Source organism: Alligator mississippiensis, chromosome 3 (assembly GCF_030867095.1).
Source record: "Alligator mississippiensis isolate rAllMis1 chromosome 3, rAllMis1, whole genome shotgun sequence".
NCBI lineage: Eukaryota > Metazoa > Chordata > Crocodylia > Alligatoridae > Alligator > Alligator mississippiensis.
The window spans coordinates 173,149,228-173,221,316 of NC_081826.1; the positions used below are offsets into that span (position 1 = coordinate 173,149,228).

Consider the following 72,089-nt stretch of genomic DNA (forward strand, 5'->3'; position numbering starts at 1 on the left):
CAAGAATACCCAACTATCTGTGGGACACATTTCTCACAAGAAAACAACTCTGTCTCCAGTCTCTCAGTCCTGATCCTCAAAGGGAATTTACAATCCAATTTTCACAGACAGACCTATGAACTTCACTTCATCAACCTCCTAGATACAGACACATGGACTCAGTGTAGACATTGGATTTATAACACACAACAACCTGCCTGACATCTGACTCCCCAGGTATCAGGTACCTCTCCACTTTTACCAGCTATGTCCCTGTAACAAGTCGCCCTCCCCAGCACCATCTTCCTGGTCCATGCCTTATGTGCGGTGCCCTTGGTGCCTTTTTTGGGATTCTTATGCCCTGCCCTATACTCGCCTGCCACATCTTGATGGAAATTATTATGATGATGTTCTTGCAAGCGAGAGAATGCCTATTGTTTTGGGTATGTTGGAGCCTTTCACCTATGCGGGCCTGACCCCTGTTTTTCTCTAGCTAGGCCTTTCCCTCTAAACCCACTAAACAGGGTTTGACTCAGAGGCTCTAGCCTTTTCAGGTGTCGGGTCTTGTTACAATTTGGCCCCCTGGTCCTCCTCGGGCTCTCCGCAGCCCTGTCTCGCACTGCACCTCACTGGCGCTCGGGTTCTCTGCAGCCCCATCTCACACTACACCTTCACTGGCACCTGGGATGTCCACAGCCCTGCAAAGTGCTGTGCCTTCTCTGAGACCTGAGTCAGTGCGCCCCCAAATGCTGTGCCTTCTCTGGCACCGGGGTCAGCGCACGTCAAATGCTGCACCCTCTCTGGCACTGAGGTCACCATGCTGCCGTGGGTCCCTAATGAGGCCTCCTCCATCCCCTAATATGCTCACCCAAGCCACCAGTGTTATTCATTAATCAAAAAGAAAAACAAAAAACAAAAAACAGTCCCATCCATGGGTAATAACTGCCACCAGCTAATGTGATAAAGAAAAGCAGCATGTCAGCTTACATTCACAGGGTCCATGCTTTGGCTTCCCACCATTGGTTCACATCCTTTCTGTGATGCGGTTGCCGTCTTCCTGGGGCCTCTGAGGCTCCCCTCTTCCCGCCTTTGGACCACTCTTCCATGGAGCTCTCTGAGGCACTCCTTCCCCTTTGGCAGCTCCCCCTCAACTGCCACTCTGCCCAGGATTTTTATAGTCCTGCTGCTTCTGGGCAGCTGACTAGCTAGCCAGTCTCAGCATTTAACCCCTCCTTTCCCAGCACTCCGTGCCCAGAAAGTTCTGTCCTTAAAGGGGCGGATGTGCCTTCTGATAACACGGCTAGGGTCCTCTGTTACAGTCCCCCTTCCCCTCCCCTGCCCCGCAGTCTGTCTCCCATCCCCTGACACCTCAATTTACATTTTCACTGACTGGCTGTCTTGCCTGCATTTTTCATGCCAGCCTCTGGCTTCTTTACTATTCCTTCCAACCAGAAAGAGCACACACATCAACTGCAGGTGCTTCCTCAGCCTGACAAAGGGCTTTAAACCCAAAAGACCATGCCTCACAGATGGCATCCCAGGCTGCTAAGCTCACTTGGTGCCTCACAATTCCAGTGCAACTAGCAAACCTCAGGCATCTCAAATACCTTACAGGTCTGGGCATTACCCAGCCAAGACTGTGCATGTGTGTAATGGCTGGAGGTTATAAGGTGCCTCCTAACTGCCTTTCACCAGGGAGGTCCTTGGTCCTGCCATTTCTTGGGGGGCTGCCCTAGCAGGTTACAGTTTTATGTCATGTTTATGTCAGTTTTATGTCATGAGCATGCTGGCCCAGATTAACTTTCCAAAACTTCTGGCAAACTTAGTGTCTGATCAAAGAAATCCCAAGGCTCCTTTGATGTCTGGGCTCCAATAGCCTCTAGCAGGGGTGGCTGGATTCCAGCAAGGTCTAGTTAAATAGAACCATGCTTGAACACATGATGACATCATAATGTACACATGACAAAAAGTTGCCTTTTTGTGGCTTAATAACATCACACATTAGACATATATGAGTTACAAACTAAGTTTGCAATGTTGCAACTTGGAAGACTGCAGCTATTAGTCAGCTCACCCCCTGGCCACAGGAGAGGTGGGCAACCTACACAGAAAAAAAGTATTGGACCCCTCACTGCTTCTGCTTTCAGGAACACTGCTTTCTGCCACCCAGGGACATTCTGACTTGCCCCTGAGGTAGTGCAGGGAGGTGGCAAGAGGTCATCTGGGTGTTCTGGTAGCTGGAGAAGGTGGAAGGGATGGTGCACAGGGCTTGGGGCCACTTGGGCAGGCTGCTAGCTTCCCTGAGCCTGCCCAGGCTTCCAGTGTCCCAAGCACTGTCCCCACCACCTTGTCCAGCTGCCAGAACACCCTGCCACTCTCCTGCCACCTGTCTGTACTGTGCCAGGGACAAACCAGCCCATTCTCAGGTGTCCTCAGACATCCTGATGCTCACAGGAGCCTGCTGAAGGCAGAAGCAGTGAGGGGCCCGATCATTTTTTTTTCATCAGAGCCTGCTGACCTCTCCTGTGGCTGGCGGGTGATATGATAGATTAATGGCAGAGATTAATGCCCCCTGGCCACAGGAGAGGTGGGCAGCCTCCACTGAAAAAAAGAAAAAAAGGGTTGTGCCGCTTGCCACTGCTGTCTTCAGCAGGTGCCTGTGGCTGCCAGGACAATAATGTATATACGGTAATAGAAAGATAAAACCCCCCATTTAAATTAAAATTTTATTGTTGCAATTTAGAAGGTATAGAATGCAACTCTAAGGACTAAAACCCCATCACATGCACAAGTGCCCCAAGAACTCTTGTTAGAACTGCTTCTGAGACATCAAATATTCAAAAATCCAGAAAATGAAAAATGACACCTCTGGAGTTTATTTTCCCCCTCCCTTCTTCAAGAAACCTGTCCCCTTTTTTTCACTATCTTCTTAAAACCCACATCATTGGAAGTTTTGTTTAGATAGATATCTATTCTACTAAGTTCAAAACCAATACCACAACAATTTTTTTTTTTTAATTATCCAAACTATTCCCAGCTCCTTCCAATTTTTTGTGCTTTGGCATCTTAAAACTGCAGAAACTCTTTCCTGTTTCCAGTATCAGCTAACCCCAAGTCAGTCAGCCAACTACTACTTCTCAGCATTATGTGCTCACTACACTGGAATAGCTAGATGGCCTGTTTTGTTGGTGGAAACTAAAACTACCTTTTCATTCATTCCTCTCATTCATAGTTACTCATTCAGGGCACGCTGTCCCCCATCACCCAATAAAAATCTCATGGCCGTGGCACAGTAAGGGCATCTAAATGCCTAGCATCCAGAAAACCATTCCTTCCCATAATAAGAAAACAGTTTCCTTCCATAGTAGCTACAAAATGTTGAAACAAGGTGGCCTTACCTCTTTCTGCACAGCTGAATCCCAGATTCCATTTCCTTCTCTCCTGCAATCAGACTCTTGGTGTTGATATCACAGGACTCGATGTAGCATTTTCCTGAAATTCTAATAAGATTAATGGACTTTTACTTGACTGAAAATTCTGATGAGCATAGATAAGCTGGGGAGACCAGTTAACTCTCCCTGACTATCATTAAGAAAAGGAGCATAGAACTTGCCTATATTTACCTGCTTCTATCAGCAGACACCAGATGCCACCACCCAACTGTACACAGTCATGTTCTTCTAGGGCACCCATGCAGCAACTAGATTGTCAGAATGTGAAGTGCACCTTGGGAAATACTAGTTGGTGAAACAGAGCACTACAGCTGGTGGAAAACACAGAGGTGTCTACACATGCCTCCTGCAAGACAGAAGTAGAAACCTTTTGCTCAACAGAGGTGGTGTCATTGTGCTGGAGGCAGAAGGATTCTGCCACCCCAGGGAAGCTGTGGATGAAGTGGAGACCATAGGTGGCCCAAAGATTATAAGAAAAGGCAGAAAGTGGAGGCTCCTGGAGCAGTCAGAGAAATTACCCCATTTTTAAATTAAAACCTGCAGCATTAGGGACTGAGTCCAGACTCCAGTACTCATCTGTGGCTTCCCATGCTCACTCATACAGGAGCCTACCAATACCCTTGAAAGGATTAGTGTCTGTTTTATTAGGAATTGCAGAGTGCACAAGTAGGAGGCATGGGGAGGATTAGTACAAGCTTTTCTTTTACATATCTCCACAGCTTGCAGCTGTACTGGTTTCCCTCCCTCCTCCCATGCCCTAATAAGCTTCTGCAACTCTTGTATTTCTGCTGATTAACTTCACAACCCATATCTCCAGCCCTCTGGGTTTTTGTGCAGCTTGGAAAGTTGCTTGGAAAGTTGCAGGTATCCTTGGTTGGATCTTACCCAGATACTTTGTCACTCTTCTCTGCAACATATTACAAGTATTCTATTCCCTTTAATTGTTTCTGAATAAACTAATTCTATCTCAGACTTACAGAAGATGCTTGGATTTTGCAATACCATGTGGTTTGGTGGTCTAAAACTAATAGTTACCAATGTGTCATTTCTGATCATTCGCTAATCATTTTTAGTCCAGAATTGCGATTCTCCCCATTTATTATTTGCCACGCAAGCTCTTAAGCACCTTGATGTTGCCTTAGCCTCCATGGCCAAGAAGTCCTTATAGCTAACCCACCCTTTCCTGCACCTACTGCTAATACGTAATTTGTCTGTATACGATTTCCTTGATACATTCGAACTCTTGTTAACAGCTACTGTATTATAACAAAAACAGATATAATTTTTTGTACGGATGAAGTAATCATGCATTTTCATCTTAAATGAGTTAAACTAACTCCTTGATAAATATGGCAGGGATCTTAAACCAATAAGTTACAGCTTCTGTTCTTATGCTAAACTTCTTTCATTTTGTCATTATTTCATATTCCCAACCTAACTGTGCCCCATTTGTCTGTCACATCCTGCCTGATAACTCATCCTGCCTGATGAGTACTTAACTGATGAGTACTAGGAGAACTAATTACATATCTGGAAAGCACCAATCTCAGTGGAGCCCCAGTCCTTATTTTTGGGCCTGATTGCACAAATATGTAGCAGTGAAATCATTTTTAAATATCCTTGGTGCAGAAAGAACCAGTACAGTACAATCAATTTACATCCTCCATCCTTCAGGCTTCTGTGTGAATGTCCAAAGGACACTCATCACCTAGAGCAGGGGTAGTGAACACATGGCATGAGCAGCCACTTAGTTTGGTACTTGGCAGAACTGGCAGAGAGCAGAACAATGAATCCAGCAGGAAAGAGAGAAAGAGCAACATACTAGGAAGTGAGGAGAGAGCAGAGCAATGGATGAGGCAGGGGAAGGGGGAATGGAGAGGCACTGGGGAAAACGACAAAGTTTACTTTGTGGTACACCTGTCAAAAAGGTTGACCCCCACTGGCCTAGATTTTGAACATCTATCTTTTTAGTTGGAATGAAGTCTGTCTGTCTTTCTTTTAAAGATTCTCTGCCCTTTGCATTTATATATATATATGTTTATACCTCATTGAAACTAGCTCTTGTACATGAGATCAATTGCTTCTGCAAGCTTAGTTGGAACATTCAGATTTATTACTACCACATACACCAATGAACCCTTCTGGATTTTCCAAAACATTCCCAAATTTTAGAATTGTATATAGATGTACTGAGGACTCCTTGAAATGACACTAGGCAGTAGGGCTGTGCAAAGCTTCAGTCCCTGGTTTGATTCGGTGGAGATTCAGCCTGATTCAGTGGCCAAATCTCTGAATCTGAATCAAATCAGGAGACCCTTTAATCTCTCCAAATAGAATCAGAACCCTCTGAATCAATTCAGAAAAATTTGATGATTCAGACATAGACACAGTTTTAAATGGTTTTTCTACATACCTTAAGGTACCAGGCAGCTTGTGAATGCTTTGATGGTGGAGCAGATGGAGGAGCATGGGGGACTCCCAAGCATGCTCAGCAGCAGACCTGGAAGTGGACCAGAAGCACCACCCCCCCCATGTTCCCCTGGCTATGCAACTGCTGCCTTCTGGGTCTAAGGGAGCACCTGGGGTCCCCCTGCAGTCAATCACTGAGCTGGGGGGGGGGGGGGCTGTGCACTTGGTGGCTGACCCGGAAGTGGACCAGAAGTAGTTCCGGGTTTGCTGCTGAGCACATGGGGGTGGGGCCCTGCACTCCTGTCAGATGCTGCATCCACCCCAGCATCACAGCATTCATGAGCCACACCTGGTGCCTTGAGGTATGTAGAAAAAACATTTAAAGCTGTCTATGGCCAAATCGCTGATTCTCCAAATCAGCATCGAACCTTCACATTCGAATTCAGCCAAATTGAATTGGGAACAGTGATCCGAATCAACTAATTGAATCACTGTCCCTGATTTGGGCTGAATCTGAATCCAAATCAAATATGGCCCATTTCACACACCCCTACTTGGCAGCATCCTGATCAGAGCCAGTGTTTGCAAACCAAACAATTATAACAATCACCAAAATTGTCATGTTGGGACATGGGTGGCTGGTTCCATTTGGAGGCTTCACACTGGCTTTGACCAACCCAAGTGGCTAAGCACATGGTGGTAGGCTGAGATGAGCAGCTGTCCTGTCAGGTCAAAGTCTCAAGTTTGCAGCCTGACATGCTGACAGTTTCAGGGAAGCTCTTAGCAACCATGAACTTGGCTAGTAATTGTGAAGTTGGGGTTAACTAATATGCATTTGAGTCTGTCCTTGTGATTGTGTTCCCTGAAAGTTGGTCATTTCAGCTACTACAAGAACAACCATCTGTACTTTCAATCTTGTGTTCGCTAAACTCTCTCATAATTAATATTAACTCCAGAAGGAGTATGGCACATGTATATGCATGCATGTAGTATGCAGTATAGGGAAACACTAGTTTTTTTATTTAAATCTTTTAACATTAACAGACTAAAAGTGGATGCACCACTGTCTAATGTAAATGTGGATCTAGGTGACCTTAAACATTTTTTCTTTCAGTTTTCTGGAATCATTTTGACACTTTGAGGTTGCATCAGAACCCTGCCTGTCAACAGTGAAACATTTCATATTAAATAAAGACGGGGGAAACAAATATATAATTTTACAGAAATATATAATTCCACTTTCTGCTATTTTAAAATAACTTCTGGAAATCTTACTACCTGGGCATTTTTCCCTCTTCTGAAATAAAAAGCTGAATACTCAGCCATTCCTATGACCACTATAATATATTTTATAATATATTTTGCAAACTATAAATATAGTATTCAAACATATTTTAACAAATTTTATATAGAGATGAATAGATTAATAGATTGTAAGGCTGGAAGGGACCTTGGAAAATCATCAGGTCCAGCCCTCTGCACCAAGCAGGAAAGATAGCTGTGGGTCAGGTAACCCCAGCAAGGTGACTGTTCAGTCTCCTCTTGAAAATTTCCAGGGTAAGTGAGTGCACCACCTCTGAAGGGAGCTTATTCCACAATCTGGACACCCTGACTATAAAGAAGTTTTTCCTAATGTTGAGCCTCAATCAATCTTCCAGGACTTTGTGGCCATTACTCATAGTTTTCCCCCCAGGTTCCCTGGTTAACTGTTGCTCACCAAGCCCTTGTTGTACTCCCCTAGTGTAGCAGTAAGCTGCTACCAGGTCCCCTCTCAGCCTTCTTTTCTTCAGGATGAAGAGTCCCAGATCCCTCAGTCTTTCCTTGTATGGCTTGCCACGTAAGACTCTGATCATATGGCTGGCTATTCTTTCAACTCTCTCAAGCTTGTCCATGTCCTTGTTTAAGTATAGTGTTCAGCCTGCACTGATTGATGCATGCCAGAGTATTATTTGCCTTACTGGCTACAGCATCTCACTGCTGGCTCATATTCATACACTGGTTTATTATTACCTCCAGGTCCGTTTCATTCACAGTGCTAGTCAGTTGGTGCCGCCAAGCCTGTAGAGGTGTGTTGGGGTTTGCTCATCCTGTACTTTACATTTCTTGACATTGAACTGCATCAGATTCCAATCTGCCCAACTTGCTAACCCATCTCAGTCCACCTGTATCTGTAGCCTATCTTCAAGTGTGACCATGCTTCCCCATAACTTGGTGTCATCCATGAACTTGGTCAGTGAGCTCTTCACCCCCACAGTCAAATCATTAATAATGATGTTGAAAAGTACTTGACCAAGCACTGACCTCTGCAGGACACCACTGTCCACTTCTTGCCAGGATGACTCAGATCCATTCACTACAACTTTCTGGGTCCTATCCTACAGCCAGTTTCTCATCCACCTGACTATCTAGGAGTTAAGCCCACAATTCTCCAATTTTCTCATGAGGACATTGTGGGATACTAGATCAAAGGCCTTTTGGAAGTCAAGGTATACAATGTCAACCTGTTCTCTCATGTCCAGGTGGTGAGTTACAAGGTCATAGAAGGAGATGAGGTTGGTAAGGCAAGACCTGCCTGTGAGGAAGCCATGCTGGCTGTCACTCAGAATCTTACCTTCTGCAAGCTTATCATAGATAGACTCCTTGATGAACTTTTCTAGGATTTTCCCTCGGATGGCAGTTAGGCTGATTGGCCCATAGTTACTCAGGTCCTCCCTCCTGCCTTTCTTGTGAATGGGTGCAACATTGGCTCTGTTCCAGTCCTCAGGGACTTCTCCAGAGCACCATGAGTTGTGGAAGAGTTTTGCCAGGGTTCTGCAATTATTTCAGTCAGCTCCTTCAGCACTGTCAGATAAAGATCATCCAGTCCCGCTGACTTGAATATGTCTAATTTTTTTAATTGACAATTCTATGGCAATAGTAGGAAGGTGATTATTCCTACCATGCTCATCCTGTACTCTACCTGTCATTGTTTTCCTCTTGGTCTGGTAAAAGCCTGAGGCGAAGTAGTCATTCAGGAGTTCAGCTTTCTTCTGGGTGCCGGTAACCAGCTCTCCCGAATTGCTGAGCAATGGCCCCACACTCCCATTTGTTTTCCTCCTGTTTCCTAAGTACCTAAAGAAGGACTTCTTGTTGTCCTTTATTCCTGTTGCTAATATACATTTGGTCACCCTTTTAGCCTTTCTTATCTGTACCCTGCAAACGTAGGCTGTCGTGGAAAAGTCCTCCTTGGGGCCTGCCCCGAGCTTTCATTTTTTATAAGCCTCTTTCTTCTTTCTTAAGAGGACTGTGACTTCCCTGTTTAGCCAAGAGGGCTTCCCAGCCCTTCTGTTACTTTTTTTTCACATGGGAATGGACTTCCTATGTGCTTCAAGGGTTGTGTCCTTAGAAACAACAACTCTTTGTGCACACCTTTTTTCCTTCAGTCCCTGGTCCCACAGCACTTTCCCTACTAGTGACCTGAGCTTGTTGAAATTTGCATTTTTGAAGTCCAAGACTTCAATCCTGTTATCTGATTTATCTGCCTTACGTCGGACAGTGAACATGATGGTTTCATGGTTGCTGTCACCCATAGTTCCCTCTATATTTAAGTTAGTCACCAGGTTGTCTCCTTTGGCCAGGACCAAATCTAGCAGAGTGTCATGTCTAGTTGGCCCATGCACCTCCTAAGCCAGAAAGAGCTTCTTGACACAGGTCAGAAAGGATCACGACTGATCCAACTTGGCCAAGTGTTCCTCCCAGGAGACATCTGGGTAATTAAAATCACCCATGATGACCATGTCATGTGCCTGAGTCAATTATTGGATGAATTCCAGATCAAGTTCCTCCCCCTGGTTGGTGGTCTATAGTATACACCTACAGTTAGGTCTTTCTCGCTGCACCCCTCCCTGCCCTCCCCCCAACTTGACTCAGAGAGTTTCAAACTGTTCATTTTTGCAGCTGATGTCAGCTTCCAAGGAGGTGTACCGCTCTTTCACATAGAGAGCAATGCATCACCTTTCTTCCCGACCTGGTCCCTTCTATGCACGGTGTAGCCCTCTATAGCTACACTCCAGTCATGTGAGAAGTCCCACCGGGTCTCTGTAATCCCTACTAAATCATAATGCCCACTGGAGAGTAGGAGGGCTAGCTCCTCCTGCTTATGTTGCAATATGTATATATATATTGCTACATAAGAAAAGTGGTTCCTAGTAAAGAGAAGTGGTATGTGACAGACCTGGAGTAATAGTTTGATATAGAAATTTTACCGCATAGAATATTTAGAAAGCTCTGAGTCACTGGAATAGATTAAATTCTGTCCCTATCTCAAGAATTGTTTCTTTCTTATAAAAAATATCTAACATTTAAGTATTTACTCCTTTATTAAAAATGGATGGAGATCATGAACTGACCAAAAACGTTTGCAGCTGAAAAGGGGCTGGTGGAACAACAGCAGCTACTAACCAGACTTAATCCTAAAAACTAAAGTTACACCATTATATGTGGTTCCTTTGTGGGACAAACCCCAGACATGTACTGCATGCATCTATATTGCCTACAACTATGCTGAATCCATTAACGCACAGAACATATCAGCCCTTATCCAGCGAAACATTTAAGCACATGTGTAATAGTAAACATATATTTAAGTACTTTTTTGGATTGGTGCCAAACTACTCAGTATCTCAGAGCTTCCTTTGATTTCAATATGATTTCTCATATGAATAAACATTGTGATTCTGAGAGGCATGGCTTTAGTAACAGGGATTTTTTTCAGTTTGTTCAAATCTATGGAATAAAAAGAAAAATCACGGACTTGAACTGGTCAAATAATCACTTGCGCCCAGCTTTCTTGCACAGGATCTCCTTCATGTACCCACCTCTATAACCACGTTCATTTAAAGGACATACCATCTTTTTCTTCCATCTGGCTAAATTACATTATAATTACTTAATTCACATCATTAAGGAAAAGAACAGACTCCCTGAAACATGATGGAAATAATCTTTACAACTTCCAGTCCATTAGAAGAAAGACTATAAAACAGTTTGCAAGTAAACAACAATAACAACAACAACAACAACAGTAGTAGCTGCTCTTGCCGTTGTTCTATCCCAAGCATGGGCTGGGATCTAATTACAAAAGAAAAAAATCCCCAAAAATCTTAAAATCTGAGTTCAAAATAAGAGATAAAGGGGTATAGACAGATTAGTACAGGAAAAAAGACAGGGCAGAAGCAGGATTACAGCACCCTTCATTGTATTCTCTTGATGAAATTCAGCCCTGGTATATGTAGATGCAATTAATCTGAAATTTAGTGTAATAAATTTGTTAAAACTGGACCTGCATTTAACTACAGAACACATCCCCAGCTATCCTCCATCTTCAGTATTCCGCCTGATCTGTTCATTTCAAATTTTCCTGAACAGAAGAAAAATTCAAACACCAAAACTCAAATGTTTCAACATTAAATCCAAGGTAAATACTTCTTTTCAGTTAAATGGATGGGAACAAACTACAGCACAGAGTTAATTCCTAGCTCTTCAACTCATGAGATCCAATTCAAATACAGGACTGTAACCACAGGCAATACGTGGGGGAAATGGGAGGGGCTGACATGTGCATCCCTCCCCCTCAATTTCTGTGCCAATCGTGGGGTATGGGGTGTGGGGCTGCAGCCCTACTGAACCCTCCTCATTTGTAGTATGTACACATTGTCTATGAAGTAACACAATGAAAGAAGATTTGATCCTCTTAACCTCATCACAAATAGGTAAATCTAGCAGTCTGCTGATAGCCTCTGCTCAGGAACTGGTCAAGACTGGAACAGAAGGAGTCCTAACAGTCAGGTTAGAGATGTACTGGCAGTCCCACATCAGCAAAACTTCATCAGACCCAAACTGTACTTCACAGTAACAGGGTCTAGCTTCTGCTCTAAATCTTTTGTTTCCATGAGCATTAAGGTCTGCTGTACATTTTTCATTAAAATGCATTTCCCTTGCCTTATTTTTTATTGTAATAATAATGTTAGTATTTGTGCCAACTATTTTACATGCACATTTTCACAACTGTCAACTGAGTTATAAGTTGAAATTTGATATACTATTTTAAGACACTGTTGTGGCATTTGCAAATCGAACATATTTTACAAGCATACCAAATAAAAAGAAAGGGTGTGTGTTGCATTTGGATTGGACTGGGTTTTTAATATTCATGTTCATTAGGGTCAGTATCATTTGCTAGACAGCACATATTATTTTAAAACATATTTTTATGTGTTGTAGGTGGGTATAACAATGACCTGAAATATAGATTCAGCTTAACATGAATAAACATATGAATTATTTCTCCTAGAATTCACAGCTGGAGGAATTAGAGGCTGTATCTACTGCTTCCAGAATGGACAAGAAGCAAAAATTGATCATCCCTAATTGCAAACATCCAAAAGGAAAATTCTTTATGGAAAACAGAGAGAATGATAATTTGAAAAGTATAATCAATGGTGTGTGTACCTTACTATATAACTATTTAGGGTCAAAATGCCCAATGTATATGAGCCTAATTAGGAATTTGTATACACACACTGAAAATTAGTTGACTGTTTAACTACATGTATATGAAAATCCTCAGTGAATCGCCCCACATGCAGCATTTTCCTAAACAAAGTTTACTGACTGTCCGGATATGCTGTGAGGCCTATTTTTGCAAGCATGCTTTCAAGGTTGGAAAAGAGTAAGGGATTTTATTTTCACAGTGCAAGGATGGAGTTTATCTGCTAGCTTTTAACAGGCTTGTTGTTTTAGATTTTTGAGAATTGCACCTAGAATAAATAGTTTACATCAATAGGCCAAAATAAATAAACATTCAAATGCACGTGTTTGTCTGACATGGCTAACACCAACTTTTGAAAATCTCACCCACAGTAAACAATCATGGGACAGGTGCTTCAGTTAAAGCCCAGAACCACTAGATAAGTCATCACAGCTTACCTGTAAGATACAGAATAATATAGAGTAGTAAATATTATGGTAGGTACCAGTGGGGTTGGAGAGTCTCACAGACACTCTGGTTACTGTGTTAGGGTAACAGTGTTTGGATCTTGGGAAGCATTGGATTTGCAGCTGAATAGAAGGCTATAACCTGTGGCCTAGCAAGATGCTAACCACAAGGCAGAATGTTAAAAGTAACCTTGCAAGATGCGTAGGCAAGCATTTTCCTAACAATATAGTAGTGTTGTAAGATATATAGCTCATTGCATAAGAAGAACAGGATGCAGCCCACCAGCTATCATTAGGAGATAAAGCAGAAGCAAAACCTTGGAGATGGTAAAGAAATCAGCAAGAAACTGCAAGTGACTGAAAGAAGCTGGGGTCAGGGTCTTAAGCATGTGCTCATAGCAAAAAAGACATGTAAATAAGTAAAATGCATAGACAATTCCATGCTAATGAAATAAACAGTAAAGAGAAGTGGAGTTTAAGATGGGAAGGACTAGGGGTAGAACAAAGGATGAAAAAAGGTGGGGTAAATGTTAATGAACATAAACCAAGGTATATAAATATGGAAAGAACTAATGTTCATGGCAGCTCCCTGGTTTGTTGGAGCTAGTTTGAAGCTGTCTCCATTTTGAATAAATCTGTTGATGAACAATGTGTGCAGGTGATGCATGATGGCATTGATCTGTTGTCTCCCTAGTCATTGGGTGCCGCATGGAGTTGAGGTCTAAAATAGTGTATTAGCTAGTTCAGACTGGCAACTGGAGAATGAGTGTCTCTGGAGGTTACACACAGTGATAAGAGATAGATAGCCTGAAGGCAACAGTAAAGTGACACATGAAATCATAGAATAGTTTCCTGCCCAGAAAAAAATTAATGAAAATGATGAACTGTTATTCAAAGGAAATATACTGATTATTCCAGCTTCCATGAAAAGGGAAATGTGGCAGATAACTCATCAGGGCCAGTGGGATTTGAGAAGGGAATGCACAGATACCATGATGTTATCTATTAGGCCCCTGACACATTACATTCAAGACACTATTAACGGGTTAATTGTACCTTAAATAGTAACCAACCACACATGCAACTCAATTAAATGATAATGATAATGCAATAAATGCCCCACAAAGTTATATCACATATAATGTAGAATAACTTTGTGGTTTGTTTATACCACACCTTAAACTGAACATGTGGCCAGGCTGTGACAGCTTGATCCTAGGCTCCCTGTGTACTAGGAGCTGTATAGGCTCTGTGTGCCACCCAGCTGTGTGGCATATGTAGCTTTATAGCTTCCTGTATATGGAGAGCCTGATGGTGCATAGGGAGTTATAAACCCACATGTGCCAGTCAGTTGGGTGGCACATATTGTTTTATAGCTCCTGGTGTGCAAGGAGCCAGGTATCAGGCTGTCACAGCCTGATGCTGAACTCCCAATGTCCCAAAGTGGCTGCCACCTCAGTAAAGGGAACTGGTTTGGTTCCCAGCCCCAACTGACAGCCAGCTGATTAGTTCCATTTTCCTGGTGCAGGAGGAATACAAGTTCCCCCTGCACCAGCAAGTAAGACATAATTTAAATCTAATCCCCCATCCCAAAACCACACATCCTGCCACAAATGTGTGGTATCCCATCACATCTTAATTTGAATATCTGTCATGGGCCTGAGCCAGATATGTTAGTCTCAGTTCTTGAAATCCAAATGCTTTAAGTCTTCCAGGTGGTTACAAAGTAACCACAGCATGCTTATAGGCTTGGCAGTGCTATGCTGGCTAGCACTGTGGATGAAAATGACTTGGGGGTCATAAATGACCACAAGATGAACATAAGCCTTCAATGTAATGTTGCTGCTAGTAAGGCCAGCAAAACAGTGGCTTGCATCCATAGATGCTTCTCAAGCAAATCCCAGGATGTCATTCTCCTGTTGTACACGTTCTTGGTGAGGCTGCAGCTGGAGTACTGCGTCCAGTTTTGGGCTCCACAATTCAAAGAGGATGTGGAGAAGCTTGAGAGAGTCCAGAGGAGAGCCACGTGCATGATCAGAGGTCAGGAAAACAGACCTTATGAGAGGCTGAGAGCCATGGGACTCTTCAGCCTGGAAAAGCACAGGCTCAGGGGTGATCTCAAGGCCACCTATAAGTTTATCAGGGGTGCTTACCAGGATCTGGGGGAACGTCTGTTCACCAGAGCACCCCAGGGGATGACAAGGTCAAATGGTCACAAATTCCTTCATGACCATTTCAGGCTGGACATAAGAAAGAACTTCTTTACTGTCCGAGCCCCCAAGGTCTGGAATAGATTGCCACCGGAGGTGGTTCAAGCACCTACTTCGAATGACTTCAAGAGAAATTTGGATGTTTATCTTGCTGGGATCCTATGACCCCTGCTGACTTCCTGCCCCTGGGGCAGGGGGCTGAACTTGATGATCTTCTGAGGTCCGTTCCAGCCCTAATGTCTATGAAAGTGATTTTACTCTCACTATCCTGGGAAAATTGGAGAGACAGATGTATTTTATCTGAACAATGGGAATGGATGTTCTTTAATTAAAAAAAAGTAACATATCACACATTTTTAAAAGAAAGTTCTGTAGAACTACAACTAGTACCATTAGCCAAAGTGGTTCTACTATAAGCAGCCACAGGAAACAAACACTTAGCAGATCCGGACACCATGTATAATGAAGTGAACACAATTAGCTACAGAAATGCTGGATGATTTCAGAACTGGATACAATACCTGAATAGGAAACAAACACATGCATAATTCAGCCTTTCCAAAACTAAGTAGACTGGACTGAAAACTTCAGAGCAGCACTGGCTTTCACGCAAAACATTACTTCCCATTTACACATGCTGGCAGTGTAAATGGAAGGAAGCATAAGTGCAATTTGTTCCCACACAAAAAGGTACTTTAATAATTTCCATAACACTGCAAGTGGGCCTTAGTACAAATAGTAAACTAGACTCAAACTCATATCTTTTTTGGAAAAACCTTGGTGCTTCTCCTGGGATTCCTGTCCTATACAAATAAGCACAATTCATAAGTACAAACTAAAAAGTGTTGAAGGTCTGTCCTCTTGCCTTTTTCAAAGACATGTTTGCTATTCTTTGCCATAGCAATGGCTGTCTCATTCATGTTATTTTGTACTTTGCAGCCATGGCAGAAATAACTTTTGAGGCCCAATTTGTGAGTCAGCATAAAGCAGCCTAAGATAGTTTGAGCTGCAAACTCTTGCAATAGCTTCACATGCATGTTATGCAACCCAAACATGGACTTTAATACAACTGCATAAAGTTATTTACTCACTTCTTTACACATCACATATGCATTTGTCCTAGTAGCTTAATTAATTGAGTATAAAGAGTCGGAGGTATTGCAAATCACAAAGATGCCAGAAAAAGAATGAATACATTCTATCTAGTACCACTACAGGGTATCGCAATGAGTGCTGTGGTCTACCATTAGTATGGCAGTCTCTTTGAGATTTTTGTAGTGTAATGTGAATGCTAGCAGCTCAGAGGTACAACAAACACTAACACCTTCAGCTCTGAGCCCTTGGGGGGTTCCCACACCCACTCTACACCACTGATTGCAGGCAAGAGGGTACATCTCTCTCTGCTTTTCTCTGCTCTTTTCAGACCCAGTTCCCAGGTGTGTGTTTCCAGTCTATTGCTCCTTTTCTCATCCAGTCTTCTTCTTCCTCCTCTTTCTCATCCATTCCTTCCTCTGTATTTTGCTTCATCTCTGTATTCTGAGATGATGAAACCCCTCCCTGTTTAGTGACACCATGCCTCCCACTAGCTACATTCTTTCCCTCTGATGGTTTTATTCCTGATTCCATCAAGGCCCAGGAAGAACCTCTCCTTGGACTGAGAAGAGGAACAGTCATCTTTTGAAGTAAACATGACACCTCCTTCCCCCACTTACCAACAGTCCTCTTTACATTGTATTACTAAGCTATTACTGAAAAGGAGTAGGCTGAAAACTAAGGTCCAGACCCTCAAAGGTGTTGGCACCTCAGTTGCATTGAAATTAGTAAGGGCCTTGTTAAGTGTGGGGAAGTTGCGTTGAACCTAATGCACTATTCTGGATTTTCTTCTCTTAGATTGCACTGTCTGGACTGATAACAGTATTTACCGACTCTCTCCTGCCACGACTTGATTAATATGCACTGTTATAGGTCGGGAGGTGTTATGGGTTATCTATTGCAGTAGAAATCTGGCAATCTGTAGTGTGGAAAGGGGATCTTCTTGACTTATTAACTTTTTCTTAGGTAATTCTTGTGTATCATAGCTAGTACTAACCGTCAAGTTAAAATCATAGACTTACTTTGTTTTTCTTAAAAGCGTCATTTATTTATACATACTCGAACTTACGTCCATCAATTACTTGTTATGGGTTTACATCAATTGAATACCATTGTCAGCTTAAACGGAATCCCACTTGGGTATGATTTTACTTTAATTGTGTTACTGTTTATCTAACAACTTTTAGTCAGTCTGGCTCATGTGGTCCTGGGTTTAGTCTTTTAATTCTTTATTTCTTCTCTGAGCACAATCTCTCTTCCCAAAGATTCACAGTGTCCTCTCTCAATTTCTTTTTATTTTCTTTCTTCTTATAGTTTGAGTGGCTCGCAACAGACCCTGCAAGTAAAATAAACAACGACAACAACAACAAACGAATGCTAGTCCTGGTACCTTTGTGAAGAGAAAAGGTTCCTCCACCCCTTTTGCTCCTCTCCAGGGAGTTACTTCATTTAGAATCCCTGTTGGCAGTTTGCAGTTGAATGAGCTCCACGTGTTCTCTTCACTCCCTTAGAGCCTGATCCACCAGGGTCTCCTCCTCCCTGTTTCTTCCTCCAGAGACTCTCTCCTCACCCTCTGGCCTCTATATCCCTCTGGCCCCACCCCTTTCTGCTGCGAGACATTCAATCCTTACTGAACAGCTGCTCCAGAATCTTCGCACTCCTCCAGTTCTTCCACCCTTGTCTTCCTCTGTCCCTGTTCCTGCTGTGAGGGTTTTTTTTTTTTCTTACCCCTGGCCCTTTACATTAAGTTACAGTTGTTTAGACTGTAGTAAGCATTAATATGGCATAGAAAGTTTTCTCAGCAGTCACACATTAATACTTAGTATGATATAAAGATAGACTGTAGTACTGCACCAGTTTTGAACCAGCTCTGGTGCCATGCCAGGCCAGAGAGTGAAAATCCTGTGCTGTGCAGGGTCTGGGAACAACAATGACACAGCATGGGAGTCAGTCCCAGCTCTCACACCACATGGGAATAACACAGGGGGCACATGTACATGTGCATTAATGCATCTTTTTAATGCTCATTAAATTTAGTACCTCCAATGTGAGTAGTGGCGCTTAATATGTAGTAGACTATTTTACTGTGCATTAGTGTAATGCCACTTTTTTATGTGATGCTCTAATGCACAGTAAAAAAAAGTCTATTGCACATTACAGTGCACATGTAGATGAGGCCAGGGATGCCCTTGAACTGGCAAGGCTCCAGCGCAGTGAGGGCGGTGAAAGCACAACCAACAGCTGTTGGTCGAGCTCCCACCCACCTGCACTGCACTAGAGTCCTCTGATCACTGCTTGAATGCTCAGACACTGGAGGCACTTACACACATGTGGGGAGCCTGCTTCAATGTGCTAGAAAACCAGTGCAGCAGAGCTGACACAACTAATCAAGTCTGCTGGAGCACATAAATTGATGTGCTCTGCCAGCCTCACATATCATGTGTATTAGCGGTGCAGCGCACCTACTTAGTGTGGCTCACTAATTAAAAGCACACAGCACCGTATCGGAACCACATAAAAAATGCCCTAATATTTGCCCTAATATTATAAGGGCAGTTAGTAGGTGCTAAATATAACATGTAACAAGGACCTAAGAATGAGATGTCTTAATCCCTCTGAGGATCTAGGTCTAATTATTAAACAGCTAATAAGCTACTGAAGTGTCAAATAACAGACAGGAGGACTGTGTAAAATTTTGCTGGCTGTTAAGTTTTGACACTGTTTAGACTCATTTCACACAAAAAAGTGAAATCGAAACAAAACAAAAGGCTTTGAAACAGCCTCAAAATGAAACGAGGACAGTAGAAATGTTTTGAATGTTTTGAACATTTCGAGTTTTGAAGCTGAAGCTGGGCTTGCCCGCAGGGAAACAAAATAAGGAGAGGGAGGGGGCAGAGGGACTGCTCTGATATTGACTATGTAGCTGGCTAGTGACTGTGATCCTTCCCTGAGGTCCCTTCCAATCCCTCCCTAGAGCACTGGGATGGAAAAACAGCATAAAAAGCAGCTTTGTTTGAACTGAGCTGCTTTCTGCCTTGGGGTCAGTTACTAAGCTGTGTCTTCCAGCTTAATCCAATAAAGGTTATCATTTCCTACTTGCTAGCCTGTTTGTAGCAAGTGGGATTCATAAATACCTTTTGCTTTCTACACCCTTTTATTTTATTATTATATTCATTCATTCATTCCTTTCAATTTATTCCTCCCCCAAAATCCTCATTTTGTTTTTGTTAGTTTACTTTGACTCCTTTTTCCCCAGAAAAAAAATCTGTGCTTTCTCTCTCAGTGTGCATTCCATTCACTGTGCAGGGAAGCACAGCATATATGGCATATTATAATATAGAATTTATTCAAGAACACATACATACATTTATATATTTTATTTATTACAGAAATATATACATACATTACAGAAATACACATACATATACAATTATCTACATATATATAACATAAATCAGATTATATTACAAAAAAAAAAAAAAAAACAACACACAGGTTTTCTAGCAGACCAAGGCAAAGACAGCATGAAACACCATGAAGCCCGATGGAAAGGCACCTGGCAAGCCCTCAGGAAGGGGTGGAAAAGGGGGTAGAGGGAGATCTGTAAGTCCCCCACCCCAAACTGAGACAGCCTCTTTCCTACAACTGGCAGGCATGAGGCTTACAGTTCTACAGGCAGCAAGGAGAGGGGAGCAGTGCCAGTGCCACTGCCTGTGCCTGAGACTGCATCCCCTCCAAGAGCACCAGCCATATTTAGAAGGTAATGTGAGCCCATTGAAGCTTTAATTCATTTCAATAAGTACTACAAGCAGTGCATAGAACATGGTAATCCCACACATTGCAGGATAGCTATCTGTCAAGATTTAACTAAAACAGGCTGAACATTGTCCACTGCAGGGCTAAAATATCCCATGCAGCCAAATTTATTAAAATTATATAGGCAAGCACTAGCTGTTCTGGCACAGAGGGAAGAACACCAAGGAAAAACTCCATGGTGTGTTAGATAAACAAGCATTAATTGTAAGTGTGTGTGTGTGTGTGTGTGTGTGTGTGTGTGTGTGTGTGTGTGTGTGTGTCATATCCAGGTTTTCACATATTCACCATTATGAACACTTAGCCACATGTGCTTTATACACCAAGTAAAAGCCAGTACAAGTTGGGAGAAAGAATGGATACAGAAATTCTAGTGAGGGCTTCTACTTTCTTGTTTCACATCGAGACGTAAAAAATGGGAGGGATACAGTATACAGAGACAAGGATACTATCTTTAGAATCAAGAGACACAAAATTCACTGTTTTACTACAGACTCATCTTGTCATTTCAGTCTCCTAGCCCCTCTATTCCCTGTGAATAAATTGGAAAAAAGATATTACTGTTAGCTTACAGACATATTTTGAGGAGAAAGATACTGAGGCTCATGATGTGCTCCAGTACTACAGTCTCTAATGAGATTGTTTAAGTACTGAAGACAGATAGAATAAAAAGGGTTAGCAATGGTACAGCACCTTACAAAAATTAAATAAACCTTTTAAGCCTCATCTACTCATCCTGTTCTCAAGCATGAAAGGAAAGGTCTATTGTTACAAGCTGGATTTGCAGAAAGCAACCCATGCTAAGGGAAACTCAGGGATTTTATTTTTTTCAAAACACCAAGCTAACTCTCTCTTATATTTATAAAAGATGATACTTAAAAAAAAAATTCCCAGCATTAAGTGGACTTAAATAATATAAGAAAAATGATGAAATCTCATAAAGATATCATAAAGATAAAGGATTTGAGAATGGCCTTTCACAACAGCACTGTTTTATATTTCTAAAGCAAGATATGTGAACTGTATAATGTTTTGTGGCCTACTGTTGATGCACAAGGTCTGATGTGCTTGACAAGTGGCATATTGGCAAGGTTTACAGAGCTTGAAGGATAAGCCAAGGCTAGTCTATAAATAATATTAAACAGGAACTTTTTTTCCCCTTCTGTGTACTGTTGCCTGAATACTAATAATAAATCTGGAAAGGGACAGCTCTACTGGTATTTCAAAACCCTTTGAAATACTGTAAAACATACACACTATATTTCCTGAGGTAGAAAGCCTCTCTCTCTCTCTTTTAAACTATAAAGCTATATGCCATAAGGAGGTTATATCATTCATAGAATATGTAATAAATCTCTTTACCTTTGCCTTCACAGTAATTTAACTGAGACAAAAGTCAATATCTTTTAGCACAGGAAGACTGGTTAGATGAAAAAGTAAGATGAAATCAAAGCAAAGTGTGTGCCAGTTTATCTGCAAATTGAATGTTTTATTGCAAATAATATAATGTCTAAAATAACACTAATGACCCTGTACATCATTCAGGTGATGTAAAGTAACCTAAAGTGGTTGTTCATGTAAAGCTACTTTACAGTGCCAGTGCCAGATAAAAGGTCATTGGTGCAGCTGAGAATTCAGACCTACTTTTCAGAAGATACAATCTGAAGAAAGCCAAAAAAAAAAAAAAAAAAAAAATCAGCATTGTAGCAGAAAATGTACTATTTTATTTTAATTAATTGGACACATTACATTGTATTTCTATTGACAAGACATAAACACCGATACGTGGGGAAAAGTTAGTCATTTTGGCCTTAAGACATGTACATTGACATTTGCATTACAGGAGGTAGCTCAAGGGATCCCCATTTCTGAGTTTTTATTTTGAACCAGAATAAAATGAATTCGGAAGTTCGGTTGCCAAAGAAGATAGAAGTATGGGAGATCTGGCAATTATGATGAGGAAAGATTTGCTACAACAGCTCCTCAAGTATAGGAGACTTCTGGTCAGGTCACATGCTACTAGCCAGCTCCCTTCTATAATCCATCAGCAAGATGAGCCAAAGGCCAGAGTTGCCATTGCATCTTAGTTTATGAAGTTTGGGTTTATTCAAATGGAAATGAACACAGGTTAATTGTGTTCAAAAGGCACAGCATTTACTAGCTGCCTTAGTGTGAGGTAGCATTTTTATTTAATTATTCAAAATAAAATTACATTAACCATAATGAAAAAAAAACCATTTTGTCCTGGCAAACTATATGCACATATAATTTGTTAAATTTTCATCCCCACTCACTGTGCTACTGATAATCTATTCCAAAGGTTTTTTGGGTAAGTCTATACCTATACTATACTTATAGTTCCATATTACATTGTGTTGATATGTGACACACTGCTTCCAACACACTACTTCCTAAACTGGAACTCTAACTAGAGAAGACTATGGAACTTCTTTTGTAGTAATGGGCCAACTCTCTACTGATGTAAAGCTAAAACTGACAGAGCTCTGCTGGTTTTCAGCAGCTTAGATCTGGTCCATTGTTGACTAACACTCTGAGGAACATAATTAAATAAACAAGAGGAAAGCCTATAAATGCTGCTAAAAGGGGGAAAATAACTGAAAATTAATATTTGATGAAAAATCCCATGGTTTGCTATAACATCTGTAGGGGAAAATCCTACAAATGTCAGGGCATCTACTATAAGCTCTGCCAAATCTCCCCCTTGGCATTATTGTAGCATAGAAGTGCAAATACCTTTATCTGTACCTGATCAAGAGCTAGTCTCCAAAATGAATGGGAATATTAGATTTAAGGTAGCACTGATTCCTGCAGAAACTTATCTGAGATTTTTATGATGAAGGATGTTACAAAACTAGGTTCTGTACAGGAGGATCAAACTAGGTTCATCAGGGTGTAAGGAGTAACCTAGAAAACACTACCCAAGACAAAGCAAACAGAATATTATGTGACGAATGCCCATCTGCAATGATAAGGAGGAGACAGTCTGAGATAAAGGGAGCTTGAAAACAAAAAGGAAAAAACAGGGAACTGGGTTAAAAGGGCTCATTAAAATATTAAAAATCACGCCCCTAGGTGGGGAAAAAGTATGCTAATGAAACATACATGTATGTAAATGAGATACATAGCTAAAACACAGGTATAGAGACATGCTCAGTAAAGAACTTCTTGCGTCACTCCTTAAAACCAATCAGCAAACAAATACGCTGGTGAGAACTTGAAAACTCCTGTATAAAAGATGCTTAGTGGTAGTGATCTGGTGTGCTTGTTACGTGAAATTATTCCGCTCACACCTTTTATTGCTAGCAATAAACCTTCTTTATACTTTCACCCCTGGTATCTTTATTGGCCTTTGCATACCGGGTACAATCCCAGACTTGAGCTGGGGCTCAACAGTTTTTGGCGACCCAGATGGGACTGCCTTAGTCTGGGCAAAGCTTATCTAACTGATGACCAGACGACCGCTCCTCCTTATCAAATGTCAGGCGCGCCCCGGGATCTCTTTTCCTGGTGAGACTTTTGCTTCAGGGGGAGCTGGATCGCTGAGGCAGCAGTAGCCTAACGGTGCAATGCCATAGAGTGAAAGTACCAGTAACAGGCACCTGGGTGAGAGGGTAGAAAGGGCATAAGGCCTACCGTCAGTACGCCTGCCTGGGATTATCTCTGTAAGTATTCTGCCTGGCCCGAGTCCAAGACCAGTGATTTTTCCCCTGTGAGGATGAGGACTAAGAACAGATCCCTGGATCCCAGGTAAGTCGGACGGTCAGAACCGGGAAGGCAGCCCTGAGATGGGTACTATTAACAGTAAGGTTAGGAAATGTACCCCCCTATCTTGTGTATTGGGACATTGGGCAGAGTTCGGTGGGGATCCTATGACTAAGAAGAAAGATAAATTCTTCTGTGAAACTGCGTGGCCATGCTATAAGCTAAATGATCAAGAACATTGGCCTCAGCAGGGAAGTGTTAATTATAATACCATCTTACAATTGATCTTGTTCTGCCAGCAGAATGGTAAATGGGAGGAATTGATGTATGCGCAAGCGTTTCTGTACAGATAGAAAGGTTTTGGAAGAATGTGGATTGGGGGAGGGGGTTGGGATCTGTGAGATGGCCATGGCTCGACCAACTGCAAATCCTGTCCTGGAATGTCTGGAGCCGGAGGCTCCCCTCCCTTTGCTGCTTCCACCTTATCCTCCTCCTCTCCCCCCTCCTCCTCCTCATTCATCTGATTCCTCATTGGCATCTACTCTTCCTGCTTCTTCCCCCCCCCCCCCCCGAGACAGAGGTTGAGAACACTCCCTGACCCAGGGATCTGGAACAGCACCAACCATGGCCATCAGGTGCTTGGCAATCTCCAGAATCCCCGACTTCTCCTGATATAACCCCAGGAGGTGGTTGGAGAGTACAGTTAGGAGCAGACTCCGGGGTTAAGGAAAAACATCGCAGGGAATCTGATCCTGGCTGTGGGAAGGGAAATGGGGTATTTCCCCTAAGAGAACAAGTGGTACCCGGGCCTCTCGAAGATGATGGTGAGCCAACCTACCGTCGAACCTTTGTGCACATTCCTTTCACTACATCAGATTTGTATAATTGGGGGAACAATACCCCCAGCTTGAGAGAGAATCCTGAAAAGGTACGAAACCTGTCTGAAATGATTTTCAAAACCTATAACCCAACCTGGGCAGATGTTCAGTTCCTTTTAGATATCCTGTTGACACCAGAGGAAAGGAGGATGGTAGTAAACAAAGCCCATGAGTATGTGGAAAAGGAAATTGCCGCAGGGAACCTGCAAGGAAATAGGGACGATCATGTCCCCACCCAGGAGCCAGATTGGAAACCAGACCAAGATATGACCTCCATCCGTGCCTATTGAGAATATATCCTCCGAGGATTGAGAGATGCTGTGAAAAAACCTCAGAATCTCAGTAAGGTGTATGAGATTCGACAGGAGACTAATGAGACCCCGAGTGCTTTTTTGGAAAGAATTTACACTACTTTCAGACAATACACTCGCGAGGACCCGGAGGATGCATCAAACACTCGCATGGTAAATATGATCTTCATAGGTCAGAGTGCACCGGACATTAGAAAGAAATTGCAGAAGACAGACGGAGCAACAGGTATGCCTATTTCCCAACTAGTAGACATTGCTTACCAAGTATTTACTAACCGAGAAAGTGTTCAGGAAAAGCAACAGGACAAGAAAGAGGAGAGAAAGATGAAAATGCAGGCAGCCCTAGTGGCAGCTGCAATCACGGGAAAACCCAGAAATGAGGGATCCCGGAGACAGCCTCAGAGACGGGGTCCATTAGAGAAAGATCAGTGTGCCTATTGCAAACAAAAGGGACACTGGAAGCGGGAATGCCCCTATCGGAAATTTGGTGAAGGTGAAAAGAAAAGAGAGGAGAGCAGTGGACTGTTTGCTTTTGGAAGGGATTCAGATTGAAGGGGACCGGAGGCCCGGGAAGGAAAGATAACCCAGATCCCAGTGTCCGCTGACGAGCCTCTGGTTAAATGCAACTAGGGGACAGAGATGAATTGGTAGATTTTCTCGTCGATACAGGTGCTGCCCATTCTGTCTTAACTCAAAAACTGAAACCTTTAAGTAAAAAGACTGTGCCGGTGGTAGGGGTTACAGGGAAGGCAGTAACATGACCCTTCCTACAGCCAATGACCTGTAATCTTGGGCAGGCCAAAGTCACCCATCAATTCTTGTACATGCCAGACTGCCCCGTTCCCCTTTTAGGGAGAGACCTCCTCTGTAAACTGCAAACTACGTTGTTGTTCCAGGATGGGCAAATGTTTTTAACAATGCCTCCTGAAAAGGGGTGGCATTTGCAGGCTTGCCTTCTCGACCTTCTCCGAGAGGAAAGTACACCGGATATTCCTCAAACCCTGCTCGATGCTGTTGTTCCATGGGTATGGGCAGGTCACCGACCCGGGAAGGCTAAAAATGCTGACCCTGTGAAGATTCAACTTTTGCCAGGGGCCCAGCCTCCATGTGTGAAACAATATCCAATGCGGATGGAAGCCAGGAAAGGACTGAAGCCGTTAGTTGAACGGTTCCTGGAGTATGGCCTTCTCCGTGAATGTACATCAGCTTTTAACACACCCATCTTGCCTGTGAAGAAGCCTAAGAGTGACGAACATCATTTTGTCCAAGACTTGAGAGCTGTAAATAAAGTGGTCGTGAGTATATACCCGGTAGTTCCTAATCCATACACCCTGCTATCTGCCTTGAACCCAGAACATAACTGGTTTACGGTTATTGATTTAAAAGATGCTTTCTTCTGTATACCGGTAGAGAGGGGATCTCAGGAAATATTTGCATTTGAATGGGAAGACCCAGATACTAGCATTAAGACTCAGTTTTGCTGAACTGTCTTACCCCAAGGGTTTAAAAACAGCCCAACCCTATTCGGCACTGCATTAAGCAAGGATTTACGTAGGATCAAACTGCCACTGTCCTGTGCTCTTTTGCAATATGTGGATGACTTGCTTTTAACAGCCACCGTTGAAGCAAGCTGCCTGGAGGGAACAATTTGCCTCCTCAATTCTCTGGGCCAGGAAGGATACCGGGTCTCCAGAAGTAAAATGCAGTCAATATCCCAGAAGGTAACATACTTGGGATTTGAATTACAGCCTGGTCAGAGAGCCCTGTTGCCTGAAAGAAAAGAAGCTATATGCCGGCTAGCACCCCCAAAAACGCAGAAACAACTATGGGGATTCTTAGGTACAGTAGGTTTTTGCAGGATTTGGATTCCAAATTTTGGGGTTATTGCAAAACCTCTGTATGGAGCTACACAAGGTGATGAAGAGGTGCTCGAATGGACTGAAGAGTGTGAGCAAGCATTCTGCCAGTTAAAGCAGGCTCTCATTGAAGCACCCGCCTTAGGACTACCGGACATGAGTAAGCCTTTTTCCCTTTTTGTGCATGACCGAGGGGGGTAGCCGTGGGAGTGTTAACACAGAAATTGGGTAGCTGGCAAAGACCAGTGGCATATATGTCTAAACAAATGGACTTTGTGTCATCCGGATGGCCTGCTTGTCTCCGGGCCATTGCTGCCACCTGTCTGCTAATACAAGAAGCTGAAAAGTTAACCCTAGGCCATGAAATGACTGTTTATGTGCCTCACGCAGTGCTTACAGTCTTGGAGCAGAAAGGAGGGAACTGGTTAACCCTGGGACTAATGGCTCGATCTCAGGCCATCCTTCTAGATAAGCCTGAAATAAAATTGGCCATTTCTCGCACTGTAAATCCAGCAACACTGTTGCCATCTATGGCTGACACCAGATCTTGTACATGATTGCCTGCAAACATTGGAAGCTGTTTATTCTTCAAGACCAAATCTGAGAGACAGACCTCTTGAAAAAGCTGACCTGGAGTTCTACACGGATGGCAGCTTGAGTATGGAGAATGGAATTTGAAGATCCGGATACGCTATCGTGACTACACAGAATGTGATAGAAGCAGGACCTTCAGCTCAAAAGGCTGAACTCATTGCTATGACTCGGGCTTTGCAATTGGCGGCCAACAAAACCGTTAATATTTATACTGACTCTAAATATGTTTTCCTTGTTTTACATGCTTACGGAGTGCTGTGGAAAGAGCAGGGTCTACTTGATGCTAAAGGAGCAGGCATTAAGCATAGCAAGCAAATAAAAGCTCTCCTCAAGGCAGTCTGGGAACCAAAGGAGGTAGCGGTAATGCATTGTAAAGCACATCAGAAAGGGAACGACCCCTCCACAAAAGGTAATCAATTTGCTGACGCTACAGCAAAGAGAGCAGCTAAAAGACCTCAGACAGACTTGCTGCCCGAAGTAAGTAATCTGTTACCTCTCCTCCCAGACTTATACCAGCCTGTGACACCACAGTATGGGGAAAGAGACAAACAATTGATAAGAGAGTTTCAAGCAAAGAAGGGGGAGCACGGGTGGCTAGTAGCAAAGGATGGCCGCATTATCATCCCAGCTGCCTGGGTTCATGTGGTAGTAAAGAGCGCTCATCATGGCACCCACTACGGACCCAGGGCCCTGGTAAGATGGATCAGTCACTATGTAACTGGAGTGGGATTAAGAGAGGCTGCCAAGAAGGTATCAGAGACATGTGAGGTCTGCCAGAGAAATAACCCAAAAGGAGGGAAAAAAGAAACTTCAGGACATCAGAGAATAGGCAATGGGCCAGGAGAAGAATGGCAGGTGGATTTTGTTGTTACCCCGGCAACAGGGGATGAGATATCTCCTTGTCTTTGTGGACACTTTCTCTAATTGGGTTGAGTGCTTCCCATGTCGGACTGCCCAAGCCCGAGAGGTGGTCAAGGCACTCCTATGAGAAATCATACCTCGCTTCGGACTTCCAAAAGGAATAGGGTCAGACAATGGCCCACATTTCATTGCATAAATTACTCAGAAGGTTTCTGAGTTCCTGGGAATCAGCTGGCATTTACACACCCCTTGGAGACCCCAGTCCAGTGGAAAGGTGGAACGTATGAATCAGACCTTAAAAAGACACCTTGCAAAGATTTGCCAAGAAGCTCGACTCAAATGGCCAGAGGCCCTACCCTTGGCCCTGTTACGAGTAAGGGTCGCACCACATTCTAAATTGGGATTAAGCCCGTTTGAGATAATGTATGGTAAGCCTTACCCTCTGAGTCTGCCCATGGGTACTGAGCAAGTTACATGTTTTAGGAGAGGGAATGATTAGAGAATATGTATGGTCCTTGGTTTCTGTTTTGTCTTCCATCCATCAGCAGGTATGGGATGTGCTGCAGACACAGGATCAGTCTCCTGCCCCGGAAAACTGACTATTACCTGGGAGTTACGCCCTTGTGAAAGAATGGAACGAGGAACCACTTCGAGCCAGATGGAAGGGCCCATATAGGGTACTTTTGATGACCCCGGCGGCAGCAAAGCTTGAAGGAATCAAGACTTGGATACATTCCAGTTGCCTAAAGCTGGTGGCTGGACCAGAACAAGAAGGAACTCCTGCAGACTTCGGGACTGGAGACAGAGAACAGTGGAAGGTGGAGCCAATAAGAGACTTAAAATTCCTATTCAAAAGAGAGGAACTTTAAATAATTTGTCAATCTTTGATCAAGTTTTACAGGCCTTATCATGAAATTGTTCAAGGTTTTATTGTGGGGCACCCTGATCTGTCCACTCCTACTCATAGGAGGGGAAAACCTTTTACAACAAAAATTTGACCCTCAGGAAGATGTCTGGATTTATCTGGCCCGGGAAATTTTAAGTAGAATGGACTTCTGCTTAGCGGGAGGGATCAATGCTCACCTGGTTTTTACCTCATGCAAATACAGACCCCGTTGCAGTACCAACCCCTTTGAAAATTTTACAAAATTATACTATGCTGGAAGATGTAGAGAAGGAAAGTACATATCAGGATATATATATATAAGTGGGGGACTATTGTAAAAGAGAAAAGCAGAAACATGTTCTCCTTATGGGTTCAGGCAACAGCTAATGCTTCTGAATGTTTCCTAATGGTTAATTGTACTGGTAATTGCCTTAAAATTGAACCAAGGTAAATCAAATGATTTTACAAACAAAGAAAGCTGATGATACTAGATTTTTGTTAAGCCAAATTGAATGGAGCAATCATAATAATAAATTAAAAATGGTCCATAGGGGGGAATGTAAGGAGTAACCTAGAAAACACTACCCAAGACAAAGCAAACAGAATGTTATGTGATGAATGCCCATCTGCAATGATAAGGAGGAGACAGTCTGAGATAAAGGGGGCTTGAAAACAAAAAGGAAAAAACAGGGAACTGGGTTAAAAGGGCTCATTAAAATACTAAAAATCACGCCCCTAGGTGGGGAAAAAGTATGCTAATGAAACATACATGTATGTAAATGAGATATATAGCTAAAACACAGGTATAGAGACATGCTCAGTAAAGAACTTCTTGCGTCACTCCTTACAACCAATCAGCAAACAAATACGCTGGTGAGAACTTGAAAACTCCGGTATAAAAGATGCTTAGTGGTAGTGATCTGGTGTGCTTGTTACGTGAAATTATTCCGCTCTCACCTTTTATTGCTAGCAATAAACCTTCTTTATACTTTCACTCCTGGTATCTTTATTGGCCTTTGCATACCGGGCACAATCCCAGACTTGAGCTGGGGCTCAACAAGGGGATGAGGATGCTGATGACAAGGAGAAGCCAGGAATGATGAACCTTGAGCCAGGTGCTGGAACAGTCCAGGTAAGTAACAAGAGCCCAGCTAAGCATCAGAATGGGGAAGTAGTAAGGGCATTTACTGGGGGGGAGCTTAGATGCCTCTATACTAATGCTAGGAGCATAGGGAACAAGCAGGAGGAACTTGCAGTCCTGCTTGCAAATACAGAATTTGATCTGGTTGGGCTAACAGAAACCTGGTGTGATCCTACCCACAACTATGCAGTGGGCATTGAGGGCTACAGGTTATACAGACAGGACAGAGTGGGGAAATAAGCAGGGGAGGGGTCGTTGCTCTCTATGTTAAGGAGCAATATACATCTTCCGTAGTTAAATTGGGCCAAGAAGAAGGGCAAATTGAGGTACTATGGATCAGATTACAGGGGGGTCAGGGAGAAAGGGACTTGGTAGTGGAGGTCTGTTACATATCCCCACATCAGGGGGACGAGTTAGACCTAGACTTCTTGAGACAGCTCTCAGAGGCAGTGCACTCAAAAGGACCTGGTAGTCATGGGTGACTTCCTAGACATCTCCTGGGAGAAACAGGCAGCCAGGTCTGACCATTCACATAAGTTTCTAACCTCCTTATAGGACCTTCACCTATTGCAAGAGGTATGCATTCCCACTAGGGGAAATGCCTTACTAGACTTGGTGCTGGCCACAGGGGATGACTTGGTGGGGGATCTGCAGGTACAAGGTAACCTAGGGGATAGTGACCCTCTATTGATAGGGTTCACTATCTAGAGAAAGGTGGGGAAGATAACTAGTAGGGCAGAAGTGCTAGACTTCAGGAAGGCCAACTTCAACAAGCTCAGATTAGTTAGGGAGGGACTGACTGGTAAAAGCCTCAAAGAGTTGGGAGTCCAGGAAGGGTGGGTGTTTCTCAAGGAACTAATCCTGCAGGCACAGAAAAGGACAATCCCCGTACACATAAAGGGGAGCAAAACAGCAAAGAAACCCTCTTGGCTGAGCTGGGAAATCCAGGAGAGCTTGGAGGGGAAAAGAGAGGCCTCCAGGGTGTGGAAGCAGGGGGCAGCCACCAAGAAGGAGTATAGCTGCTTGGCCCAAGCTTGAAGGGAAAAAGTAAGGAGAGCCAAAGTGGAAATGGAGCTTAGGCTGGCAGCAAAGGTTACATATAGCAAAAAGTCATTCTTTAAATACATAAGAAGCAAAAAGAAAGTGCAAGGTAACTTAGGGTCCCTTCAGGATGAACTAGGGCAACTGGTAACAAATAGGATGGCCAAAGCAGAGCTTCTAAATTATTCCTTTGCATCCGTGTTCCTAGACATGAATACAAATACGTATCCCATTAGGACTTTAGGTAAGCCCAGTATAGATACCAACCCACCAACTGTTTGTGCTGACCTAGTAAAGAGGCACCTGGAGAAGTTGAATGTATTTATGTCAATATGCCCTGATGATCTTCAATCTAGGGTACTTAGGGAATTAGCTGGAGTCATAGCGGATCCATTGGCACGACTGTGAGTACTCATGGCACTCAGGACAGGTCTTAGAGGATTGGAAAAGGGCCAATGTGGTCCCTATTTTCAAGAAGGGGAGGAAGGAGGAACCAGGTAACTATAGTCTGGTTAGCCTCACCTCTATCCTTGGCAAGACCTTTGAGAAAATTGTTAAGGATCACATTTGTGGGGGGCAGTGGGTAAAATAATACTAAGGGGCAATCATCATGGGTTCACCGCAGGCAGATCCTGCCTGACTAACCTGGTTCATTTTATGGGTCACAAAATGCTTGGATGAAGGAACAGAGGTAGATTTATTTACTTAGATTTTAAAAAGGCCTTTGACACAGTGTCACACCCAATTCTTATAGGTAAACTAAACAGTTGCTATGTACATTATTACACAGTCCAGTGGGTAAAAAATTGGCTTATGGGACACACCCAGAGAGTGGTGGTGGATGGGTTGTTTTCTACCTGGAGAAATGTGGGCAGTGGAGTCCCCCAAGGCTCTGTCCTGGGACCAATACTATTCAACATCTTCATTAGTGACTTGGACGCGGGAGCAGAAAGCACCATCTCCAAGTTTGCTGATGACACCAAACTATGCGAGGAGGTAAACAAACTAGAGGGCAGGAAGCAAATCTAGGCTGATTTGAACAGGCTGGGGAAGTGGGTAGAACAGAATAGGATGCAGTGTAACAAAGATAAGTGCCATGTGTTGCACCTGGAGAGGAAGAATCATCAATACACCCATAGCCTGGGAGGTACCATTACCATTTTAAGTACCACAACTGTAGAAAGGGATCTCGTAGCTGTAGTTGACTCCAAAATGAACATGAGTCACCAATGTGATGAAGTAATAAATAAAGCTAACCATACCCTTTCTTGCATAAGTAGGTGCATCACAAACAGGTCTAGGAAGGTGATGCTGCCCCTCTGTGTGGCATTGGTCAGGCTGCAGCTGGAGTAGTGCATCCAATTTTGGGCACCACACTTCAAGAGGGATGTGTATGGCCTGGAGAAGGTTCAGAGGAGGGCCACTCATTTGGTTAAAGGCCTACAGAAAAAACCCTATGTGGACCGATTGGGAGTCCTGTACCTCTTCAGTTTCTGCAAGAAGAGGCTGAGAGGTGATCTTGTGGCTGCCTACAAACTCATCAAGGTGGGGGGGGGGGGGGGTCAGCAAGAAATAGGGAATATAATGTTTACCAAGGTGCCTATCAGGGTAACTAGAAGTAATGGTCACAAACTGAAAGAGAGAACATTCAGACTGGAAATCAGGAAAAAATTCTTTACAGTGAGGGTTGCCAAAATGTGGAATACACTTCCAAGGGAGGTGGTGCTGGCCCCTTCCTTGGAGGCATTTAAAAGGAGATTGGACAGACATCTGGTTGGGGTCATCTGACCCCAGCACTCTTTCCTGCCTGGGGCAGGTGGTTGGACGCAATGATCTAATAGGTCCCTTCTGACCATAATGTCTATGAAAGTATGAAAAAAGAGCTATTCCTTTATTATAATTATTCTCATTTAAATTATGGTGCTTAAGGCCCTTAGACTACTGCCTGCTAAAATGGACTTCAAATAAACCCACAAAACTTTTCCACATACTAGAATATCAAGGGAAGAGGCTTAAAGAACTTACAGCCATTGTGGTCAATTGTTTTGCTACTTTCATCTCCTCCATGCCAACAGCAAAGAGAATATTTGTCCCAAGGAAAGATTTACTAAAGACCGGTCTGCTGAAAAATTAAATTAAAGGATATTCTAAAAAAGTGAGATACAGAATAGTATAACACAGGGGGTTATAGATTAAGAGGTTTAGAATGACCTTTGGGAATTTGTCATTCTAAGATAGAAAACATGGTAATCATATTAAGCCCAGAAAACAACAAAACAAAAGACAGAAATGAGTCTCAAAAGCTGGCCTACATTTTTCAGTCAGTCCAATCCAAGATATTGCCTTCAATTTATTCTATTTTGTTGAATAATGACATTCAGAGAGATGAGAGTTAGAATACTTATAAGTTAACTTTTCCTATTTGTATATAAATAACCTCTCCATTGAATTGTTAGTATTTAATTATTACAAATGAAATTATATATTTTATAATTACATATGAATTACTTGTCTGTATGAGAGTACTTGTGGAGTTAGGCATTATACAGGAGGAGTAAAAAATCTGGCCCAAAGTATCAACACAATTTGTACTCGCGAAGTTGTGAAAACTTGAATTTAAAATTCATTCCCCTGCTTCCTCATAAAGTTGAGCAATACTTGTAAATATTTTTCCTGACAATTTATGCCACAATCCTCCCCCAAACCATTCCATGTATTTCTGTAACTTCAGTGTTTTGATTTTCTACAAATTTGGGGGGGGAGCAACTTTCAATTCTGAATCATGCAAACAATAAAGTGGAAAAACAATAAAACAACCATTTTCAATTAAAAAAAGTGTTTGAATTTTTTTCCCTGCAATTTGAGTTTCAATTTTGCTCCCAAGTAAGTTCCCGTACCTGAAACAAAGACAACCATGAACAGGTAGTATCTTCAGTAGGTCAGCTTTGATTGGAGGTTGGCGATGTGGACTTGGGAGTCTCTGAGCCTGTGCTTGTAGGATGGCATCCCATCCTGGTATTCAAATAATCTGCTCCAATCAAAATCTAGAATGGACTCTGCAACTACAGTAAGAAGAATGTAATTACATAAATTCTGAATTTTGATGCCAACATGACCACAAAAAGAACCAGGAACCTAGCAGATTATGCATAGGCTTGCCATTATCAAGCTGTAATAAAACAATTGTTTGGTTCGGAAATCAGTAAAGGCAGGGAGCACGTGTCAGGACTCTGGATAGGGAGCTGAAACTCTTTCCTAGATTCTTCTAAATATACTCGAGTACATATAGTTCAGGATCACAGAGGGCTTAAATATATCCAAAGGGCATCTTGGTTCCAGACTGCAGGTCAAATTGGCAGTTCTAAGGCTTATGTGGTAGCAAAGACTCCTTTCTTCTTATCTAGGACATCAGTGAGGAACAAATATTACCCAGACAAGACAATCATGGCCAAACATTGGACAGGCCCTCTTACAGGAGACTGCAGTGTAGCTGTCAGCTAGGCCCTAGGCCATTCTGTAATTTTAGCCCAATCAGTAGTACACAGAAAGTCACTAACCCAGGTGAGCATCAGGCTTGTTAGCAGTATGGGAAATAAAAGTTTATTTTCCCTGCATGCGACTGCATAACTGGATCAGGTGGAATGAGCACTGGGTGGACAGTACGAGTCCAAATTGGAGCATCTCTTTGTGTTACTCTGTGGCTACTTTCAACCTCATATTCTCACACAAGCCTCATAAGCAATCACTTCTGCTTGGTCCATCAGGTCTCACAGCAGACTGGCTGTTGCAGGACACTTTAGGTGCCCAGCTCCTATAAAAAGTGGGGACTGCTAGGGAAAAAGTCCTAGCAGTGAGTAGGGAGCCCCAGCTGTGGGTTACCAGGGCAACCAGAGTGAACTAGCAGCCCACACCTGCCAGCAGTCAGCTGACAGGAAGAGGCAGGGCCTGGCTCACATATAAGTCTCAGGCTTGAGGCCAGGAGGGGAGTTCCCTGCCAGCCACCAAGGGTGAAGGAGCTCTCCCAGAGCAACCAAAGGGGAGAGGCCTGTCCACAGGAACCACTTCTGTCACTGTTGAGGGATGGAGTATTCCCCAATAGGGTGAATGATGTTATAGCTGGGTGGTTTGGATTTTATGGTATAGCCCAGGGGCTTGTGTTTTGTTTGCTGTTTTACCGGTGGCTTGGGTGAGGCTATTAGGGGAAGGAGGAGGCCTCATAAGGCACCCACAGCAGCATAGGGAACCCCGGTGCCAGGGAGGGCGCAGCATTTTTTGGGGGTGCACCGACCCTGGCATCAGAGAGGATGCAGCATTTTTGGGGGCACCAACCCCATTGCGAGACAGGGCTGCGGAAAGCCCAAGCACCAGTGAGGGCATACTGCGAGACAGGGCTTCAGAGATCCCGAGTGCCAGTAAAGGTGCAGTGCAAGACAGGGCCATGGAGAGCCCAGGGAGGACAAAGGGACCAAATTATAACAAGGCCCAGACCAAACAATGTCAGTCAGTACCATCGGCAAGGCTTGAGCTGTGGTGTAGGGGTGGAAAAGGAGCTACAGACAGCACCCCCTGGCATCAGGGCAGGAACTGGGTAGCCTCCCGCTTAATTACATCTATTAAGCAATTAACAACAAGGCATGGCAGGTAAGAAGGCAGGTGGTTGGCCCATAACAGGTGAGCAGGGTCACCAGTAGATGGACCCTGAAGAGGCGCTCCTGTTACACTGACACCTCCATAAAATTTCCAGAGGTTCTTGAATGCATCACAGCCTATTGAACTAATTTGTTCAAAACAGGATGGAAAAGTGAGAGAGAGGTCTGGAGCAGGGAGAAGCATAGGGAAGATGATTCATGCTCAGTCTTGGAGAAGTACTCTGGAAAGGCTGAGGTACAGACACATGGGTCACCGTGGGCCCAAGTACAGGACCATAGCATCTGGCCTGATGTGTATCTAGCTGATGTTACCAAGGATGGTAGCATCAGGCCAGCTTGGAACAGAAAAGGTTCCAGGCAAAGTACTTTATATTGACTTTACCATCCTATCCCATAATCCTGTTCTCCCCCTATATATACTCTCCAGATACCAGGTTCTGTAAGGTCAGGGTGTCCTCCTTCCCCCTGCAGATGAAGATATCATCATGCCTGTTGATTTCCACTAGCACCTTCTTTCATCCTATAAAGCCCTCTGGCTGTCACCCTGATGAAACCCCAAAACTTTCCCCATTTCCCATCAAACTTATCTGGTGAAGGTTCTCTTAGTTCATGCTTTAGCTGGATAACAGCAGAGATGCTATGGGCTTGTACAGCAGTGAAAATTCCTGTCAGAGCATGGAGTACTGCCTGGAGTGACACACAGGTTCCAAAAAGTTTCAAAAGGCATTTAGTTTATGCACCCAGGCTGCCAAGTCATGCACTCAAACAGCATCTACTCTGCATTTATTCTTGGCAGGGAACCCAAATGGTAAGCTGGAGAAGCTGTTCAAACTGTGATAATATTTAGAAATGTGGTGGTCAGATGCAATGGTATGAACTGAGGTTTGAAATTGGAATCAGCTGTCAAGAGTCAGGAGAATGTTCAGGAGCAAGGCAACTAGCACTTTGAGGGGTCTGTTGAACAACACCCTTACAGACCTTTGCCCTAGGTGGGATTAAGGTGGGATTATTACAGGCATGTTACTGTTGTGGCTTCTGACACCCAAATGCTTAAAGCTATACATGTGCATAGATTAGTGTTGAAAAGGTCATAATTATTTGCAAGCTAAAGCCTCGATCTAAATAATACCCAATACTGGTGTTAGACCCTGACTCCATGTGGCACCCAACGACTAGGGAGATGATGATCCAATTGCTCCTGGATCCCGTTAGTCATTAGCCAGAGCAAGCAAGGAGCAAACACTAGCACACATTACTCACAACAGCTTTATTCAGAATGGAGACAGCTTTGGGCAAAGGTCCCAAAAAACTAACAAATCAGGGACCTGCCCTGAACAATAGTTCTGTCCACAATTATACACCTTGGTTCATGCTCATTACCATTTACTCCACCCTTGCTCCTCCTTCGGCTCCACCCATATCTCCTCCTCTCAAGCTCCGCCTCTGTTTACTGTTTACTTCATTAGCATGGGATTGCCTATGTATTTCATTCATTTACATGTCTTTTTGCTATGAGCGCAAGCGTAAGGCCTTGACTCCTGCTTCTTTCGGTCACTTGGATTTTGACCAAAGCCTGGAAGCTTCTGGAGGCCTCATCACCAATCACCTTTTCGCATATGTTTATTTCAGATTCTGTTACCAATTATGTGTTGTTTTTTACATTCTAGTCTGTTTTTCAGTCCCATGTTCTACCATATTCCACATTCCTAAAACTTCACCTCATTCACAGCACAGACTCACACAGACTTACTTGAAAATGGTTGACACAGTTAGGATGGTTACTTAGCATAAGCAAATGGCTGGCTTAGCATAAGCATTCATAAACCCAATCTTATATATAAGCTATATACCTTACAACACTACTATATAGTTAGGAAAAAAATACTTGCCTAAGCGTCTTGCAATGTTACTTTTAATAGATCATTCTGCCTTGTGGTCAGAAGCTCTGCTAGGCCACAGGTGATGTCTTGTTTCAGCTGCAAATCCAATGCTTCCCAAGATCCAAATACTGTCACCCTAACAGCTTGAATAATGAAAGTGCACCTAGATTCCCTGTCTCTACTTTAGGGGGGTTGGTTTTAAGGAAGCCTTACCTTTCTCATTACAAAATCACTGTAAATCCAACCAGAGCATCTCCTAAATATTCTTGAAGAACAGCTAAATGTAGGATCATTAAGTTCACTTTTGCTAGGTATGAGAGAAGATTATCAGAGAAAAAGGATTCAACATCTGAAGGATCCATGGGGAATGCCATCTGGCACTTTATTTTACCATTTATAACAAGTGAATTACAGCCTATGGAGTGGGGGGAAACCCTGTACAACATAGCGTCATGGAAGCTGCTGACTTCCATAGTGAATGAGAAAGAAGCTGGGAATTTTATCAGTTACCAGCTAAGGTACTCCAATAAAAGCCTTGCTTTGAAGGAGAGAAAAAAAAAAAAAAAAACAACCCTGTGAGTTGACTTTTTCTGAATGAGACTGAGAGATTCTGTCAGAATACTGTCAGTTATCTCTTTGGAGTCAGAATAGCAAATAGTATAGAAAAAAAAAAAAACCAAAACAGTGTGTAGACACACTGCAAGACCAAGCAATGCAGATTCACTAGGAAAAAAAAAGACTGTTGGAGTGTAGCAAAGAAAGGAGAAAAAAAAAAGAAGATGATGTTATGTTTTGTTTCAGGACTTCACGTCATCTTTAATGAGTCCACAGACTTCATTTGTGCCTGAAATGGTTACTTGTGGAAGCTGTCAGGTTGACCACCCTGAAGAACAAAAATCCTCTAGTTATCCACAAAATAGAAACAACCTGGACTGTATCAACATAAGCCTCTCTGTTCTCTCTTGCCAGTGTGCCTCAAACCTAATCTGCAAAGACTAGCAATTAGGAAAGGTAGTTTGGTTTCCATGCCTCTCAGGCTTTAGCTTGTCCACTGAGTCTGTCAGCAAGGATTCTAGATGTAGCAATTGCCTTTGTGATATGGATATTCATCCAGTAGGGACTGTGGTGAGATCTCCAACCCATTTCAGAGGGACCATTCAATAGTCAACAAATAGTAACAACTCTCAGGTATTGTCAGTGTTGTCATCATCTTCCCTTGACACAGGATTTTTACTGTGGCAGGGACACAACTATCTGATGGGATACAGTAAAAATAAAGACAATGTTGCAAGAAAACAAATCTTAATGCTGTTTTTTTAAAAGAAGAAGAGTGCTATAATGTGTAATCTCTCTTATGCTGAAAGAAACGTTTGAAATGCAATCTCTGGGCATGCCTACATGTCCATTGATTCAAGATCAGTTTACTTGCAAGTAAACTACTTGCGAGTAAACACTCCCATGCAGGCATCTACATATGCAGAGATGTGGAAGCAGATTTGCTGCTCTTAGCAGCAAACTAGTGCCACTCCCTATGGCCATACAATGGGCCCCTGCCACCACTGGGGGGAGCTCAAGGCTCTGGCTGCATCTGTCAGCAGCCAGCAGCCATCTTGAAAAGCCAGCCCTGCTCTCTGCACCCTGGCCAGGAGCAGCATGCATAGAATAGGGGCAGCACAGGACAGGACATTGGTACCCAGGGGCAGGCAAGCTGGTGCAGCTAACCTGCAGCCTGCCCAAGGGGACACAGAAGCCTGAAGCGGCCTCAGGCTCCCCACATGTGTGCCCTGATGGCTAGAAAATTATAATTAGAAGTTTGCTTTTACCTCCAAGTGGTTTGGAGGTAAAGTAGACATTGCATTAGAACAATGTTCCAGGGCCATGGCAAGGATTAATTGATTTCTAAAAGCCTGTTTGTAAGTTTCTTCAAGGCCCACAGTGTCTGACACAGGCAAGCAGAAAACAGATGCACAGGCTGGGAAATTGAAGACATGTGCCACACTGTTCTATAACATGAGGTAAGGTGGCATTAGGTCACAGTGCCAAACTGGAGAGCTTTTGGGTTTTCCAGTTTTGGTAAACAGGCCTGTGGCGGCAATGTGCCACCACGGCCTCGAGAAGAGGCAGGGGAAAACTGCAGGGCATGCAAAACCCAGAAGCAGACCCCCCAAGAGGGGAACTTACCTCCGGAAGACTCGGCGGTGATGGAGCCGGGACCACGGCGGCAGCTGCAGCCACAGGTGCAGCCGCGTGAGCCGGCATTACGCCGGCTATTTAAGCAGCTGTTTCCTGTGCAGGAGGCAGCCGGCCCAATCACAGCGGCCAGCATGGCCGCTGTGGGAACGTTTAAAAGCCTTGACAGGACCCATGGGGAGGGGGAGCCAGACGGTAAGAGAGGTGGCTGGCAGCACATCTGGCATGCTGAGGCTCCTGCCGGGAAGAGGCATGCTGTAGTCCATGCAGTACCAGCAAGCGAGGCAGGGGAAACCTTTGAGCCCCTGACTGAGGCAGAACAGGGAAACCACAGCAGCTCCCTGCAGAAGGCGGACAAGGAGAGACCAGCGCTTCCCCTAGGAGAAGGAGAACAGGGGAGGGGTTCGGAGTCCCCTGGAGATCACTGGGGAAGAGAAGGCAGCTCTGTACCCCACACCTCCCCAGGAGAATATTATTTCTGAAGAGGATAGGGAGAAAAGGCACTAAAGTACAGGAAAGAAGTCCAAGGAATAAAGAGGGAAGGGACACAAGCCAGCTAAGTTGTTCAGCTGTGTGCTCTTCCCTCCGTCTGAGGCCTACTGCGGGACAAGCCTGCAAAGACCGAGGTTAACATCCAACCAGCACATGACTGGTTGGCGACTAGACGGGGTATAGGGGGGGCAGAGCCCCGTGGAACATCGTAACTAACAACTGTGAGTACAACCGTGTCAGGGTGCCCCTCTGGGAAGATCTCCACTAGAAACCTCTCATGAGAATTTAACAGCAAAGTCGTGGCAGGCGAGTCGAGGGGAGGGGCTACCTTACCAACAGGTGATACCGTCCATAAGACAACTGACATCACAAGGCCAAATAAGGAGGTCCAGTAAATAACTAAATTAAAATGTGTGTGCATGTGATAGGTTTGTTAGAACAAAGGAATATGCTGACAGAACAGAATGTGGATAGTATAATGATCACAGAGAAACCAATGAATGATGTCCAGTGATGAAGAGTCATCAGTGGAGGAAAAGGATATAAAGGGAGGGATTTCAGAGCAGCAAAGGGTCCCCAAGAGGGGAACCCAAGGCCACCATGGACAGAGGGCACACCACCAGCCCATCGTACCCCACTCCCATAGGGGAGGAGGTGGGCCTGGGCCTTTGACCTCCAGGCTGCTGACATCTAACATTCAAAAAAGAGCCTTAAGGTGAAGCTCACATACTGGCCAGACATACCTTCTCTCTGTAACAGGCTTAGGACTCAGATATATAATTGTTTGCATTTTTTTTATTTGCTATCATTATGTATTAATAAAATTTGCCTATTATTGAATAGAGAGGTCATGGCCAGTCTGAGGGTTTGGGTCTGCCTGGAATAAGGTATCTGGGTCATAAGTTCAGTGCCAACATGCCCCAGAACTCAAAATTCCTGCAGGCTTTTAAGGGCCTGAGGCTGGGGCTACCATAGAGCCAGCCTAGCCCTGGGGCAGGAGAGGCTCTCAGCCCTCAAGCCCTAGGGCTCGCCTCAGGTTGTCGTCTAGTGGCAGGACTGACCAAGAGCAGATTTGATCCCAGTTAGCATTTACACATTTGTTACTATGCAGTTACTACTCATGAGTAAATTTGCTACTTGCATTTGCAGGTAGCAACTATGCTACTGTGCAGTAAAGCATTTTTTGTAGCAACTATGCTACTGTGCAGTAAAGCATTTTTTGGATGCACCCACTGTGTACAACTGCACACTTCAACGAGCCCACTGCCAATGAAAGATGTGTGTTCTACTAATAGTACTGGAAAATGAAGTCTACAATGTACCAACAGAATGAACATCAGCACTGCAAGATTGCTGTGCTGTCCTACAAACTACCCACAGGAGAGTTTTCCTTATTTTACCCATCAGTGGAAATGCTGTAAAAAGAAATATATTAAAATAGTGACACAAACTTAAGACCAGAAATAAGGCTTTTTTTTTTGGTATTAAAAACATTGGAGAGAAGATTCCACTTTGGATCTTGCTTTACTAAGGTAGCTACTAAATGAAAGGAAAAAAAAAACATTGATGGCCTAGAGCCAGTACTAACTGGCTTGAAAATAGATAAGCATTGGGAAAAAAGAAAACAACCCTGTAAGGTGGAGAAAAACATGTGATGAAGTTAACATTAGTAAAATGTTTGGATAAGCTTATCTTCTTGGAATGATCAAAATGCTTGACAAAGTCAGGAGTCTGTCTCAGTTGATAGTATGGGGAGATACAACAGGAAATTATATACTATACTAAAACATTCTGACAAAGAATTTGAGGCTATAAAGTATGGGGATTTCTAAAATGGCTTGGAACAAAGCTGTGATGTAATTGATGGAACATCAAAGGGGGTTTGAAACCTCTTACTGAAGTCATCCATTAGATCTTAGCTTCTTCACAGAACTGACTGCTTATTACCATATCCAAATATTTTTATGAGATGTTTTTATTACAGCAATAATAAGTATAAATATAGATTATATAAACAATAAACACATATATATTATTTGTTAAGAGATATGGTGGGCTGTGTGTCTGGAGCATGTGCTCTGAGAAGCTGGGAGTGACTGCTGACTGCTGAGCGAGTGCTGATTGCTGACTGTTGTGGGATCGTTGACTGCTTTGTGATTGCTGCCTGGGCCTGACAGAAGCCCAACAAAGGGGCTGAATCAGCTCAGACCCAGAAGGGTATAAAAGGAGACTCCCCAGGCAACCAAGGAGCCAGCACACAGGGACTGCAAACAGGGGAAGCAGTTTGCAGGCAGTTCATGGGTAACAGCATAGCCCATTACCACACAATCTCTCTTGGCCATGGCGGTGACTCATTGTACCCGCAGGCATCCTGGCATTGCTGAGACCTCCACCCAGACAGAGCCCATGGCCCCAGACTGCAAGTGCTGCTTGGCATGGCTGCTGGCAACTGGGTATGGGGGCATGCCCACTTTTGGAGTGTGCTCCCTGGTGGAGTCTCTGGAGGGCCGGGTGAGGGAGCTTGAGGAGGAGAAACTTCAGCTGCGCACCATCAGGCCCCATAAAAACTTCATTGATGGCTACTGCCAGACCCTTCCCCAGAAGGAAGAAGAAAAAAAAAAAAAAAGAGAGAGAGATGGTGGCCAACGTGATAGCTAACCAAGAAGACCCACCTGGAGCAACCTGGAAGACAGTCACCTCACTCTCCAGGAAACACAGGGCCAGGGCCAGGGCCTCCCTTGGCCCTGCACAACAAGTACACTCCCCTCCCCACACATGAGGAGGCTCCAATGGCAACACAGGGAGAGGAGGAAGGAAAGCAGCTTGCTGCCACCCCTAAGAGGAGGTACAGGTAGTGGTGGGGGACTCCCGCCTGCAGGCCTAAGTAGCTTGGGTTGTGGGCCCAGGTAGTTTTTTCTTCAATTTGCAGCAAGGGAAGTTTAGGTTGGATACTATGGAACTGTCTCACTAGCAGGGTGGTAAAGCACTGGAATAGATTTCCCAAGGAGGTGTGGAATCTCCATCCTTGAAGCTTTTTCTGGGTTTGATAAAGCCCTGGCTGGAATGACCTATTTAGGGACAGTCCTGCTTTGAGCAGGGGGTTGGAGTAAATGACCTCCTGAGTCCCCTTCCTACTCTAATTTTCTATGCTTCTATGACCTACTGAGGTCCCTCCGATCCCTACTTTCCTATGATTCTGTGAAATGTAAAAATGAAATGGTATTAGTGTTAAATTCATGGTGTGTGCATGTGTGTGTGTATTTAATTAATATAGTAGGCATCTGAGAGTCTCCCAAGCCAACGGAGTTGCTCAAGTGAGTTCTTCATACAAGGGATCCTTAAATATATGACCATCATCAATTCTTTGCATATGACCAAGCCATTAAAATCAATTTTGACTAAGAAGAGAACGGATGCTTGGAATGTTGGCACATTTCAAGCCCTCACTATGGGTAACTTTGTCCTGCCAGGAATTTCCTACAATGTGTCAATAGTAATGTAAGTGGAAGCTGTTGAGATTTTAGAAGACTAGAAAATAAAAAAAAAAACACAAAACTCTAGAAAAAGACAAGTTACAGTAATAATTCTTGAGAGAATAGACTGGGATGTTTAATACAATGGAAGAAGAAGAAGAAAGTAAATTATGTCAAGAAACCCCTATGATTGTTCATGGACAGTAACTCGCATATAAATTTTACATCACAATATGTCAGTCACATTTTTATTAAAAAAGTCAATGTGATATTGTGAAATGAAGCTGTAGGTGCACATGGATCAAGGAACAACTAACTGGTTGATGATGGGTAGATTTCCAAAGATTTGCAAGTGTCTCATTAAATAAGCCCTTCCCTAAATTATAAATGTTTATGGACCTGATCTAATGACTATTGATGTCACTTATTCTCCCTCCCCTCCCCTTCCCTCTCCTCCAACCTCCCTGGAGACTTTAAAACAGAACCGTTTCTGAAATTTTCCAAATCACTTACCCCATACTTTACTGAGATCAGAGTACCTGATTTAGAAGCTGTGCAACTTTTTTTTCTTCCATGAGGTACTTCAGTGATGCACATACTAGAAATACCTAAAAGAAATAAATTGATTTCCAATCATTCTTGCTTCAACTTGGGATATAAATAGAGTGAATTTTAGTGTTATTTTGGCACATCTTTTATTAGGTCTTGGCCAGTCCTAGGAAATGCAAACATTTGCAAAAAGAAAAACACTTATGAAAGTATTATTTGAATTTTTTTTAAATATTGCCAAAGTTTAGTCATATTCGGTCCTTATGAAGCTCAGCTGTGGGTTGATTTTATCTGAACTGTTCTTTCTCTGCCTAGTGACAACTCCCTTTCTCCCTAGTATTGGTAGTAACACTTAGCATGTATACCAACCACTACAAGTAATTGGAGAGTGTGACAGGGGGCCTCCTCGGGGCTGACCTCCATGGCCCGCCCCCTGTCTTGTGGGCAACCGCCCGCCTATCTCGCCTGCCACACCTTTGATGTTAATTGATTCAATTAAGATGTCAATTAAGCGGGAGGCTGCCCATCTAGTGCCCCAATGCCAGGGGGCGCTCTCTGCGGCTCCTATCCTCCCCAATGCCTCAGCCCAAGCCTTGCAGATAGCATCATGGTGTTCACATAATCACCGGCCCCATACTGGGCCCCAGAATCTTCTATACAGGACCCCTCCATGATCCTTCCGATCAGGCGGCCTCTCCGCTGTCATCCAGGCTACCTAGCCCCCCCGAAGCTACTTTCCTCTCTCGGGTGTGGTCCCCCCAGGATCTTCGGCTAACTGGCCCTGGCCCACCTCCAGGCCAGTCAGGACCCCAGGCTCCTGGCTCTTGGGCGTCCCTCACGGTAGGCCCCTGGCCCTTTTGACTCCCATAGTCCTGGCCCCAGCTTGGGCCAGTCGAGGGTACTCTCCCCTTCGGGCCGGGTCTCTAGCCGCTCACTCGCATCCTCGGGCCTCACTGTGCCACTACTCCCTTTCTCTTAGGGGCAACCACAGCACCACACCCTGTACTCAATCACGCTCTTGGGGTCCACCTTCTCTGGGCCCCTCACAACACTGGCCCTCTGGGCCCCCCCAACAAACACAAGGGTAACCCACCCGGTGGTGGTGGGAGCTAGGGGTTAAGGCGCCCCAACCCACCTTTCACCAGGGTGATAACTGGCCTGGCATTTCCTGGGGGCTCCCGCACCACTGACAGTCCCACCAGGCCACCCACTCCCGGCAGGGTGCAGTTTCAGGTCATGCCCAGGACCAGGAGCCTCCTTACCAACCCCTTGCAGCTCCCCCTTACCTCTGGGTGATCTTGGCGGCACTCCAGCCAGGCAATGTTGCTGCCTCCCCACCAGCAGGCAAACTGCCCTGCTTATATAGGCAGCCCTTGCCTCTAAAATGGCTGCCCTAATCAGGCACCTGGAGGCTGGCAGCTCCAGGCCCTTAAAGTGGCAGGCACACACAGTGCACTGCCACACACCTCCCCCCTTAAATCATCACTGCCCTCTCACACTGGGGCTACGCAATGCACTGGTTGCTCCTCACCACTGCCCCCTTTCTTGGGGCCTCACTACCGCCCCCTCGCTGGGGCCTCTCATCACCGCCCCCTCGCTGGGGCTTCTCATCACTCATCCTACTGCCCCCTCACACTGGGGCCCCGCAACCCACTGGTTGCTCTCATCGCTGCCCCCTCTCGCTGGGGCTGCCCCCTCACTGGGGCCGGGGTCTCCTTACCCTGCACACAACCTGGGGTCTATGTTCCCTGCCCGCAACCCACTGGTTGCGCTCATCACTGCCCCCTCTCTTAGGGCTTCTCTTCTTATCAAGCCTCCGGTTTTCTAGGCCCCACACACTGCTACCCTCTCAACTGGGCTCACCGTCCTGCTATTCCTTCTCCCAAAGCTACCTTCCCCACTCGGGTGTGGTTCCCCTGGAACCTTCGGCCTCTTGCTCTGGCCCACCTCCAGGCCAGTCGGGACCCCAGGCCCCCGGCTCTTGGGCATCCCTTGTGGTGGGCCCCTGGCCCTTTTGACCCTCGTGGTCCTGGCCCCAGCTTGGGCAAGTCGAGGGTACTCTCTCCTTCGGGCTGACCACCACAGGACCCTGCCCCCCTCGAGACCTATTGCTGTGCTCGCCTACCACCGGGCTCGATGTACAGCCCCTCTCGGGCTCCTCTCATCACTGTCCCCCTTTCAATGGGGCCGGGGTCCATGCACCCCACATGCAACCCACTGGTTGCAAGTGGCAGGCACACCCAGTGCACTGCCACACAGAATTCACAAAAACAATAAACACAATCAAGGGGCTAGTTGCTTAATTTATGAAGGAAGATTAAAGCCACTAGTATAGTTTGGTTAGCTGAGGATCAAGATTAAACTATGAAGACTTGCAATTACTATGAAGTTGTGTCCATGTAACAGTGTGGTCTGTTCCCTTAAGAAGAGGCAACCTGTTCTGTGAAGGATGTTCAATTAGGGTCATCCTACTAATGGGAGTTTAAGACCCCAAAAGAAGAATCAGAAGCAAACAAGTTGTGAGGGAGCAACTTGCAAGGAGGAGAAGCCTGGCTGCTGTGCTGAGGAAAAGCAAGCATGGAAAGTGGCTCTTCTCCTAATGTCTGGAGAGGATGAAGGATTTTGGTTTGTTCTGTTTGTGGTGCTAAAAATGAAGTTTGTTTAGTGGGATTTGAACTGCCTGGGGAACTAAGAGCAGAGCTAAATGGGCTGAAAAAGGCAATAGAGCAAGGCCACACTTATAATCTACCAATGAGGGAATGCAATGAGTAAAGATCACCTACAGCAATTATCCTGGAGAACAAATATGGAGTCCTAGCAACAGAGGAGGAGCAGCACATTCTGTTAATGGAAAAGACCAGGTCGGGAATCCCCTGGGAGGAATCTCCTGAGGAATCCCTCCCTTCCTGGGAGAAAGAAGGAAACCAGAAGCTTCCCTCTTCCATTTGTAGAACCACCTCTGGCAGTCCTTCCTCCACAGTCCTAGCAGTTTCCTCCAGCATGGAATCAATGAAGTCCTCATTGTGCAGGATGCTTCGGAGACTTGCTACCGCCTCCCCTAGCTCTCTTGACTTATCCCTGTGGGATACCACCAGAGGGCACCACTCATATTGCAGGCACTTCTCCATCTGGCTGACATCGGAGGGAACCTACAAGCCAAAGTCTGCATATCAAACTAGGACCTGTGTGCAAGCCTTACTGTGTGCAGTCCTGCCCACATAGGCACCTCACAGGTGCAAGCAGAGGCAGATCTGGAAGTGGCAGTGGCTCTGGGATTGCAATGTCCTACAGCCATCTCTCTGGGTCTTCCAATTTGCTTTTCTCACTTCCTGTATCTCTTTCCAAGCAGGCCTTCCCTAGCAAACTCCTCTGTAATAGGTCATATAATCCAACTCCCTACTCAAGGCAGGATCACCTCTGTCTAAACCACCCTAGACAAATGTTTGCCTAACCTGCTCTTAGAAACTTCCAAGGATGATGATTTCAAAGCACTTTAGAATGAAAGTAAGTACAGAGTAATGAAGTGACTTGCTGAAAGTCATTCAGCAACTAAACAGAAGAATACAGCATAGAATCCAGGCTAGGATTCTATCAATTCATGTTTTCTATGTTAATTTTCCTACTCCTGGTAAAAATGGTTATAATAAATGCTTGAGGTAACCTGGGTTCAGACAGTCCCACCTATCTACCTAGCCAAATAAGATCAGGAAAGAGGAAAAGTGCTGGGAGGGCCACCCAGAAACTCAGCCAACAGGAGCAAAGACATGGGTTTGCATCTAAGCAGATGTCATCAATACCTGACCCTCTTCCCCCAAACTTTTTTGGCTTAAATGTGAGGGGAAAAACTTTCCACCCCTTTGACTGCCTCCTCATTCTAATTCCCTCCAGTCTCTATACATCACATTGTCTTCCTCGATTACTCCTTTTCCCTTGCCCCTCTTACCTCTTCCCCTTCAATATCTCTTCTCCTTTTCCTTGCTCCACCCCAAAACATAAAACCTCAAAATAGAACAAAAAGATCAAGGAATTACTGTGCTGTCTGCAAGCCACCACAGCTTTTTATTTTTATTTGAATCTCTTCCCCTCAGCCTTTTTTATTTCTTATCTATTTCAATTATAAACTTTTTCAGTCAGAGCTGAGAGCACTGGCACTCTGATCTCAGTGAGGGTGCTTAGATGCCACTATAATATTCAGAAATAACAACAACAACAACGAGGTACTAAAGCAAGTTAGATTCACTGCAGGGAGAAGTAGGGATTGAGGTTGATTTAAATGTGCAGAGTGGGAGAACCTTGTGGCTGAGGGGGGAAGTTTGTATCATGACAAGGGGACCACATGGAAGCAAGTCAGGGAGGTTAATGTGGGAGAAGGGAAGACTAGTATAGGAATATCAACAGAGCTCAGTGCTGTGAAGCTCAAAATAAGAAAAAAAAAAAGAGAGAGGGCAGCACCGGAGGGAGCTTTGAAGATGATAATTTTTGCAAAATCTGTTCCCCATTATACTCAAAATTGTGACTTTGTTTTCTAATTCTCATTTGGAAAGTATAATGTGGGAAAGGACATCATGTAACTACAAACACACCTTCATGTTTTGGTTATTCCCAAAGCCTGGATACATACACTCTAAAAACATTGCTCTAGATCCCAGCTCTCTGAGTAGCAGCATTCAGAGGAATTCTTCAAGTGATCCCCATTTACTAGTATTTATATACCATTCGCAGTAGCTGTGGTGAACACCTTTTTAGTGACATTACTATGCAGTAGCCTAATAATACTGTGCTACTGCACATGTATTTGCACTGTTTGTGCTGTGATGTGCTACTGCATAGTATTATTAGGCTATTGTGCAATTAGCAATTAGTAGGGATTGAGGTTGGTTAGCATCTCATGTAGACACACCCACAAAGTAGTCATATTAGGCCATATTGCTATATACTTTATTGTATGTATAAATACAAACATAAATTAGTTAAGAAGGTGCTGAATTGTGCTTAATTCCAATAATCCTATGATCTATTGGAATGGACTACCAATAGTGCAAGAAGCTGTGGATGAATTTCTTGTTGAACAGTCACTCAGTTCTTTCACAGAAATCCCCAGCTCTTAAAAAAGTCATTCTCTTCCCTCCTTTTTTGGTGTTGAAAGAACCCCAGTACAGAGAGCTTTGCTACCAGGAAAGCAGCATCTAGAATTGTGATTTGAACATTTGTGGCACCAATTGAACTGTGACTTCAGCAAACATTCTCCTTGATAAACTATTGACTTCCCTCCCATTTCTAGCATGGAGAGAAGAAGATAAAGAAGTATGGATGAAAAAGCCCTTTTTGCACAGGTCTAAATGCACTGAGATAAATAGACTTCAAACATCAGTCATATTTCCATAGCAACAGAGACGAACCAATACTTTGCAAACAAAATCGGTGAGTAATTGAGACCTGCTGTGTCAGTGGAACGACCACTTCTTTAAAAGTGGAAGCCAGTGATTTGAACAGCATTGTAACAGAGTAACAAAATGTAAGGAATAGATGACAGTACCTAGATGGATGCATACCATATGCATCAATAGGCACTCCATTTCTTCAGGATCATTCCATGGATCATTTCCAGCACTATGATTAAAAGGACAATTGTTCTCCTTTTTCCTTTAGTGGAAAGGGGTGTGATTATTTTATTCATTTGCCCTCTAATGCCACATTTCTGTGGTATGTATTTATTTATTTTAATAATCACAAGAGGAAGGTAGGAGTCAGCATCCATTTATTCAAAATCTATTAAACCAAATTAACTCACCATTGATTAGGCCCATGCAGGGTGATGAGCTGACAATTTGAACAGATGCTCCTGGCATCAAAAATCAGTTCTACATCTTAAATATTCCTCTCTCATAATAACTGTTGAAATTTCATCCATCATTCAGGTCTCTTATTAGACAGTATCAGAAACTATTCCTATGGCATATACAAACAGCAGCTGTTTCTCTCAGACCACTGTACATACAAGGGTACAGTTTGAAATGTACCTGTGTAATTTAATACAAAAGGCAGAGTATAGATATCCTGTGTGGACTAACTAAACCAGAGATTCATAAACTTCCATGACCCTAAGCTTACTTCATCAGATGTTGATTCCAATTCAAAACAAACTTTGAAGTATTCAAAAATAGTGTAGAAAACAGCAGGATAGGAGGTATTTGTCAATTATGTCCTCTTAAAAATGTCCCACAACTTAGGAAAAGGAAACACAAAATCTATTTTGGTGGTGCATTCAAATACATCAATCAAAAGAGTATTAACAGACCAGAATCAGGATTTGCAAAAATTAAGGCTCCTGGAGGAACAGTGGAAAAAATCCTGTTCTTGTTTATACCAGAATGTGTGCAAACTAATGGTACTATAGCCATCAAGTCATCTGAGATGTACATCCATGTAAATGAAAGGAGAATTCAATCCAAAAAGCCTGCACATAAATGTTGTCTTGCTTTACAGACTCTCTCTCTCTCTCTCTCTCTCTCTCTCACACGGCTAAGGAAGTGTCAGCAGTTGGTGTGTGCTCTTCCTGGATGGAATGAAAAGTAAAGAAGCCAGAGGCTGGGCTGGGCAGTCAGTTGCCAGGCAGATTATAATGTAACAAAAATCCAATGTCAATGTTTAGTCCATGATCTCTAGTATCCAGGAGGTGGATGAAATGGAGCTCATAGGCAATCTGCCTGGCAACTGACTCTCCAGCCCAGCCCAGCCCTGGCTTGTTTACTTTTCATTCCATCCAGGAAGAGTATGCAGCAACTGCTGAAACTTCCTTAGCCTGACGAAGGGTTTTTGAACCCAAAAGCTTGCTTAATAAATATTCTCCAACTATTTGGGTTGGTCTAATAAAAGATATCAAATTCACCCAAGGAACCTTGTCGGCCTTCATCATGTTCTGCAATTCATTAGGTAAGTTAAAGATGAATCCAGCACCATCTGTGAAGACCAGATCCCGAATGCTGGGTGACATGCCTTTTGCTCTGAAATCATCTGTTGTATAACAAGGTGCTGTTCGTCCTTGATTTAATTAGTCTGCCAGATGGATTGTTTCCAAAAGCATACTTGAGAAGGATAGAGAAGGAGATGCCAAAGCCAGTAGGCACTAAGACACAGCTTTGCTTCATGCTATATACACAGATACCTTGTTTATATAACTTCATGTAACAACTTTTCTCCATTTGTCAACAGCTGACTTATTCTTCATCCCCACTTACACTGTACTGGGTGATTCTAGCCCTGTGACGAGCAATTATTTTGGCTGGGACTGCTTAATGAGTTTTGGTGAGCTGTTGACAGCTGCAAGAATAGTCCCACCACTTGATAGGTGCCCCGCCCTCTGGTTACCATCTTGGAACCAGAAGTCCCTCCCCTAATCCCTTTCCTTTGCCACTGAAAGTCCCTCCTCTTGTCTCTTCCCCCCCCCCCCCATCCGAAAGTACTCCTTTTGAGAAGGGAGAGTTACCATCTTGGAACCAAAAAAAAACCAAAAACAAAAACAGACTAAAAGTCAAACACCTACTATAACATTTTTATTTTATTACAAAAATTTTTTTTTGTGATTGATGTGGTCATTGCATAATAACTACAAAATAAAGTCTTACTTTTGTATATTGTGTGGGGTGTGGTTGGGGGGGTGTGTATGGTGGATTGTGGGGGAGTGTAGGGGGGTTGTGAAGGGATGTGGCTGTGTATGTTGGGAGCAATATGGCATGTTGGGGGGTGAATATGTGGAGGGGGTCATGGGAGCAAGGTGTGAGTGTGTGGCATTTGTGGTGTGTGAGGGAGGGTGGTGGGTGTGAGGAACTCCCACACACTCCTCCCCGTGGCACACAGCCCCCACCTCTAATGGCAGCAGTAGCAGCAGCAGGGAGCATGTCCTTGGGGTGCTTGTGACCTGCACAGACATTGCCACATGGCGGTGTGTGGCTCCGGCCAGCACTGCACATGGTGTCAAGGAGTGAAGCCAGGCTGGTCCACCTCTATCACATAGGTCTCCACATGGCACATGCAGCTCCTGGCATTTGCGCGTCACTGCGGGAAGCTCTGTGTGATGGAGCTGGCTGCCTTCCCCGCCATGCATGTCCCAGCACTTTGCTGGAATTGGAGGGGTGCCCTTCCCCCTGTTTGCTGGTAGAGTCCTGGAATCTGCATGGCAGGGAGCAGGGAAGGCAGCTAGCATCATTGCACAGCGCTTCCTCCAGTGGCATCCTAAAGACATGCCATTATGATGCCAATAGAAAAAACACTACAATCAAACTTGAGTTTTCTGGTCATGTAAATAAGTTAGAATTTACATAGTTGTACATATGTTTGGTTCTTTTCTTGCCCTTTCATTTATATGCCTTTGGATTCTGAAACTCTTTGGACATGGATGCTGAGTGCTAAATAATAATAAAAAGGAATGAATAGTAGTAGTATACAGACATGCCCTGAGGCCCAGTAAAAGTTGGTGATGGAACTTTTTCTGTGCTTGACTCATAGCGATTTCAACTTTTCAGCCCTGTCACTGAATTACAGTGATCTTTTATATTATATTATATTATATTATATTATATTATATTATATTATATTATATTAACAACCTGGATACCTTTTATATTTAGTGTATTTAAGAGGTTCTTTTGGACTTATTGATTGCTTTTATTATATTGTTGCTGCTTTATTTAAGTTGCTTGAAACTCTCAGCTAAACCCAGGAAATTTGTGCTATCTTAGTTGTTAATGGAAATGATGGGTCTATAATGCTCAGGGTCAGACCGAACGATTACAAGGCTATATAGAATTGCATATTTTGTATTGTACTTTCTCTGGAAATGGAGTCTGCTAAGCCAGTTTTCAGTTACCATGGCTGCTACTTCTGTTGGTGATATTTCCTTAGACCTCTTTTCAATTATACACTATTGATATTATTCACACAAACACATAAATGCACACTTCGATATTCACACACCCACATCCATTACTTCTTTGAATTATTATTTTTTATATTAATCAGCAGATGCATTAAAAGGGAGACGAGGATGGGATAGAGCTAAGAGGTTTTATGCTTCATATTTTGTGGACAGTGCCCTCTTTCTGCTGATTTTAATATATGTGCCTGAAGGAAGTGTGATCTCAGTAATGCATTCGAATTATGGATTGTTGGTTCTTGCTGTTGTTGGTTCTTGCCCCTCTCCTTGCTTACTTGGTACACTGCAAACAGAAAAATCTTCCATCTTCTGTTGTGGTGTGTTCTCTGTTTTAAAACTGAATTCATATTTGTCTTAAGAGGTATGGTTACCAGTCATGTGACAACTCTTAATTCAGAAATGCATCATAGCTATTGATTTTTTTTTTTTTTTAGATGAACATCTTGGATGGAAAAGGAGGGGGAATCCAACTGTCCATCAGAGCTTAGGGAACACTTTTCAGGAAACCTTGTTTACAATTTTTCACAGTACATTTTTTTTCCCAGTGCCACTCTGTCAGGATTTCTTTCAAGCTTGTTTGAAAGGCAGTTTCCTATTTTTTCCAATAGTTACTATTTACTAGTTTGATCCAACAAATAGAATTCACTAGACTGTCATCTTTATAGGTGTCCTCATCTGGTCTGAAAGATATTTATGCCACATGCAATAATGTGGTACACTTGGAAAAAGAACACCTAGCAGGCAACAGTGGATTAAGCCTTGAATTTATTAAACACCCAGCATTACACCTTATCCTAGAGCTTTACAACTTCTAATATATTTACTCGTCTCTTTAGCATCCTTAGTGTTCTGTGCTAGCATCACAGCACTTAACAGCAGGATGCCTCACATTACTTTGCAAGATCACTACATAAGGAAGCATTATTGGCATGACTTTTGTCAAACATGGGCAACATGTTGCATAAAAACACCTATTTGCATTTACATTTTCAGATACCAAAGGGTTAACCTGTCCTTAAAAGCAGTTTTAGAATAACAAAATGCTGTCCCATGATAGCCAAAACTATTTAATCTATCCACTGTGATGTTTTTCTCTCTTTTTTCAGAGAATAATGAAACTCTATCATGAAAGATGAGTAAATTTAAAGAAAGACTACAGAAGGGTTTAGAATATTTAAGCAATAATAGATGACAAATCCTATCTACTGAGATAAATCACGACTGATGGATATTTACCACATTTGCCTGAGTGAACTGTAGGAAATGAGTTAAAAATTGAGAATGAGAGCCCAACACTGAAGTGTACTAGTAATGAAAAATAATATAGGACTGCTTCCTTTAGAAAAACAATGATTGTATTGAGCATCTCATGTAAACCTATGTCCTTTTTCTCTTCTGACAAACTCTTAAGCCATGGGAGTTGAGAGAAAAGGGAAAGAGAAACCAAATGTTTCACCAAGAAAATGCTCCATATATTAAAATAAGTAAAATGGTACTTTCCCCACATTGTCCCACCAGTGCAGTTTTGTCTCAGAGTTAGAGACAGCCATCCACATTGTACTCTTACCAAAGCTAATGGTATGACATGCAAGGAAAATATTCACTTCTTTATAAAACATACCTCATTTCTATTTCTGTGAGTGTAAACTGTTCCATAAGAAGGCTAAGAGCTGCTAGAGCTAAAGCTAACATTTAAATGAACAATGGTATTTAAAATACTTGAGAGCTTTTCTTTAGCTATTGTGTCATCAATGGATTGTCCTCTCTTTGTAACTGTATGATTACAACTGAAAATCCCATACTACCTACCCAAGTCAAACTTTCAGTGCACTGTCAGCTACCAAAGCAGCAGTTTGCTGAGGTATAATCAGCCATTTAATGGTGACAGTGAGAACTTATTTCATTTTAATTAAAATTGATTGGGAAAACTATGGCAGAGAAACTGCACTTGTTGAAATATATCATATACAGTCAGCACATAGCAATGCTATCTACCAGGGAAGAGTCAAGATTTGGCAAAGCAGGGTATAGGAGCAGACCGCAAAGTGGGGTGTGGGTAGAGCACAACTCTGAAGCCTCTGGGGACATTTTTTAAAGTTCCCAAAGCAGGTAAGAATCCCCCACCCCCTTCTCCTTTGTGCTCCCTCCTCTTCTCCCTACCTACAATCTGCTGCTGCTGCTTTCCCAGGTGTCCCAGGGCAGGGAAGCTTTAGCCCCTCCTGTCTGCTTCAGCTGGACAATGAGGGGGCTAGAATCAGGAACAGGGAAAGTGGTAGCAGCAGAGATGGGTGGGGGTACATTCCCCACCATACCCAGGAGCAGGCATGGGAAGGGGGAACCCCCTGTCCAATGCCTCTGTTCGTGTCACTATGCACATCTGAGCCTCCCCACACCCCACATCCTCCAGCCCCTTCCCCCCCACACATACAGCCTGACTGGAGTGGGCAGGAATGAATGGCTTTGACTTCCCCCATGTCTGAGACAGCAGAAAAAAAGTAGCAGCAGGTGGAGGGGAGGGTGGGGGGAAGAGAAGGAGAGGGATGGGATGGGGATCTGCCTCTGAGCATGAAGAGGGATTCTTAGATGCTTTGGGAACTTAAAAAAAACAACAGCCCTGGGGCTCCCAGGGTATGATCCAATCTGAAAGAGGGGTGAAGCCATGGCACTGCATTCCCTCTGGAGCTGCCTCTGGTATTGACAGTTAGATTCTTCTTAAGACCCTATAAAGACAGTCAGTATCTCCCAGTGACTTAGCAAAATTCTCTGGGTTTTCAACTGTCATCCATTTTTAGTTTCAGCTTCTTTGCCTGCTTTCCTCATAGAGGCCCCTTTATATTTTTTTTTATCATGTTCCTGGACTTGTTCCTGACTGGCACTGAGTTTCTGGAATTCATGCTGACTTTTTCCTACTTGTTTTTTTTCTTACTTGCATATCCAGAGAATGAGAGACATGGGGCATTTATACACATACCTTTTTGTTCTGTGACGCACCAGAGATCTGTTGCTAGCAGATTAATCGAGTCTGCTCTGCACACAAGCTGACATGCACTGTGCTGCACCACGTGCAGTTGGACAAGTGAAAATGGTGGCAGTGCACTTTTGAACTAAAACATTTTCTCAGCACTGACACACATTTTGCCACTTACAGAACTGGAAGCAATGCAGCACCAGGTGTTTTTCAAAGCGTCCAGCTCTGCGGCACTTGCATGTGTAAAAACGCCCATACATTTTTTATACACAGGTAGAACACATTTATCTTTTGTCCAACTCTGCTCCCAATACAGTTAATAGGAACTTTTACCACTGACATATAGGAGTAGTTTTAGGATATCAGTGATTGACTTGAACTGAAGTAGATGGAAAAAAAACCCCACAGTGACTTGTTCTTTAATGCTATGTAAATGGAACCAAAAAAACAGTCGATTTGCCCATAGAAAACCCTTATTTTTAAGGTAAAGTGCGTAGAAAACAAAAGCATGAGAGCTGCATACAATAAAGACCTGAAAGGGAGTTGTCTCTGTGGAGAAAGTCTTCTAATCCCCGTGTCTTTCCTAGAAAAGACAAATCAGAGAGGCATAGGGAGTTGCCCAAGGTCACATAACTCTGTGGCAGAACTGGGACTAAAACCAGGATTAGCACTCCAATGCCTACTGTATTGTACACCCTCTCATAGGAGGTATAGCAGCACTAACAGATCATCACTTGCTGCCAATGGGTGGATGGCAGGCATCCGTTCAGTTTCTCTGTAGACGACAGGAGTCCAGGGAAGACACTAAAATGATCCATTACTTCCACATAGGTGCACATCCAAAGGGAAAGTGATGAGTAACTGCTGTTCTGCCACCAATCCTTCTACTTATAGAACCACAAAACGATCAGTTTTACCCAATGCCTGCATACAGCCACTAGGACAATAGCCAGACCATATGGCCTTAATTCCAGCAATTCCCAGGTGCCATACAGCTCTATCTGTCCTTCATAGTATACAGCAGTATCATAATTTGGTGACAATGCCTTGATTAAGACAGGAGCTGGATGATTTTTACACTGTGTTTTTCTTCGTTTGCCAAAAATGAACTGCAACTTAATGATGTATTTAAAAAAAAAAAAAATGTTTAAACCACTCAAGTATTCCTGATAGACAGGTTTCCCTTTCCCCCACCTCAACCACAGAAATATGCTGTGGGCGGAACCCTTCCTGATTGCCAGCTGGTGACAAGGCACTAGGTTATTTAAGACTACAGCAATCCTTTCTTATTGTTGCTACAGTACTTTGTTCCTGCTTTTTTTGAAAGAGAAGAATGCCTGGTGCATGCAGGCCTCTTTATCATGTGCTTTCATTTAACAGCTGCAAGAAGCATTTGCAAACAGAATGGGGTGTATCTGTTGGTCCATCTGAACCTTACTCCACTTCCAAGTTAATGAGAATATTCTTACAAGGGTTTATTCAATTCCTTCAGCAGTTAGTCATTTCCCCCACTCTTTTCTTCTTCTGATACTAAGGAAGGCACCTCAAAGCTCTTCAAAACAGGAAATTTACCATTAAATGTGAACATCAGACCCTGAAAAAATTCTGTAAATGCCAGCAGATACAGCTTCTTTACTCTGAGCAATAAAACAGGTAGAATAACAAAGCAGAATTGCTCTTACAAACCTAAGAGTGGGGAAAAGAGAGGGAGAGAGAAAGAGAAAGGTGGGGGGAAGGGGAGGGAGTGAAAAGAAAAAAGGCAATTAAGCTAATGCAAGTTGGGTGTCACGAGGTTATAGATATTTCAAGAGCTGAGCAATTTACCGTCTGGAAAAGGAGGAGAGCTCTTGCATAAAATGTCCCCCAGTTCAGATTTATTATGCTTTTAGTTGTGTTATATGTGATACAATTAGCAGGAGGTGCCAATAAGGCATTCTCTCAAGGACGTGGTCATTCCGTACCATCTGTTATTAATTGCATTGTCCTTTCCACAGCCAGCTAGAGGGGAAAAAGTTCTGCGAGAAGCACCTGCAAATTCTCGCTGTACGATGACTGGAATTTAAAAATACCTAAACCAGAGATTGGGGGTGGGGGAAGAAAAAGGATAGGACAGATCTGCAGAGCTGCTTTGCAGAAGTCTAAGAGGAAAAAAAAAATAACAAACATGAATAAAGGACCCTTGTGTAGCCTAGTGGTGAGCTACATTGATTTTTTTTTAAAATTTTGTTTTAACTTTCAACTGCATTGATAGCTGCCCTGTAAAAATATATTGCAGAAATGAAAAAGGAACAATTAAAGCTTTCCACTGGAAATATAGCTGTAGTGTATATGGTTTGGTGAAGATATGGATATTTTAATAGCTTTTCGTTTGCATATCCCCTATGCTGCTCATAAAATCAGGAACCAAAGATAATAAAGATTGAGTGCTACTTTTGGGGGGAGGGAGTAGGGAAGAAGGGAGAGAGTAGAAATAAAACCTCCTACCTAAAAGCATTGCTTTCTGAAAAGTGCTATTGCTGGCAATAAACTGTGCAATCTTATTGACGGTGTATCCTCTTCACTACTCTGGTTACTTGTGTCAGGATGGTTGTCTACAGAATACCTAGTTAGATTAAAAGGAAGCACAGCTTAAACTCATCTATGAAACAAAAAACCCTTCCTTTCATTCACTATGAATACTCCAAATAACTAAAATAAAAAGGGTATTGTATATCTAATTTACTTATTGCTCCAAACCATTTTCTTACTGCATGTCACTCATCTCAGGGAGTTCTTATTGAGTATGTATAACTGAATTGTGGCCCATCCTGTATGTCCAGGCACAGAAGGAAGACACTCTAGAAGGAAGACACACATCTGCATGGAGGGAAGAATGGCATACAATATCCAGGGCTGAATTAAATGTGGGTTTGGCCTTGACAAATCAAGCAGCACAGATGACATATCTGGCATACCATGAGTTATAAGAGACATCTTTGGAGAAGGAAGAAATCAGGAGACACATTGTAATCCTTCGAATTATAATCAAGTCCATGATATGCCTCAGGAAAGCACAGCTACAGCCTGTTTTACTAAAGGCAATCCCTTACATATCATAGATAATGCTGGCGGTACTTAACAGATATCAGAATACAACATCCCTGCTTCAAAAAGCTTACTTCACATTCACAGCTGTCTAATTGGAAAGCAGAATTTGGACCAATCTGTCTGTAGCTCACCTTCCTAGTATCACTTCTGTTCCTGAAAAACAAGATTCTAAATTGAAGAATAATATTTTTCCTAATCAAGGCAAAATTTCATCAGGACTCAAAGTAAGCTGTACACCCACAAGGTTTGGATTTTTTTTCTAAGAGGTAGAAGTGTCTCTTCTAAATCCCACTGAATTCAATGGAATTTGAGGGAACCTTAGAACAGTCAGACTCTATATCAGAAATAAGGATACACAGCAGACTGGGGCAAGTAAGGCAGAAAGGAGGAGAGAGATAACAGTAAAACAATAGGACAAGGGAACACAGAGGACCCTGCTAGCATCTGGGTTCGTATACTTCTGTTTGTTCCTTTGGCTAACTGCCATGAGCACACAGGTCTGGAGCAGAGATTTGCAGTGGGCAGTGAGTTAAAGGATATGAGTCTTGAGGAGAGATTTAAAAAAACCAGCCAAAGTAGCTTGCTGGAAGGGAAAAAGAGTGTCTGTCAGATGTAGGGGGCAGCATGATAAAAGGCACAGACATAAAAGGCAGGAGGCAAGGGGCTTGATTCTACAGTTTCAACCCAAATCAAACCTCCATGCAGGGCTGGCCAACAAAGAGAAGCAAGCAGAGAACAGATAATAAAATATGTAGACAGTGCAAAGGGTGACTAAGGTAGTCTTACTCTGACTGATTTTCTGATTTTTTGGCATACTTCTTTTGCAATGTTGGGGGCCTGGATTGCCAACGGTGAAGTAGAAAGCTCACATTATAAAAATACACATACAAACCAAACCTGCATTTTGTCTTCCTATTTAAGGCTATTAAACTACCTTCTTAACCACACCACTTTTTAACTGAAACCTCAAATTTAACAGCTGAAATAACTTGACATTTTCCTTTTAAAAATACTATAGCTCACATCTTGTAAGTAATACAATTGAGATACAATATTTAAAAAGAAAGACAACACCAGGAACATTTAACCTTAGATACCATACACTGCAGCTACTAAATTAACACTATTGCACTTCTGTAATTACTACATTAAAAATCCTTAAGATAATTAAATAAAAGGTGAAAGAGTGTAGTATGACATTGTTATTATATAATATAAACGTAACCATTCACTCCCTGGACTGGCCATCAGTAAAAGTTGGAAAACCACTTGCCTTTTAAATAGGTAAGAAAATGACCTGAATATGGAATCAAGTTACATACCCCCAGGGGAAACAATTGGGAAGGGGGGGAATATCTGCATCCAAATATTTTCTCTATCCATATTAGCTCTTCCATATGCGTTGTCAAGGAGTTAGCAACCTAAGCTTCCAGATCCTGTAAAGTCCATCTGGTTCTTAGGTTACCTCATAGTAGCTGTGACTATCTCTGCTTTTTCATGCAATGAAGTGGCTGTGTCCTTACTCTTGTAGGATGGGCACAATCTACCTTTCTTAGCCAATTAGCCATTTTGTATACTTTTATCATGTATTTTTTATGCTAGGAGTCATTCCTCCACCAAATTACAATACAAGTTTCATTCTGGTATTTGCCTTATACAAATCCCAGCTCTTGTTTGCTACTGAACATCTTCTCTTTAAGGGGTATCTAAGGAGTATTTCAGTACTTCAGGTATTTTTCTACTTTCTGTAGAATGACATTTCACCATTCCTTGTCCTTACTTCTAAACTTTTTAGGTCCTGTTGTACTACTGTTAGGTCCCTACAAGTGTTTGCAACACAGCACCCCAACATGGCATCCTGCAGTAATTTAATTAACAAGCTTGTTATCTTTTCCAGTTCATTAATGAAGATGTCATGTAAAACCTGGCCTAGCACAAATCCCCATGGGAGCCCATTCCACATCTCCCTTTGCCAAATGCTTTTGTTTATTTATCGTTATGTTTTGTTTATAGCTTTTATAATGAAACTTAAACCGATCATGATTTATTTTGGAAGTGAGATTTCATGGCATCATATCAACCAATTAATTGCAAACATTGTGTACCTGCCATTTTAAATTCATCCACTAAATGTTTTTATTGGACTAGGCATGTCTGTTCTTTATTAGCCCCTCCCCTGATGTCCATTAGCATTTTGGTTCTTCAAATTATCTCTAATCTTCTACAGAAGGTGAAACTAGATGTACTAGGAGAAGCAATGGGACCTGGTAGATACAGTACTGCCCTGACATTCAAGAAACCTGGGTTCCATTCCCAACTCTGCTACTGAGATATTGTGCAAGTCTTGCCTACATCACATCACATTTCTTTCTCAGTTCTCCCCCTCTGTAAAATAGGAAAACTAATCTTCTGACATTTTCATCTACAATATCACTCCAAAACAATCTCTCTCATCTACCAACATTTTCAGTAGTATTTTCAAGATCATTTCCTCACTCCCTCTTTCCTAAAAGACTTGCTATACTTCCTGGTCATCAATTGTTTTATACTCCTTTTGCTTTTTATGAGTGATTTAACAAATCCCATAGTTAATTCATTTACAACTTTAAAATGTTCATCCTTTGAGCCTGTTGTTTGGCCCACCTTCCCAAATACCCATCTATGGGCACATCTACACAAGATGCTGACTGCACAGTAGCTGAAAAATGCTGCACAGTAGGATATCACAGCCCAGGCAGTGCTAATATGCTACTGTGCAGTATTAGTAGGCTACTGCATGGTAGTGCCACTTAAAGGATGTTCGCTGGTGTTACTGCACAGTAACTGGTTACTGTGCATTTATTTAGTACTTGCTTATACAAGTACTAAATAAATGCGCAGTAACCACTGTGCTGTAGCGTCTCATGTAGACATTTTTGAATGAATGATCTTTAATATGTTTAAGTTTGAAAACCCCTATGTAAGGATACAAAAAAGTCTTAGACACAGAAATGATGTAGAGCTATTATTATTGTACTGTGCAGAGAGACTTTCCAATGAGGCTCCCCAATCCCTGAGGTTCTCACCACAGCAGTAGGTACGGATTTAGAATGGTTACTGCACTGTAAAGACACCTGGGAAAGGACAAGGCCTGAGGCTACATAGTCACTGACAAGAAAGCTTTGTTTTTACCCTGGGATAACTAAAGCATGTTAGTTATCCTACTGTAAAAAGAGTAGAGGCATGGGGTAATAGCTGGACTGTAAGGCAAAATCATTAATGTTAGCCACAGAACAAAATGGTGACTTTATATCATGGACCTGACCTAAGTAACTGATGGTAAAAGTTACAGTTGCCTTGCTTCCTCTTATGACTTTTCACTGAGATTGTAATAGCATGTTACTTATTGCAATAAAATATCCTGTATCTGTGCTGAAGAAGCCTAAAACCATACATTCATTTCTCATGCCACTAGAGCAAATTACAGTGACTTTCAGGCTGGATTTGCATCAGACAGCCAAAGATGAAAGGTCCAACACAAAGCCATTCATAACTTTTTTTTGAAAAGGAGAAAAGATCACCTTTGTACTCCAGTTTGTAAGCATATTACCTGTTCAATAATTTATTCAGAGCACAAACAACAGACTGGAGAGGGTAGGCTTGCACAGGCCTAAAACCAGCATGGCCCTGTATCCTTATTCTAACACAGCTAGCTATCTAGGAATGTTAAGACTGAAAATATCGCTTTGCCCTTTTTGTTCTCAATCCAGCATTTTGATAACCACAAAGAGTAGGCCACTCCAAGTTCAAAGATTTCTTGAAGCACCAAAGTAAAATTGATAAACAATGCAGTGTTAATTTTAACAAAAAGGAATGTAATTAAGGACACTTTATTTTTATTTAAGTGTATGTTTCATGTGTGTTCAGCTCATATAAACGGCACTCTCAGTTGATTTTCCAAGGTTTTTTGGTTATGAATTGAACCTCTGAATGTTAAATTAACCATTATAATAATTATTGCAATAAATATATCTATAAAAAAATAAGTGCTATTCTTGATTAATATATTAAACAAAGGCTAAATTGACTCTTTTTCTTAATTTGTTTTCCCCATATTAATTTTATTAAAAATACCTCTGAATTTAATTAACATTTAACAGAGAAAATTGTGCTTGGCAATTGACTTAATTTTTTTACTAATTGGTTACATATTAAATCCTCATTTTCTAAGAACACTGCTCATTACCGAAGAAGAATAATTCTAGTCAAGAAAATATTCATCATTTTAGTGGGGAGATATTTTTAAAGTTAATAAGGAAAAATATTTTTATTGAATTACCTCTAGGATAAGAATATTAAGTCCAATCAGTCAGACACTTCTACTTCTTGTACATAATATACATACCAAAATGTATTACTTCACTGAATGGCACTGGAGCAGCCAGTAGCAAAATTCTATTGTTACAAAAGTAATTTGTGTTTGTTTAAACAAAGATAATTACCAGCCATAAATGCCTGTTGGTTAATTGCTTAATAATTGTATTTACTGGTGCGAATTAAAGCATTGTCTTAAGCTATGGCTCATGATCAACACCTATAGAGGAATTAAGAAAGCATTTTGTGAAATGTGGTTCTAAAATAGTTGCACAGTGTTGGTTTTACTCTCATGTATATAACTAATACTGTGGAAATATATGCATCAGTAAATCCAAGTTTCTTGTTCATGCAAGTAAAAACACACACAAAAGAAAGAGTCAGCAATGATCTCTGTTTTATATTGTTTTGCACATAACTGTGAATGTATAATTTCTGTATCCCCAGACAAATATTTTTTCCTTCTTCACTGATTAGACCAAGGCACATTCTTACCACTGTATAATACAGTGTTTTACTCTCTAGAGCCTTGATCTTGCAAAGTCTAAGAATGGTAGGCAACAAGTAGCACAAAGCTGTTGAGCTGACAAGTAAGTGTGAGTGTAGCTTGTACATAGGCCTAAGGGAGGCTAGGTATTAGTCATAGTTCTACAAATAAAGTAGAAATGCCAAACCTTTTTTATGCCTGCTCCAGTCCTTACAAGAAGAGAGTCTTACTAGCCTTCTGTCTTCAGTTCTTTGGGAGAAAAATTATTGGGAGCACAAGATGAAATACAGGCAGAATAAGGTCCTAAAATAGATGCATCTAAGAGCCAAAAGGCTGTGTGTGTGCCCTTCATGATTTTAATACTTAGATATGTAGCTTTCTCTTTGGCCTTCCTCATACAATTACCACACTTACTATTGTATGATCATGCTGATCAGCATTCCCTGTTCTGCCTATCACTTTTTACCCTGCATTTATTCATGTGATACCACAAACTGCTGTGCTGATTAAGCCCTGAATGGCTTTCAAAATGGCAAGGTACTAGCTTAGACAAAGATTTGTATGGGATGGTTTGCCTCAGGCAGGGGGCTGGACTAGATTACCTCCAGAAGTCTCTTCCAGCCCTACTCACCTGTGATTCTCTGATTCTTTGCGTGAACAGAATTTGTCTGATCTAAAGACACTTGTGATCTCAGAACCCCACTAACTTCACATCCACAAAGGACTGTACTGTTCCATTTTTGAGTGGCAGAAAAGTGCCCCTTTTACTATGTGCCTTTCTTTTGGTAAGATTCTAGCAGTACTGAACAGCTCCCCCTCCTCCCTTTAGTTTAAATGGCCACAGCAATATCCCATGGTTGCCCTGTCACTTGTACAATTGAATCTTCTTTGTTGTTTGGCCTTATAAACTGTGTAATGCAAATGGATGCTTACCAGCTGACAAGTCTTTTCCCTCCAGACTATTCAGTGCTTCATGAAACAGAGACTGTATATGGGTGAAACTAATATACCAGCTAATTGGCTGAAAGTTTCCTTCTCTCTAGGGAACAATTAGGTAGTATCAGTGCAGACTACTTTGAAGAGGAAATAAGTTACATTTCTTTGTGCTAAATATATTTTGATTATTATTTATTTTACTTATTATCTTAAACAAACAACATAGTTAAAGTTTGTTCATCCTTTTTTTTTTTAAATGAGAACCTTTTGAATTTTGTTTTTCTTTCATGCAAGAATACTGTGCCTGCCAGGGGCTATAGAGAAAGACACATTCCTCAAAATGGTCAGCCTTCTCTCTGAAGTAATTCAATATCCAACATGGACTAATGTAGACCCATGTTCTGATACTGTTACTGCAAGTTAGTAGGAGGTTGTCCCTTGAATAAATCCAAGGGTATCCACTGGAATAAGGTTCATTTCCACACAGACCCAGGCTAACAGGATCTCACTTTCACCAGCCTTCTATCTTCAGTTCTTTTGGAAAAAATTCTCAAGCTGCATATTGACAAATGACTATATTTTCCTTCTCTCTTTTGCAGTTACTGTTTTTATGTGCTTTTGAGCAGATGGAGAGATCTTCTCTGTTTCCCTTTCATTTGCCATTCCCAAATGTTGCTATTTTTTGTATAAATCACCATTTCACACAGATTATGACAGTGTATCATTATAAAATATTTCATACCTGATGACCTTTGAGCATTCCTTATTCAAAGATTCATGAAAGCTTAGCATGAGGTATATCTAATGATCCCTGTATAAACACACTGAAAGCTCCCTCCTACAAAGGCTCAGGCAGGTAGAAGACACATTTTCAACACTCAGCCTTCAATCTAAGGTTCACTGGTAGTACCTGACAGCTCTGATTTGCTAAATAAAGCACAATGTGTCAATCTGGAATAAATGTAAATTATCACCTTTCTTCCTTGTTAATTAAGGTCTGATTAATGCATCCCAGCAGTTGTTGCTAGTACAGTAGGAGAATGGCTTTTGTTGCAAAAACAAAACTCATATGTAAATCATGGTTCTGCTTCATCTATTGAACTTTGGGTAAAAAAGGTTACCTGTACAAATTTGTATTTCTTGACAATACTAACATTTTAGCCTTTAGGAAAATGAAACTTGAGGCTTACCACAAATTCATCACTTCCTCATATATATTTTAGCATTAATGACCTAAAATATCTGAACATCATGCAGTAAATATGAGTTTGCTGGGCCAAAGCTGCATAAATTAGGTAATTTCTGGATTATCCACTCCAGCAGAAGTTCCAGATGGTGATATGCCACATTCTCTAGAGTTACTTGGAATACCTAATGCAATGTTTTACATGCTTCTTGGTGTGTGTGTATTCATCATGTATCTATATCTATACTGATATATAGATATATATTCATCACATATATATGATGAATATTATATATTTATATACATATGTGATGAATATATAGAGGGAGATGGTGTGTGTGTGTGTGTGTGTGTGTGTGTGTTCACATATATATAAGTGATGAATACACACTCATACTCACACACATATATAATGACAAAAATAGGATGCAGGGGGATCTAATTGCCTACTGAGAGACCTGGATTATTGATATTTTATTCAGGCAAATCAGTCCTTTCCCCCCTTGCATTTTAGATGATACTTCTCTTTATGGGTGTTTTTTTGTTTTTGTTTTTTTTGCAGAAGTCCTCTGCATGAAACACATTCATGTGTATATTAGACCACAGCCTCAAACCTGGGGTCTTGGCCTGCCAGTATTGCAATTCATCCAACTGCTCCCCAGGGGTTAGTCATCTCCACTGGCTTGAAGCTTCTGCCTACTCCGTGTTACCAGAGGCTAAGTACTGGCTTTCAAGAAGGCCAAGGCAGAAGTAATCTAATTTGTGAGCTTTACTCTAAGGTTAGCTTGGGACCAAGCAGAAAGAACACACATTAGCCCCTATGCGGGTGGGGAGGTGGACTTGAAGCCTGCCTGAGGCCAGAGCCTAGCAGGTAATGCGGGCCCTCATATGCCTCACAGTGTCTCCCGCAGGTCCCTCAGGCTCCCAAATGAAGCCGCAAAGCCAAACCACCCCTGATTAGCTGGCTGCAACATCACAGCTGCCCACCTGGACCTGATATGGTGGCAGCTTGTCTGGAACCGACTGGGGGGCCAGAGCATATGGGGTGACCATCACCAATCAGGGGTAATGAGTTGGGCCTGGAAGGGAAGTAGCTTTCCTGATGGCCCCAGCATCATGGGTCACCAGCATCCATACACTACATCTCCTGTCCTGGATCCTTCTTAGCATCCAGCACCTGCCAGTCAGGGTGTGATGAGGAGTGTTCTCCCACAGCTGCTATCTTATGGTTCCCACCTTGAGACCCCCATTTCTGTCAGCACAGGGAAGAGTTCCTGAAACGAAGCTTACCATGCCCTGGCAGGTGGGTGGCAACCTGCCTCACCTTTGCTGCCCAGAAGGGTTACGGGCTCTCCAGGGGAGCCAGCAGTGATGCCAGTCGGGATGGCAAATACTTTGATTCTAACTCACCCACTCTTACTTTACCCTTTTAACATGGAGGACTTTGGTGTAGTGGATTCTATTAGAGGGATGTTATAAATTTCAACCCCAAATAGTACTTGCCAAATTTTACTAGATTTCCTTTTTTCACTTTTACTTCTTCTTTTCCTATCCCTTAACTGGTACTGCAAGAAATCCTTGTTTTGAAGAGATTTCAATATAAATATACATGTCACAAGTGAGAAGGCACAAGGCAATGCACTGTCAAGTGGTTGTTTTGTGATATTACAAATTCATTTTGGAAGGGAAGGAGATTATGAAGAAGGTATGATGCAGAGATAAGGAGAGATCATAGATTTCATAGACATTAGGGCTGGAAGGGACCTCGGAAGATCATTGAGTCCAGCCCCCTGCCTGAAGGGCAGGAAGTCAGCTAGGGTCATAGGATCCCAGCAACATAAGCATCCAATTTTCTCTTGAAGGTGGTCAATGTAGGTGCTTGAACCACCTCCGATGGCAGGCTATTGCAGACCTCGGGGGCTCAGACAGTAAAGAAATTCTTCCTTATGTCCAGTCTGAAACAGTCTTGCAGTAGTTTATAACCATTTGACTGCATCATCCCTTGGGGTGTGCTGGTAAACAAACATTCCCCCAGATACTGGTGGTCACCCCTGATAAACTTATAGGTGGCCATCAGATCACCCCGAGCCTGCACTTTTCCAGGCTAAAGAGCCCCATAGCTCTCAGCCTGTCATCGTAAGGTCTGGTTTCCTGACCTCTGATCATGTGCGTGGCTCTTTTCTGGACTTTCTCAAGCTTCTCCACATCCTTTTTGAATTGTGGGGCCCAAAACTGGATGCAGTACTCCAGCTGCGGCCTCACCAAGGCCGAGTATAAGGGGAGAATGACGTCCTGGGATTTGCTGGAGAAGCATCTATGGATGCAAGCCAGCGTTTTGGTCACTTAACTAGCTGCAGCATCATATTGCAGGCTCATGTTCATCTCGTGGTCAATGATGACCCCCAAGTCTCTTTCTTCTGTAGTGCTAGCCAGCATAGCACTGCCGAACCTATAAGGATGCTGCAGGTTTTTCCTCCCAAGGTGGAGAACCTTCCATTTTTCAGTGCTAAACACCATCAGGTTCTTGTCCCCTATTTGTTGAGCCTGTCCAGGTCAGCTTGGATTGCCCTCCTGTCTTCAGGTGTGGATGCTTTGCCCAAAGTTTGGTGTCATCAGCGAACTTGGCCAGTCCGCTTCTGACTCCAGTGTCCACATCATTAATGAAGATGTTGAACAATATGGGTCCAAGGACAGAGCCTTGGGGGACCCCACTGGTCACAGGGCACCATGATGATTAACTTCCATCAATTACTACCTTCTGGGTCCGACCATGGAGCCAATTTCCCAGCCAGTGGATCGTGGTGGACCCAAGGCGACAATTGGCCAGTTTCTCCAAGAGGCGATCATGGGAAACCAGATCGAAGGCTTTTTTGAAGTCAAGATATATGACATCAATCTCTTCTCCCTTGTCCAGGTGATAGGTCACCAGTCATAAAAGCAAATGAGATTGGTCAAGCAAGACCTACCCACAACAAAACCTTGCTGGCTATCCCTCAGGATGTTGGCATCAGCCAGTCCATTAAGGATGGGCTCTTTAATAAACTTTTCTAAGACCTTCCCCAGGATAGAGGTCAGGCTGATTGGTCTATAGTTTGCCGGATCCACTTTCCTCCCTTTCTTGAAGATAGGCACCACATTGTCCTTCTTCCAGTGTTCAGGCACTACACCAGAGTGCCAGGAGTTCTCAAAGATCCATGCCAGAGGCTGGGCTATGATGCTCACCAGCTCCTTGAGTAACCTGGGGTGTAGATTGTCCAGGCCAGCTGACTTGAAGGTATCCAGCCTCTCAAGGTGTTCCGTCATGAGGTCAGCATTGATGGAGGGCAGGGGATCTCCCTCACCTGGACCTTCTTGTCCCATAGCAGGCATGGGCATCCCATGGGACTGATGAAAGACCAACGCAAAGTACCGATTTAATAGGTTGGCTTTTTCCTGGGCATCAGTTGTCAGTTGTCCCATTTGGTTAAGCAGGGTTCAGTGTTGTCCTTGCTTTTCCACCGGCTCCCCACATATCTGAAAAAGGACTTTTTATTGTCCTTGATACTCGAAGCTAGTTGGAGTTCAGTTGCAGACTTGGCTTACCTGGTTTGCTCCCTGCAGGACTGGACCAGTGCAGAATATTCCTCCTTGGAGGTGAATCCAGTCCTCCATCCTTTGTAGGCCTTTCTTTTTAGCCTCAGGAGGTCTGCTAGATCCCTGGAGAGCCAAGGGGGCTACTGTGACCTCTTGCTGCCTTTCCTCCAAGATGGAATAGAATTATCTTGTGCATTGAGGATCAGTCCCTTGAGGAGCAACCACTCTTCCTGAACTCCTGAACATAGGGCCTGACTGACAAGCCTCCTGAGCTTGTCAAAGTCGGCTTTCCTGAAGTCAAGGACTTCAGCGTTGCTGACTTGCCAGCTTTATGGTGGATGGTGAAGGTGATCAGCTCATGGTCGCTGTCATCCAGCTTCCCATCGATCACTAGGTCGCTGATTAGGTCATCCCCAGTAGCCAGTACCAGGTCGAGCAGCGCTTTACCTCTCATTGGCCCATAGACTTCTTGAGTCAGGTAGAGGTCATCCATGCATGATAGGAAGCTTAGCGACCAATCGGATTTTGCTGAGTGATCCTCCCACGAGATGTCTGGGTAGTTGAAGTCACCCATGGCAACCATGGTCCTGGAGCATGCGGCCTCAGCCAGTTCCCAGGCGAACTCCTGATCAGGCTTTTGACTTTGGGTGGGAGGTCTGTAGTAGAGTCCTACCATTGTGTCCCCTGTGTTGTGTTCCCAATGGATTTTAACCTGGAGGGTCTCCAGTCATCCACCCTGGTCGCTAACATCAGCTTTCAAGGATGCGTAGCTTTCCTTAACATAGAGAGCTACACCCCCGCCCCTTTTATCTACTTGATCTCTCCTGTACAAGGTATAGCCGTCTATACCCATGGTCCAGTCATGGGTGGAGTCTCACCAGGTCTCCGTTATCCCTATGATGTCATAATTATTTGCATTAAGCAGGAGGATGAGTTCCTCCTGTTTATTCCCCAAGCTCCTGGCATTTGTGTACAGGCAGGCAAGTGTCCCCTTGGGAGCTCTTGCCTTACCCACAGATTGTACCAGGGCTGGGGCAGGGGTGTGCTCCCTTAAGTGCCTTGCCCTGCTGGCTTTGCAAGGTTTGCTCAGCAGGCCAGCAGTGGTAGTAGTACCCCCCGTTCCCCCGTCATGTCCTCTCATTACTTTCCATAATCCAGAGCTGTAACCCTTCAAGAACAAACATAAACAGAAATATTCTAGTGTTAGAACCAAAACTATATGCCAGGTTCAGATCCAAGATACTAATGCAAATACTCCCCTGTGCAGCAAGATGATTCAAGCTAGACATTTTAAATTCGCTCTTGAATATACCTTAGATTGAGTACACTCATATGATTCAATACATGCATGAAAATAATTAAGTTCAGCTGTATTAAACTTTCAAGGGCTAAGGTTCACCTGTTTGTTTTGGCCAAGGAAATCACTTCTTTACCTAAAAGCTAAACCCAAGATCATTCAATCAAGGTAGGTGTGTACAGGGATGTGTCTAAGAATAAGACAAGAAAATATATTCACAACACATGTAGGCAACCTTTGGACGAGGGCTAGCTCCTCCCAACTTCCCAGTGGAACACTTCACTTTTATTACATAGATCCTTGCTAATTTGATATTTACATAGTAATCAGTTAATCTTGTCTGTAAGGGTCTTTTGCCTTATAATGGAAGTCATGCAAATGTAAAAAAAAGTCTGCAAGAATAGCTGATGCTAGGGCTGTGAGAAATTTTGCCCAGTGTTTCATTTAGAAGGTGTTTCAATGCATTTTGAGCTTGAAACAGTGAAATCAAAGTGAAACAAAAGCCTTCAAAACAAAAGCCTTCAAAACAGCTTTGAAATGAAACAAGGGCACTTGAAATGTTTTGCAAGTTTTGAAATGTTTTGAGTTTCAAAGCCAGGCTTATTTGGCTTCAGCGCAGGTGCCAGCGGCAGAGGCCTCCTTCCATATGGCAGGCAGATTGGGGGCCTGCCCACACCCCTGGGAGGGCTGCAGAGCCGTGCTGGACTCCTCCTGGGGTTAGGAAGCATCCCGTACCCGGCGCCGGGAAGATCAGTGCAGCTGCTGGCCCCACCTGCACCGGTCCTGAGGCAGGGGCAGGTCTCTGCATGAACTGAT

The 72,089-nt window shown here is 43.1% G+C and overlaps 1 long non-coding RNA gene across 1 annotated transcript; it reads right to left on the reverse strand.

Annotated features, from left to right (window-relative positions):
• Positions 1 to 19,560: 19,560 nt before the first annotated feature.
• On the reverse strand, positions 19,561 to 45,783 carry LOC132249120 (uncharacterized). The gene is made up of 4 exons (XR_009460520.1): positions 45,741 to 45,783; positions 44,419 to 44,513; positions 34,119 to 34,283; positions 19,561 to 20,462 (listed from the first exon to the last, which is right to left on the reverse strand). It is a non-coding gene; the product is annotated as an uncharacterized LOC132249120 (long non-coding RNA).
• Between the last annotated feature and the right edge of the window lie 26,306 nt (positions 45,784 to 72,089).